Source organism: Heterocephalus glaber, unplaced genomic scaffold, assembly GCF_053883595.1.
Source record: "Heterocephalus glaber isolate CG9 unplaced genomic scaffold, H.glaber_assembly_v1.0 deba00001447, whole genome shotgun sequence".
In the NCBI taxonomy this organism is placed as follows: domain Eukaryota; kingdom Metazoa; phylum Chordata; class Mammalia; order Rodentia; family Bathyergidae; genus Heterocephalus; species Heterocephalus glaber.
Window position 1 is genome coordinate 11,860,932 of NW_028258299.1, and position 57,648 is coordinate 11,918,579.

The window sequence follows — 57,648 nt, forward strand, 5'->3', positions numbered from 1 at the left end:
GGCCACTTCCTCCTGGAAACTGGATCACCTCCTTGCCACAGCAGGCTCAAGTTCTGCCCCAAGTCAGTCCTCAGGCCCCCTCCATCCCCTGCCTGCCTTACGAACAAGGCAAGTCCCAGCTGTCTGTTCCCCAGAGCTGTGGCCATGAGGCCTGTCACCAGGCCCTGCTCTCTCCTCCTAGTCCAGGAGTCTCCAAGTTAGCGGATGAATTATCTCCACCACTCAGGTCCTCGCCTTCTCCCAGCCACCCCTTTTTTTCCACCTCCTCTATATGCAGATCATTTTTTTTAAAACAGAAGATAGCATTTGGAGCAGGGAGTTAGCACACCTACATTCTTCTCCTTTCTCATAAGAGAACTAGTATATGTGTATTCTCACCTTGCCTCTTATAAAGGTAGACATTGAAGCTCAAGGTCAGAAAACATCCTCTCTGGATAAGTGGTACAGCTGGAATCTGAACCCTGAGTCACAGATTGCAAATTCCGTGCTCTTTTTCTACTCCATGCTTCCTGAAAAAAAGTGCAGCTGAACTGCCCATCCCCCACCCCATCCCCCACCCCCTGTCCCTCTTGGGATCCACCTGACTTTCAAGAAGCTCAGCTCATTGGCTGGCTCATTCCAGATTTTCCTGGTGGGAGGATGGAGAGAGCTTCATTCCTGTAGTGTTAATGGAAGAGACTGACTACTAACAATAACACATTAGCTTGGTGGAAACATCTGGTTTATGGATCATGAGGTAGAGGCTCTAGCAGACTCCACACAAGACTATTCAAAAAGTAAGGGACTACAAAACTACCTGAGCTTTGTGCTGATGGCATTTTAGGCAGAGTGAGGATTGGCTCTTGCAAATGATGTTACAATTTTGCTGCACTGAAAACCAACATCTCAAGAACAATGTCCTTTAGCAGATTCATTCTCCACCAAAATAAAACCAACCAGCCAGAGACTCAAAGAAAGTTATCTCAGGGCAGTGTCCCTGTGATTGCTGGATCAAGTGACCTCCACAGGAACGGTGGGAGGACAGCAGTGGGGAGCAGGGAGTCTTTATCAGGACACAGAGTCAGCTTGAGAGAACCTCAAGGTCATGAAGACCCTGCGTACAGAGTGCCAAAAGGGAACAAGGTAAACCTCAAACGGGGGCCAAAGGTGGACAGGCACAGCTGTCACAGTTAGAATGCAAAGCAAAGGGTTCAGAGCCAGGGTCAGGAGGCAGCTCAGGGCAGGGGAGGGCACAGCAGAGCTGCTGGAAGAGTCTGACCAGGCTCTGTGCCACTCTCATGAGATGCTTGGTACGGCCATGCCTCAGCGGGCACACGTCCACCAGGGCAGGGTAGATGCAGGTCTCTGCTTCTCCACTAGACTGTACGCTTCCGGAGCAGGAGCCATGTCACATCAACTCCACTGCCCCACACGAAGCACCTTTCCTCACCTGAGACTTTATAGGTGAGCTGCACATGCAGTTAACCAAACAAGTAGAATCAAGAGAATGGGCTTGGGCTTGGGCTGAAATGAGAAATTCTGAAGTTGACTTGCAGCTCAGCTTCAGCATAGCTGGTCAACTTCTGGTAAATTATTACACCTCTCTGGGCATCAATTTCTGAGCAAAATGAAGAGGTTGGATGATAGAACATCATGCCCTTTTCAATGTTCTGGAATAGTCTGAGTCTAGGAATAAAGGAAACAGAATAATAAAAGCTGGGTTGGCAGGGTTCTCAAGTCCAGGGATATCAAGATGGTGAGGACTTGGCCCTCTCTTGCAGATGCACACAGCGGCAGGAAGAAGGAGGGACAGGCAGCCAGGGAGTTGCAACAGAGAGGCACACACTAACCAGCAAGCTGTGTCCTAGAAAGAGTGCTGTTGGGCCAAAAGAGGGCACACTTCCTCTTCTTGGAACAGCAAGGGAAGGCTTCTCAAAGGAGGGGGACATTTGAGATGGGCCTCGGAAAGGGCAACATGAGCTCAGCAAAGAATGAAGGTCTGAATAGGAAGTCCATCCAAACAGAATAACATGTACCAAGCTGCAAAAGTCTGGAAATTTAGGGTTTCTCAGAGAGGAAACACAGGGCTTAAACTAGAAAATGATGCATTTTCTCACGGGAAGGGAAAGAAAGGGAGGACAGTGCCATGGGATGCTAGGGATGCATTTGCTTCCATGACATGAGCTATCAGAGGAAGCTATGAAACTGAGAGTGTGGCAGTGGGGGTCAGTCTGGAGAGCTAAAGTCACACAGTACACATCCCAGAGGAAGTGCCAAAGCCATTCATAGGGGCACTAAAACTACTTCCTAGGGCCACTCCTTTTTCCTTTTGGCCAGGTAGCATTCACACCCAGGGTGGGCATCCTTAAACCCAACGTCACACATCCATGATCTGGTTCCTCTGAAAATCCCCACCTATGACCACATGAGGCTTTGGTGGGACATCTAGATATAAGCCTTAACACCCTCCTACTGATTTACATTCCCTCTCACCCATTCCTCCATATCTTCCCTTCCCTTGTCCTTCCAACATCACAGGCTGACTGCTAATAATAAAACAGTATAGGTCATAAAGAGTATTGATAAAGGGTGAAAGTCTAAATGCAAGGTTTAACACATATAGGTGATGTATTATTGGATCTGTTGATACTGTTATAACCATGAGTCATTCTCTCCTCACAACAGAGTGACAGAGTCCAAACCATTTAAATTAATATCTGAAGGAATGCACACTATCTCTGGACAAATAAAGCCACAAATGCATCACTGGAAGGTAAAATTTAACTAAAAAGATTTTCATACCAGCAATCTCTTCTCACTCTACTGAACCTCAGCTCTTTCTACCAAAAACAAATAAAGAATACACACAAACAGGGAGAGAGAGAGAGGGAGAAGGAGAGGGAGAGAGGGAAAGAGAGAGAAATGGGAAAACAAGCAACAAAAGGATGCTAAGTTTTCTCAACTCTCTCAAGATAGATCCGGGGAGCACCAGTGGAGAGAAAAGTAAACACCAAATAGCAGAAGTTTATGAATTGATTAAAGAAAAGGTAAAGAAACTTGACAAGTTTGAAGAGGACATGACCCAAAAGTTCATGTAATTATCATACAAAAAAATTGATGGGAGAAACAAAAAATTGGAAGAGCTGACCGAGGTGGTTCAAAACATGAATGACAAATTTACTAAAGATGTAGACTCCATGAAAAGTGTCAGACAGAAATACTTGAGATAAGAATTTCACAGAATTCATAAATTGCAGAAATGACCAATGTGAAGATGAGATTTCTGAATCCAAAATCTGTTGCATTCAATAAACTCATCTAATCCAAAAAGATATTCGTAGGCTAAAAATCAAAGGATGGAAAAAATATTCCATGCACCAGGACCTCAAAAGCAAACAAGAGTAGCAATTTGACTCTCAAACAAAATAAAGTTTAAGATATAATTGATCAGAAGGGGTAAAGAAGGTCACTACATATACTACTTAAGAGATCAATGCAACAGGCACACTTGTAAATATATATGCACCAAATACCAGAACACGTATCTTCATAAAACAAATAATGTTGGACTTAAAAGGTCAAATAAACACCAACACGGTCATAGTAGGTGACCTCAGTGCCACAGTTTCATAAATAGATCAACTCACTGAAAAAAATCAGCAAGGAAATATCAGAGCTGAACTACACCTTTGAACAAATGTTCTTAATAGCTATAGAGTGTTTTACCCTATTACTACAACATATTCTTCTCAGCAGTGCATGGAACTTTCTCTAAAATAGACTACATACTAGTTCACAAGTCTGCTTAAATAAGTAAAAAAATAAAATTAAAATGTCCCCATGTTTACTATCAGACCATTGTGCATCAAAACTAAAAATCAATCACAGAAGAAATCACTGAAAATTTATAAACACTTGGAAAATTAATAACACATTCCTATACACCCAGTGTGTCACAGAAGAAATCAAGAAAGAAATTAAACAATTTCTCAAATCAAAAGACAATGCCAGTACAACACACCAGAACCTTTGGCACACAGTGAGAGCAGTACTAAGAGGATAGGTTATTACAACAGGTGCTCACACTAGAAAAACAAAGTGAGCTCAAGTAAAAAAGCTAATGATGAGCCTCAAGATATTCAGAAAACAACCACAAATCCAAGCTAAAACCAAATTTAAGAAGGGAAATTTTAAAAATCAGAGTGGAAATTAATGAAATTGAGACTAAAAAATACAAAGAATTAATAAATCAAAGCACTAGTTCTTTGAAAGAATAAACAAAATAAGTAAACTCTCAACCAAACTTACTAAAATAGAGAAAAAACTCACATCAATGTGGTTAGGAATTAAAAAGGTGAAATCATAGTGAACATCACTGAAATTCAGAAAATAGTAATTACTATGAAAAGTTGTATTCCAACAAATTGGAAAATTTAAAGAAATGGACAGATTCCTAGACTCATACAAATTACCAAAACTAAAGCAAGTAGACATGAAAAATCCAATAACAAGCAATGGAATCGAGGCAATGATAAAAAACTTACCAACAAAGAATGGCCCAGGTCCTGAAGGATTCTTTACTGAATTCTATATTACAGTGGACTCCTGAAATTCGCTGGGGTTATGATCCTAGAGCACCTGCAAACTGTGAAAAACAATGAATTCATATATGGTCAGAAAAATGCCTATTTCTGTAGTTTAAAGTCTAACTATGCTATGTCTCCTGCAGTTATGTAATTTAATTTAATACTGCATTAATAACGCCTCTGCATCTTAGGGATCTTAGGGCTTTAAGAACAAAACTGAGGGCCAGGGATTTAGCTCAGTGGTATTGCTGCCTGCTGCTCAAGTGCAAAGACCCGAGTTCGATCCCCGGTACCAAAAAAAAGAACAAAACTGAGAACACTTGAGATAGCTACACACAGTACAGAAACCCCGTTATGAGACAGGAATGCTGCTGCATCTACCGGAGATAGGCTACAGGGCAGCAGCCAATGAGCAGCAAGGAGAACTGAATGTCACTCTCAGATTGGCTACTCCAACCAAAAAAAAAAAAATTGTAGAGGATATTTCCAGTTTCCATAAAATTTCAGGGGTTTATGTGAACAATTATTAATTAGGTTCTAAGGAAAAAATCCATGAATAACTGAGGCCATGAAACCTAAACCACGACTTCACAAGTGTACTCTTTCAAACTCTGCACTGAAACTGGAAGAGAATAAGTGCTTCCAAAATCATTTCAGGAAGCCAGTATCACTCTGCTCCCAAAACCAAAGACCTAAGCAAAAAAAACCTACAGGCTAATCTTCTTAATGACTATAGATAAAAAATCCTCAATAAGATATTGGCAAATAGAATGCAGCAAATCATCAAAAGGATCATACATCATGACCAGGTAGATTTCATCCCAGGGTTGCAAGGATGGTTTAACATATGCAAATCAATAAATGTAGTACACCATATAGAAGCTGGGACAAAAACCACTTGATCATATCAATAGATGCAGAAAAAGCTTTTAACAAAATTCAACAGCCATTTATGACTTTTTAAAACCCTGAAGAAAGTAGGTATAGAAGGACCTTATCTCAATATGATAACAGCCATTTATAGCCAACCAATGGCCAACGTCATATTAAATGGGGAAAACTTGAAAGCTTTCTTTCTAAAATCAAAAGCAATACATGCCCACTATCACCACTCCTGTCCAACATAGTTCCTCAGAACATTAGCCAGAGCAATCAGGCAGGGGAAAGAAATAAAAGGGATATGTATAGGAAAAGAAAAAGCCAAATTCTCGTTATTTGCAAATGATATGATCCTTAAAGACCCGAAAAATTCCACCAAAAGAATCTTAAAATAACCAAATTCAACAATGTGGCAGGATAGAAAACTAACACACAAAAATCAATAGCATTCTTGTACACCAATTATGAATTCACTGAGAAAGAAATTGGGAAAACAATATCATTTTCTTTAGCATAAGGAAACATTAAATACCTAGGAATGAACCTAACCAAGGAGGTAAAAGACCTCTACAATGAAAACTACAGTACTTTGAAAAAAGAGTTTGGGAAAGACATCAGAAAATGGAAAGATATCTCCTGTTCCTGAATAGGACCAATATTTTCAAAATGCTCATACTTCCAAAACAAATACTATATAGATTTAATGCAATCCCAATCAAAATATCTATAGCAATCATCACAAAAATATAGAAAAACATTCCTAAAATTCATATGGAACCAGAAAATAGAGTAGCAAAAGAAATTCTGGACAACAAAAACAAAGGAGAAGGCATCACAATAACCTGACTTGAAGTTATATAACAAAGCTACAGTGATTAAAAAATGGCATGCTATTGGCACAAAAACAGACATGAAGGTCAATGGAATAGAATAGAGGATGCAGAAGCAAGTCTAGACACATTCAGTTACTTGATCATTAACAAAGGAGTCAAAAACATAGATTGGAGGGGCCGGGGATTTAGCTCAGTGGTTTCGTCTCCTGCTGCGCAAGCGCAAAGGACCCGAGTTCAATCCGGGGCTCCAAAAAAAAAACATAGATTGGAGGAAAGACAGCCTCTTTAGCAAATGATGTTAAAACTGGCTATCCATATCCAGAGGATTGAAGATTGGACCCATATCTCTCACCTTGTAGTAAAACTAAAATCAAAATGAATCATAGGTCTAAATGTTGAAACAAACAATCTACTGGAAGATAAAATAGGTACAACTCTTGAAGTCATAGTTGTAGACAAGGACTTTTTGAACAGAACTCCAATAATAGCAAGAATCAACAAGAAAAAACAGCAGGAATCAACAAATGGGATGATATCAATTTAAAAGCTTCCACACAAAAAACAACAGAGTAAAGAGACAACTTTAGAATGGGAAAGAAACTTCCCTGCTATTCTTCAGACAGAGGACTAATATCTAGACCATATAAAGGACTTTAAAAAATTAGATGCTGCAAAATAAAAGACCTAGTCAGAAAAAGGGCAAGTGAAATAGTGAAATGAATAGATGCTTCTCAGAAGTATAATTAGCCAATAAACATGTGAAAAAATGTTCAGCATCTCTGGCCATTAGAGAAATGCAAATGAAAACAACATTAGGATTTCATCTTATACCAGAAAGGATGGCTGTCATCAAGAAATCAAATAATAACAAATGTTGCCATGGCTGCAGTGAAAAAGGACCCATTCCTCATTGTTGGTGGGAATGTAAATACTATAACTGCTATGGAAAACAGTATGGATCTTTCTTACCAAACTAAAAGTGGAAATTCCATTTGACCCAGTTATTCCCCTTCTAGTTATCTTCCAGAAAGAGTTAGACATTAGCGCTTCTCGGTCTTTTAGCTAGGATCAAGTGCAGAGTTAGACATCATATTACAGTGGTACTTGCATTACCTTTGATTATAGCAGCACAACTCATAATAGTTAAGTCTTGGAAGTACCCTATGTGTCCACCAACAGATGCATGGATAAAGCAGTGTTATCTCTGTACATAATGTAATACTACTCAGTCATAAAGAAGTATAAATTTGAGACATTTTGTAGGAAAATGAGTACACCTTGAAAGCATAATGTTAAGGGAAATAAATCAGATACAAGCTTAAGTACCACATGGCTTCTCTCATTTGAGTAATCCAAAGTACAAATAAAGAGCAAAATAAAAGATTAATAAAAGGAAGCTGGAAAATAGATCTTTTACAAATGGGAAGAGGACCAAGATATTGAGGATAGAGAGAAGGGGACATAAAAAAATTTAAAAGTGTCATGTATATGTACCAACTACCCACAATGAATATAATCATTATATGCCATGAACATGAACCCAAAACAAATATTAAGGAAAATGGGATCAGAGACAGAGGGAGGGCGGGAGATAAAGAGAGGAAGAGGAATACAAAGAATCAAATGTGTTAAGTACATGTACCCACTCCCTAAGATGAATGTAAGATGAATGTACTGCAAAACATGTACTAATGAAATTTAAAAGAAAAATGTAAGCCCTTCTAACACTTCCAAACAAAGTAAAAATAAAAACAAAATGAGAAAGCTGAAGCTTGGGCGAAGGAAGGGGCTTTCTCAAAGTCTCAGAGCCTGTGAGTGGCAAGACTGGGAATAAAGGCCCAGACCCTCTGTTTTTCTGGCTCCAGCCCATAATCCCTGTCACTGCTCCATGTGTGGCTCTTTTACGCTATGGAGAGGATATCTGCCTTTCCTAACGCAGCACCCAGGGGTCCACAGTCCACCTTCAGAGTTAGGTGCTGTGTCTTTGCACAAGATCCCCAGGCCACTGGCTGGACCCTGTTCCAGACAGGAAAACCCCGGGTATGGCTGTCCATGCTCAAGTGGCTCTTGTACTCCACCCCCAGGATCAACAGAGACTTCAGGACGTTCACCTGAAGAGCCTCTGACTTCCTGTCATTCACTAAGACTTTACAAAGTGAGGGAAGACATAGGGACAGGGAGGATTCTAATTTCTCTTCAGCACAGAGAATGGAGAAGTTTGGCATAAAGTCCTCCAGTCAAATCATACCTTTGTTTAAAAATGTAACATAATTATTTTAATTATAAAAGCTTTTATTGATGCTCTTTCTGGGTACTAGGTACCATGGAGATAGTTTATCCAAATCATCATTAATCCTTACAAAATCCCAGAAAGGGAGCTTCAACCTGTTTTGTAGATAGAGAGATGAGCAGTGGAGAGTTCACGCCTTGCATCCAAGGTTATATGGTGACACCTGGCAGCATCTGGACTTGAGAGCTTGAACCCCTGACTCCAGCCCCAAGCCCAAAGAGTGTGTGACCTTGGGCAGTGCAGGTTCCTCATCTGGGACACAGCAGACAATAATCATAATTCAAGTCGTGGGAAAACTCAGAGAATAAATCACAGTAAATAAAATAACTCCCACCTATCAGGACTGCCATCAGGATTAAATGAGTGGATATAGGACGGTGCTTGGTAAATTCACCATACAAATGTTATCATTATTATTATTTCAAAAAATATGCCTGCCTCCAATATATAAAACAGTCTGTGGCATATATTTGTGACAAGATGCCTCTGAAACAATTTCCATTCTGACGGGTTGCCTCCCGATCTTGTTATTAAAAGGTTAAGGAAAATGAACAATGGAAGATTAAGATCAGCTCTTTCACACATGAAACCACAAAATCAATAGAGGCTCTGTAATCTACCTGGTATATGAAGAAATATACCAACGTGCTTGGAACAATCACTCAGGGAAATGTCACTGACTATTGACAAGAAGGCTGGTGAGGCAAGGTCTGGCCACTGCCCTGTCGCCCAGTACCCTCAGCAAAGGCAGACTCCCCTTCTGAGAGGCTGGGTGCTTTTCATCCTCCCAAAGTTCTGCAGAATTTCTGTTTCTGCATTTGGGTCAGAGCTGCTTGGCAAAAAGTGAGAGCCCAGGTGGCACCATAGGGAGCACATGATTACACCTATTTGTGGTCAATATGAGGGCCTTTTGCAGCCTGCTATTACCATCCTTATGCTAGGATGGTCATTATCACGGTCGTTAGAAATTATTGAGTATTTAGAGGATGCCAGCTCGCTTCGTGGACACCTGTGCAATTTGAAGGCCAAGGCTGAGGATTCAAAGCAGTGAATTCTATGCAGGATTCAAAGCAGGATTTATTCTTCCCACCGTGCTGGAAAAGGCTGCTTGGAGGTCAGAGGAAGGCCCAGTTCTGACGAGTGTTCCAGTCAGGATATTAGGCCCAAATTCTTCAATCTGGCTGAATATCAGACTCAAGTCTGCCCCCCGGGGTACCCTAAGATAGAATGGCCTTTTGATCCTGGTTGAATCATGGCTGCATGATTCTGCATCCCACAATCCTGAAAGTGGACTGGGCATTATAAATGATAATAACAACAACAGTCACAAAGCACAAAGCAGCCTCCATATACTGAAAACCTACTACATGTCTAGCACTGCACAGGAAACGTACATATACTGCCCTTAATCCTTATAACCTCTGTACTGCGACAGTCCCCCTTATATTATGTTGAGGGAACTGAGGATCAGAGAGGCAAAGCAACGCACTCAGTCACATGCTAATAAGCTACACAATGAAGATTCAAACTCAGTCCGTTGGCCCTCGAATGTCCACACTGCGCCACTCTAGCATTGCCTCTTGAAACCAGAAGCAAGTGCTGCAATGCGGCCATGAGTGCAGGGAAAACCACTGCCCCTCCAAGGGACAAAGGCCTGAAATCATGAGTGGTGGGAGTACGAGGAGAAGGGTACAAAAGCAGTGGACAGTCTGAGCAGACACTGCAACAGACTGGAGAGACAGACGTGGGGCATGTCCAGGAGCCTGGGAAAGGAGCCCACACAGCATAGGCCTGTGTGAATGAAAAGGACAGACTTACAGGTGACTCGGTGCCCCCACAATGCACTCGCAGCTTGTTCACCCAGCCCCAGAGGACACCAGCCAAAAGACTTGGGGCTTTAAGAGGCCCAAACATGCACTCTTCGAGCATCGGAACAGAAGCCAGGTTGGCAGCCAGGCCCTTTGGGTCTTTGAAGCTGATGTCTAGCAGATGGTCTCTGGTCATCATCTATTTTCCAGTCTCTAAAGGGATGCAGGTGACACTGGCTTGTCCACTCAAGCACCTCAGCTTGTGCTGCCTCAGAAAGCCCACTTGGCTCTGCAGTGCCAGATGTCCCATCCACAGGCATTGCCATCTTACTGTGCAGGTGAGAACCAGATTGAGGAAGGAGACACACTTTGCTGGGACGCGCACATATGACATGCTGGCAGGAATAGGCCTGGACCCCCTTTTCTCATGGGAATCACAGTATCTTTTCTCCCACTTCATTCTGCCTCATCCAGAACCATGTTCTAGAGATCAGAAGGAAGTCTTCATCTGGAAAAGGCCACCTCTCTGCCCTTTCGACATTTGCTATAGAAGCTGAATAATAATAGCTAATGCTCATACAGAGTACTCATTGTATGCCAAGAATGGTTCTAAACATTTCATGTGTGTGAATTTATTTAATTCCCACAGGAGCTCTATGAGGTGGGTATGATTAGCCCCATTTTCTAGACAACAAAACTGCAGTGAAGCAGCAAAGTCAGTAGGTGCAGCAGCCCTACAGAGCCTGTGCATTTAACCAATGATGTAGTCACTCAAGGAGACAGGGAATGCCCATAGCTGCCCTACATGGAGATGGTGTCAATGGCCAAGGCAAGGGAGGGCCCAACATAACTGTACACCTTGACAGTGCAGGTAATCAGTGTAAACCCACAGCATACTGACTAATGCTTCCAAATAAACAGAAACTTGCGAAGTAGCATTTCAAATAAAAACTAAAAATGTATTTATACATTTATACAACTCTTAATATTGTATTTATAATCAAACCATAAAATTACTTGGGTCGGTTGATCAGTAAGGGGTCTATGCATCAAATTTGGCCTTGGCTTTAATTCTGCTGTTCATCAACCGTGTGCAGGGAAGGCCACCAGTTTGGATACTGGCCACACCTCTTCTGAAGAGGGCTGCTGTTCTGGTGTTGCTCACTCTGCTCTAGAAAATCTCACATCAATGAATAGAGGCAGGAGTCTGTCTGAGTTGTACAGCGAGCTGAAGAGCTGTGTAAGTGAGAAGTTATTCAATTAACCAGATCATCATCAATAATGATATCAATAGTTGACGCTTATTGAAATCCTGCCATGACACACTGTGTTAAGCACTTTCACAGTTCTGAGCAGAAAAGTAACTGGCTGGGAGGCCACATATCCAGTATGTGGCAGAGGCAAGTTTATAACCAGACATAGGACTGCAGAGTCCACTCTCAGCATGAGCACAGTGCTAGCCTCATGTTTGATTGACTACAAATGTAAGCAGAAATACATACAGCCAACTATGGGAACCCCAGACTAAGGTCCTGATGTCAGATTTGAGGTCTTCTTTAGGAAGGGAATTGCCGGTGTGCAGGTAGGACCAGCTTCTTCTTGCTTTGATTTGCTTGTAAGATCTGCTGATCAATCACCTTATGAACATCTTCCTCTTCTCTCTCAGGCTCCATCTCAGAACTATATCACTTCCATGTAGCAGGGGTCTTAGGACCCTTTAATAAAATATCTTGACCTTTGCACCTGCCAATTCTCAAAGTCCAGTGTACGCCTCAAGTCCTAATCAGAGTTGCAGCTTCACTTGTGAGCCTAGAGGTCATTTTCCCTGTGGGCTGGTGTACAGAGGCACACCTGCTTCTCCAGCTAAGAAGTTCTGCCAACCCCTGAAATCCATATTCTGTATCAGCAATGGCTAAATGGATGTCCTTCAGGTTCCATGGCAGGAAAGCAGCACTTTAGATTGACTTGTAGTTTTAAAAAAAATCCCTCACTAAGCAGTGCCACTTCCTGAATGTAGTAACTGGTCTTCAAAGATGGTTCCTAATGGGCCATGACACCTTCCATCCACATCTATGTGTAGTCGCCTCCTGCACTCAGTCTGGACTTGCCCTGTGACCTACTTGAACCGATGGAATGTGATAGAAGCACCTCTACACCAGCTCTAGGCTAGAGCCTTAAGAAGATTTAGTACCTTCTGCTTTTACACACCTGTGAGCACTGAGCTGTCATGTATAATGTTTACTTCCTGTTTCACACAGACCATACAGAAAGGCCTTGTGTAGTGGCCCTTAAAGAGGAAAAGGACCTTAGGAGATCTGAGGCCCTAGTCAAGCTGTCCCAACCAGCCCTCGGTTGCCCAGCCTCAGAGGTGGGTGGGTCAAAAGCCACCTGGGATAATCCAGCTCCCACAGAGTAGAGACCAGCGTTCCCGCTGTGCCTGGCCTGGATCCTTGACCTGCAGGATTGTGAGTAACACAGCTGATGTTTTAAGCCTCTAAGCTTTAGGGTAATTTCTTATGGCAACACAGATAAAAGAAACCCTGTGTAACAGAATAAACTGCCGGTAATTTCATCACAATGTAAAATCTTGCATCTTTAACCTTTTCACTCCTTGGTTTGGGGCTTCACAAGCACAGGAGAGGTGTCCCATGTTTGCCCATCCCATCCACCATACCAGCAAAGCCAGGAAAACACATGAGTTTTTGCTTACCACTACCCAAGTCATAATTATAGATATATACAGTCACTTGAATTTATCTCTTCTATGAAACTGGAAGTTGCCTGAGGGTGGGGAGCCAAGGGAAATATGTACTACTGCATCCTCCCCTATAGCAGAGGGTCCAGTCTAGGGCACAGTGGGCTTTGAACAATGTCTTTTTGAACATACAAGGGATTTGATAAAAAGTTCAGAGTGGTACAAAGTTCAGAGTAGAGGACTTGTGCAGATTGAGAAATTGTTCATTTGCTGGGTTACGGAGTTTGAACTTGATATTGTAGTGAGTGAATGAACAGATGAGCAAAGTGGCTTAAATTTCACCATTTGCCACAGTTAATCCACAAAATCGATGCGACTGCCTAATCCAGCTAGTTGTGCAAGGTCCCCAAGGTAATTAGTTTCGTGGCACACTGCCAGGTAGAGTCTCATTTTCCTTCTTTATGCATTTCTAGCATTCTTGGAAATATTTGAAAGAGAAAATTAGTACTCTCAATGTTTTATTTTTTTTAAATCCAATCAGTATTACTTACATTAAAAAATTCACAGAAATATGTTGCTCTTGGTTGAACTTCACATGTTTCATTGCCAATGCCAGTGATGTGAATGGGTGTCATGAGGTCAGTAAAATGTTCAAAGGGTTATGGAAACCATGAAAGTGTTCAGTAGGAAATATGGGGACTGTGCCACTAGTATAGACATGAATTGGTGTGTAGACGCTAAGAACTGCTGGGTGCCAGGTGCACTGTCCAGCTTCAGGAGCCATTGACTTGTGATCCTGGAGATGCTGCTGCTCCGTGGTTAATATCTAATATTCCCCTTGTTGGGAAGTGTGATTTTCATTACTAAAGTGTGATTTTCATTACTGTCACGTAGACTAGTGAGGGCTCTCTGACTAGCTAGTGCTCAAGAGCCAAGCAGCCTGCCTACTCCAAACCCCACATCACAAGACCCAAGTCAAATCCAGTCACAAGGGCTCTCACCCATCTTCCCAGCTGTAACTGACAGGCACATCCTGAATGGTGGCGACCAAGCTTCGAAGGCAGCTGTGCCCTCTGTGCCCTGGTCTGCCCTGGGACACACTGCGGGCCCCTTGTGTCTGCCTGACTCATGGTGCTCAGCAGAACATAGGTGCTGATTACCTGATCTCGGTGTGCTTCCTCTTTTTTCTTAAATTCTATGGGTCATACATCGTGTCCTGTATCTCTTTATTAGACTGCTTTGTATTGCTAGAACAAAATGCCAGAGGCTGGGTACTTTATAAAATAGAGGGGTTTATTTGATTTACAGTTTTGGTGGCTGGGCGTGTCCAAATAACATGGCACTGGCATGCTGGGAAGGACCCCCACCCCAGCTGTGACACAATATGGGGGAGACATGGAGAGGAAAGTGGCTATCTACAAACAAGATCAAATCTGCTCTGGTCTCACTTTTAACCGCTGCTCTCACAATAACTACTCCATTCCTTGAGAGTAGCATTACTCCCTCCAGAGCATGGCTAGTCCATGACCCCTGCCTTGTAAAGGCTCCACACCAGCTCACCACCAGCGAGCTGGGGCCAGGCTTGCAGTACATGAACCTTGGAAGACATACTCAAGCCACATCTCAACCATAGCACTATCCCTCCTGCTATAGCCAGAGACAAATACTTGTCCACACTTTGCAAACCATGAACAACAGAAGAAAACTGTGCACATTACACAGAAATATATATCCACTATTTACATGCAGAGATATCCATACTAGAAGAGTCATAATTCCTATATCTGCCAACACAGGGCAACCGAGCCCAGGAATTAACAGTGAGCCACGCTGCTAAACAGACTGCCTTTCTGCCACATCCAGAGCTGCATCATGAGTCACTGCTTTCCACCCGCAACCTTTTCTCATGAAGGCTTACCATGCTATGAGGTGGGAATGAGAATTATAGGAAAGAGGGCATTTTAGTTTAGGTCATGCTCACCAGTGTAGCAGGAAAATGCTAAAATCTCAAGAACTTAGCATAATAGATATTTCTTTCTTACTCAAGCATGGTCTTAGAGGATCTTCCCCACACTCTGCTGAAAATAAGATCCAAAAGAAGACAGGAAATAGCTCTAATCTAACTAGAAAAATAAGAAGGAAAAAATAATGACAGCCCAGTACTAAGGAAGAGTCTCTATCATTTTTGGCAGAGGGCACGGAGGACAGGTGCCTATGGACCCACATCCATACCAGGGTCTGTTACCAGCAGAGGGTGGGGCAGTTCTACTCCATGTGATCATGTGGAATGCAGAAACCCAACTGCCAGAGGGTCTGCTCTCTTCAGCACCAGCTTCTATGGTCACCCTAGGTGTCTGTAGAAAGAGGATAGAAGGGTAAAGGAGTAGGAGTAGGATTGCACTTGGTAATATAGTCTATGGACCAGGTATAAAATAACATGATCACTTCCCCCTATCTTCTGTCTACAAGACTTTAATCACAGGGCTATATATAATTGCAAGGGGATCCAGGAACTATGGGGTCTAAGAGGAAGGAATGTGGGGTCCACAAGCAACTATTCTCCTTGCTGAGAGAGAGGTAGGGGGAGGGGGTCACACCCTAAAATCCTAGCATGGTTTTTCACTTCCAGAGCTTGATTCTGCTGCCCTCTCTCTAGGAAGTGCTACACGGCCTCCTTTCGATTTGCCGAGTCCTCCTGAACCCTGTTGTGCCAGCTCTTTTCTGAGAAGGTTTTCCCAATGGCCACACACAGACATGAGGGTACCCAGACATCACTGTGTCACTTTGCAGCCCTCTGTCCCTGAACTCAGCACCTCATCCCTCAGCGGGCCACCAGCCACGTCTTCATCTTAAGACCTGGTCACCTAGCACCATACCTGACATCTAGTAGACATTCAGTAAATGATTACTGAAGTTTTATCTCCACAAGCCAGCATTTGAAACCAAGGAAAACACTGCTCAGAGGACTTAAGGGATTTGTTCAGGGTGTAAAGGAATAAATGGGAGAAATGAGATGATAATCTAAGCCTTTCTGATTCCCTAGACATTTCAGACTGCTCCACACTCCCATCAAAGGGGCAGCAGAGCTGGGAAAGTTACATTTCATGAAGGAATGTTTTGTTTCATTTTGAGGAAAGCTATGGACTATTGACTTTTCCACAGTAAAATGCAAGTGTACACACACACACACACCCCAGATTTTGAATGTGGCATTAGAGTATATAGGGTGGCTGTGGTTGCAGACACATAAAACCATAAAACCTTTAATCCTTACTCACCCAATGTCCTTCGTGGGCCAGAAGGGCTGTCCTCTTTCAGGTGACTCCAAGTGTAGGTTCCTCCACTGTAAGATGTTATCTCCACTTCCGAGTCACCAGCATGGAAAGAGACAGAGAAGCCACAAGTCAATAGCCAGCATCAACTAGATGACAGAATGAACCATCAAGCAGGTGAGTAAAGCCATCCAGGCAAGACCAGCTGGGCCACTCAGCTTAGCATAGACCTCCAGTGGCTCAAAGAACTGTGAGATGTTAAGTGATGATTGCTGCAAGCTACTATATTTGGGGCTTATTTGTTATGCAGAAAAGCTAACAAATACAAAAATAGGATCCAGAAATGGAATACTACTATGGCAAAATAATGTGGGAGATTGACTAAGCAGAAGTTGGAAAATCAATTATCAAACTTGGAAAGACAGCAAACTGTTACTGGGTTCATAGACTCAGGCTTATGAATTCTTATGTGCAGTTTAAAGGCTTAGAGGCATACGATCCATTTAGAAAGCCCTCTCGCAGTCTGTGATAAGACCTATGCCCCTTAGTAAGAGCAGCTGGGCCACAGGAGTGGTAAAGGTGCAATGCTTTTCCTAGATCTCAACCGGTGCCGACAAGCTCTAGAAGCAGAAGAAAGCCTCAGAATTTGAAAAAGTAGAGTTAGAGGGTCAGAACAAACTTGTATCTAGCCACATACTTGCTACTGACCAGCTGTGAAGCCATAGCCCAGAGGTATGGAAAAATGATCCTTAGTTGTTGGTTTATTGTCAAGGTAAACAAGATGATGGCTAGGAAGAGAGCTAAATTGCTAAAACCTGTCCATGAAAAATCTATTTGTATCCCTGCAGACCAGACAGAGGTGAGCAGCACCTGAAAGCACCAGAGGCACTGTAAAATTAAAATTCCAGGAAACCTATTGGAGCCTGAAACCAAAGAACCCCAGCCAAGTCAATTGGGAAGGCTTTCTTGCCCAAATGACATAAGCATACAACCTAAACAGTGAGTCGCATTTAGCCAGGTGGCAAATTTTTAGGGCAGAGGGAGCACCAACCAAACACCCTGAAGGAGAGCACAGGATTCACTTGTGTAACTGCCCTTGCTGAGACATGCAGATCCTGCTAGAGTCCTGCAGGTGGAGGATGTCCAAGGGGAACCCTATCAGCAAGGACCTGGCTTCTCTTAAATCCATGCAGACGTGGAGAGGACCAGGATATTTCTTGGAACTCAAAGTTCTGCTTGTTTACAAACGATTAACTACCTCAATCGATTGTGTCAAAGTACAGGGCCCCTGCACCCTTTGGGACAGTGCCTGTGCTTGAGCCGATGACTGGAACACATGCAGATTGGTCTGGCAGCAGAGGTTGGGGTCTGTGTTTGGAGCACAGTGAATGGGAGGGCACCACTGTTCTCCATCCCCTTGCCGCTCTTTCTTTTTAAGGTCCAATCCAACCTGGCTACTCTGGAAGACACAGCAGGGTGGGGAGAGAGTGAGTCTAGCATTTAGGAGAACTCCGGTGTAGGCCAGGAGCAAGGTTAAGGGATTCGTGTTCTATACATTCAAACCTCAAAACCCCTTATGAAGCTGGTATTAATGAGTTATTATCCCCACCTTACAGATGTGCAAACAGACAGAAAAATTATGCAGCTTGTTGAAAGACAGCACATCCTTTCCCTGGGCCACCTCACATGTCCCATGTCACCTCTGCCCTCCAGGGTTCCTCCCCTACCCCATGATAGCAACAGCAACTACACCAGCGTCCACCATGAATCAGCCCACCATGGGCTGCTGATCCATTTTGTAATGCCAGGTTAGGGTTGACTTTGTTGATTTTGCAGCATCAGGAAGGTCTTTTTAGAGCCTCTGTGTTTTGCATATCACCACTGAGTTTGCGCGGGGTGCTGTCACACCACAGTCCCCCATGGTCTTCCCCGCAGGTAGGTGGCGCTGTCTCCAGGTTGGAACCAAGACTGATGTGCATGAAGTTGAGTGTGAAGTGTGAAAACAGGGCCACACCCGATCACAGCCAATCACAGGCATTCCTAGAGGTTTTGAGGTGCACAGCTTATGCCAGCTCAAAGGCACTGTGAGGTGCTATTTTCCTTGAAGTCAGTGAGGGACAGCAGGTTAATCTGTGAACTATGGAGAACAATAGACAGATGAGGTGGGTATGCCCCCTCCCCGGGCTCAAATCAAACAACCTTGACTCACAAGACTTCAGTGCTGCCCGCCTTAGCTGTGGCCTTGAGTGTGGGAGAGGTGACAAGCGGGCGTCACCAGTGTATACTGAGCTCCTCTTAGGGTGATGGTCACCGTGGTTCTTCAGCGACCCCAGCTAATATTAGAGAGGAATGTTATTTCTACCGGTACCAATCATCTTTTCCACTTCATCTCCTGTCCAGATCAGGGAAGCCACCTCTATTTCCCTAAATATAATGAAATTCTACAATTATTTTTGTATTTTTATGATACGGTATTTAGTCAACATTTTCACATTCAGTACCTTGTCTGGTTCTCCCAACTCTTAAATGATAGGTGGGCACAGCCTCCCAATTGTAATATGAGGAGACAGAATCAGAGACACTGGGTAGAATAGTACTTGCTTATAGAGAGAACACATCGTATGTCTAGAGTGTTTGGAATACTTATATTTATGTAACCTTTACAACAACCCTGTGAAGCGGATGCTATTTATTATCCCTGCTTTACAGATGAGGAGTCTAAGTCTCAGAGAGGATCAGTAATTTGCCAGCGGCCACATGGCTAATGAATTAAAATAGAATTTGAATTCGGGTAGATGGGCTCAAGAGCCCTTCTCAAAATCACACAGCTAAAAAGAGGCAAAACTGGGATTCAAACCTGGGCCCTACTGACTCCAAATCCTGCATTCTACTTAGACCAGCTCACCTGTCTGAGTGCTCAACACGAACCTGTGCTATGCACTTTCCTTACACTAACTTGTTTAATCATCATTTTACAGGTGAGGAAATCAAAGCACAGAAATAACTTGCCTGTGGTCCCAAATCTAAGGAGTGGGAGAGCCACAGTGTAACTGCCTCCCTAATAGCCCGGCCTCTCTGCTGCTAACCTGAGCCTTGTCCACAAGAACACAAACCAACCTGCTACAGAGTTTGCCACCACCCTCGCTGGCTGGCAGAGGCACAGGCTCAGGTCCGTTTCCTGTCTGTGCGAAGTCCATGGGGATTCCAGGCACTGGCAGCCTTCTGTTTGCTTTGCTGAGCTCTTTGCTCTGTGGGGACCAGAAGCCAACAACTGAACTTACTGTGCAGGCTTCTCAGGGCCCTGGAGCTGCCTTGGGCCTCCTGTCACCCAGAGAGAATGAAGACAGGGGCATGGGCTGGGAGGGCGCTGGCAGAGGTGTTTCTCCTCGGCACTGCCCTGGGCTGTCTCAGTTTACCTGGCTCCAGGTAAGTGCTAGTTACAAATGAACCTCTGATCAATCATGTGGCAGGGAACAAGAAGCCACATAATGCTGACTGGCTCTGAGAAGACTCGCATATTTGTTCTGTATTCAAAACAAAGCCTAAGTCTGACTATGCAAAAACAGTTTTATTGTGTGTGGGAAAAAAGAGCCAATTTATATGAATGGTTTTAATATGTGAGTCACCCAGTCACTCCCCCTGCTCAGCAGCCCTAATCTTTGATTTCTCCAGGTCGCTCCTCCTCTTCCTCTTATTCCTCCTTCTCTTCCTCCTCTTTCCTTTGTCTTTTTCCTCCTCTTCTCTTCCTCCTCCCTTTGTTCCTCATCTTCCTCCTCCTCCTTCCTCTTCCTTCTCTTCCTTCCCTTTACTTTCCCCCTCTTCTACCTTCTTTCTTCCTTCTTCTCCTTCTTCCTTCTCCCCTTTCCTCCCCACCACCAAATGTGCACAGCAATGCTAGCTGATTTATTTCGTCATTTTAAGTCCCCATTAATAAGGTGCAAAACAAGCTAAAGAAAATATCTTAGTGGGGGCTCAAGCTTGGACTCCAGTGAAGCACATGCTGGAGGCTTGGCCATTTGGGGCTCTCCTGGTGCAAGAGATGCAGACACCCTCAGGTTGGTGCCCCTCGTCTCCTTGTGAGTGCTCCTACAGGAAGAGAGACTGTTAATGCGATCCCTAAAATTAGTGCAAATCACCTCATGAGCACAACCCTTCATTTAGTGAGGGCAGTGCCCATTCGACACACCCTTTGCTCTGAGTCCTGCTGAATGTTCAGCACCTGGTAGGCACCGTGGCTCCAAGACCAGGACTGTGAGTCTCACTATTAGGATCATCATCGAGACTAAAGCTGGCTGTCAAGGCTTTCACTGTGTGCACACGTGCACAGAGTAGCAAGTGAGACGCAAGGAATGGAGGGCTTAAGAGAACAACAGCAGTCCTACCTGCAGCACTGTGCCCCTGCCAGGTGGGCTCTGCGATACAAGGATGAGAAAGACACAGCTCCCATCTCCTGGAGAAGGCCAGTGTGTGAGCACATTCTACATGGACCACTGCAGGAGACGTCTGGGGGCAAACAGGACACAAGGAGGGAGGCCCCAACTCCACTGAGCGTGAGGTCTAGAAAGGGGTGAAGGGTGTGGTGGGCAGAGGCATGGAAGCATGAGAGCCTGCTGGTTGTTCCTGAGGTGGTGCATGCATTTCAGTAGCCATGAGACAGGCCAGTAGGAGCTATGAGGGATATGGAGCAGCTATAGATGGGGGGCTGCTTATGGGCAGGGCTGGAAGGAGGACACCAAGCCAGCCACACAGCAGGAACCTCATCCTCTAGGCAATGGGGAACCATCAAGGCTTTGGAGAGAAAGAGCTACACAACCGCAAGTTCACTGGGACTTGGGAGTGGATGTTCCAGAGAGTAGGAGAGTGTGGGTTGGGAGACCTAACTCAGTTCTCAGGGCTGTGGCATGGGGTGTGCGCTCTTCTCACTATGTGGAAGGCAGACTGATTTTGAGAGAGAAGAGAGTCGCTCAGGGTAGTGCACGTCCAGCTCTTTTCTGAATCTAGGTTTAACGTTCTGACTTCACCGTGATTCCTCCGCAGAGATCTGAATACAGTGAGGATTTGCATTTCAGACAGCAACAGTTCAGTAGTTCTGGAGCAGTAACTGCTGAAACCTCCTTCACATTAGCTAAAAGACAGTTTTCATTTTCATTTACCTTGCCATCAAGTAACAGTGTCATAGACCTATTGATTGTTATTGATCACAAGATGCCTCCTCTCCCACATTAGCTCATCCTTATCGCTATTCAAGGGTGCTGCTACTGTTTACAGTCAAACAAAGAAGGAAACTGAGGCTCAGAGAGAGAGTCATTCAATGTACAGCAGGAAACAGCTTCAAATCCAGCTTCCTTTTGGACAAGTGGAGTGGCGATCCAGAACCCCTGTGTTCTGTCTGCACCTTCCAGTACTTCACTAACACATTGTCCCCTTTCCACCTCACAGTGCCCCTGGTTTCCTGGACCTCTATGCACTTTCTCTGTCTCTGTTGTCTTGGGGAGTTGCTTGAAATTGAAAGCAAACGACAGAGAAGAGAAATTGAAAACCTGCCACCCAGAAGCTGCCTGCTTCTAACACAGAGCAAAGCTGCAGTTTGCAAAAGGGGTGCAGCTGCCTAACAAATTGTGTGTGACAAGAAACTTGTTGTGTCAGGGCATTTCTACAGAAAGCCAAAATATATTGATGCATTCCGTCTATATAAGCTGATGGCTTGAAATTTACTGCTGACCTCATCCTGCTGTACTTGATGGATCCATCTTTATTTTGGTCAGAGATGCCTGTTAGAAAGTGCTGGGAAGACTTGGACCCAGTGAAATAAGTCATATGTTTGTGGCAGGATTCTATGCATCCCCGGGAATGGTACATCCCTGCCAGCTTTCTGTGGAAGCAGCACACATTCAAGGCCGTGCACAAGGTGTTTTATAGCATTATTTGTAATTACAAAACACTGGGGAAATATAAATGTCCCTCAAAAAGAAGAAGAATCAATTAAATGCAATATATGTCTTAGAATAAAGCATCCAGATTTAAAAAATAATGTAGATCTCTTTATGTATCAGCATGGAGAGGCCTCAGAAATGCAATGTTGACTGGCAGAAGCAAGTTACAGAATAAAATGCACAATGTGGGGAAAACACACAAGAGCAACACTATATATAGATAGGGATTTTTTAATTAAAAAAGCAAATACTTAGAGCAAGTGTGCCCAAAGATTAACAATGGGCAATGGGGCTTGAGTACAAGATGGGCATTATTTTATTTTACTTTTTACTTCTCTAAGCATGCATACTTTTGCATAATTAAAAACATACAAGGGATTTTGAATGACAGCAGTCCAGCCAGTTTGTCAAACTGTCCTAATGTCCTGGTTTGTCTCTACATAAATTTAAAAGGGTGAAAGGCTCAGTAATCATTTGGCGAAGCCCCAATCCGACCCGTTCTTTATGTAGCCCCACGCTATTCCCAGGAATTAAGATACAGTTTGATGCTAGCCTTTCTTCTAGATTTGCATTTTGCAGTACTAATAAACTGCATGGCCTTACCCAGTGTAATTTACAAACACACCATTTATTCAGCTGATTACTTCATTATATTGCCACCTCGGTAATGAAAATTGGGTGCGAAAATGAGAGATCTGGTTGTTATAACTTTTTTACTAAGTTCTTTCTGTGAGTGATCATCTTGCCCATTAACAGGCTTTCAAATCTCAGAGAGGAAAATAATTGTGACTCTTAATAGCTGGTGTGTGTATCACTTCTCCACTCAGTCTCCACTGTGGCCCCGAGTTGCGCTGATCATTGCAAAAAACACAATGCAACTGTTTTGAAGTTGAAATAAGAGGAGGGTACCCTGCAGAGCTGTCAAATACATACTTGGGAGAAGCCAAATCACAGACAATATTGTTTTGTCAAACCTGGGCAAATTAGTAGATAGGAGCTCTTTCCAAGGCCCCCCGAGGGAGTGCAACATTCTGTCTCCAGCAACCACTTTACAGCATCCACCTGTGGTTTCCAGTGGAGTCTTTGACCTTTTGTTAAAGATCCAACTTTACTAGACCATCGATTTTTGCTGGTCTCTGGGGCAGTCATGGAGATGGATTTCACCGTGATTAATATCATCCTCCTTTTAGGACTTTTACCAAGTGAGAATGTATTGTTAATGACCTTGTCTGCAGTGACATCCTGAGTATTTGAGATGGTGAAAATTCTGTGATGCTCTCCCTAATGGCTCAGTCTGGTATACAGGGACGAAGGAGGCCTCAGGAGATGGCAGGGACCGGTGAAGTGAATGCTGGTCTGGTGCCCTTCCACCCAGTGTGGGCAACGGACAGAGCACAAGCTTTGGGGTCAGAGCTCAGCTCAGATCCCAGCACCACTGTGTACCACATGGCGACAGTGGACAGATGTCCGTAGTATCTGTCCCAATTATGCCCATTGTCCATAGTTGCCTTCTGGCATTGCGGTGAGGTTCAGATGTGGTGGCGTGGGTGGAACCCAGTGCCCAGTGCACAAGTGTACATCACAGCACACTCAGCATGTTACAGATGGGGAAACTGAGGCATGGGCAGAGTCAATGACATGCTCACTCATTCGCTCGTGACCCGCTGCAGTCCAAGGCAAGCAGCAATGCCTTAACTTCTAGATGTGTGTCAGGCTCCCTGTCTCTTGCCTGCTCAGCAGATGTGACGTCATCTGCCATCTCTGTCCCCGCCCCCGCCCACTCCCCTCCATGGACTCCCTATGCCCTGGAGAGTCTGTTATGGCCCCATCGCTCCTGGACAGTGGGGTGCTGATGGTCCTCAGGGCTTGTGCATGCTCTGCTTCTCCTCTCCAGAATGGTCTCATCCTCCACTGTAGGTTTTCACCATCAGATCCGTATTTCTAGTACAGACCTCTCTTCTCAAGTTCTAGGCCCATGTAGGAACTCGGTCCTGACTGTATCCACAGGAATGTGCTATGATGAGCAGCTGAAGCTCAGCCTGCCTCAGCCATCTTCCTCAACACACCTTCTCCTATTCCTTGTGTTCCCGACCACTCATGCTCTTATGCTGGAAATCAGCATTGCCCTAAACCCTTTCTGCTCTCTAACACCCCTCCACCCCAGCCACTCATCCAACACCTGAGCACTTCCCCTCTCTCCCGCAGGTCCCTGTCCCTGGTCACTGCTCGGGGGCACTCCTGGCCCAGCCTCCTACCTGCCACCCTGCAGCCTGGAGCTCCTGACCCCTACCCAGCCTGCCCTTGTCCCCAAGCATGGCTCTTCCTCAGGGCCTACATGCTTCAAACCCTGCCTACCACAGACAGTCCCGCAGCACTAAGCTGTGAGTTGTGTTTCTCTTTTTACGTTCAAAGGCAAACTGTGTGTTCCAAAGGCAGAACTGCATCTTATATTTCTGCATATTCTCTGTAGCACAACACCCTGAATGCCATTTGTTCTTAGCAAATGTTTCACAGACTCTTCACACGAAAAGGCACCTTAAAGACCATCGAGTCCAAAGCTCTCCTTTTCCAGAGGATAAAACAGAGGCCAGAGATGGGGAGTGAATTACCCAGAAGGATACATGTAGCTGCATTCCCTGCACATCTGTAGCACTTTAGGCTGTGTAAAATATTTAACTGTACACTATCATTTTTAATCCTAGAAATAACCTTCTGAAGAAAATATGATTAACCCCATCATACCAAGGTCATCCAGTTACTATGGATGATTTTCAATACTCCTTTGACCACAGCTAGCCATAATGTCGGGCACTTATTGGGTGTTCAATAAATATTTGTTGGATGAATTAACCTGTACTGAAAGCATAAACTAATAGCCTTGCAAGAGTGAGCAAGTATATATTTATTGGATGGATGGACGGACAGTTGGAAGAGTGTGGAATTCCTTTCTACTTCTTAACTCTCTTCTTTCATGAAAACTGTTTAGAGGTGAAAAGCCAATTTTCCTTGAGTCAAGTACAGCCAACAGGAGTTTGGCTAAGAGCAGACAGGTGCGGAGTGTGGACGTTGCCCCGACACCCATCGACTGTGAATTGTCCAGATGGTCTTCCTGGACTGCATGTGACCCCTGCCAGAAGAAAAGGGTAAGAACCCAGGCTTGGGAGGCTCTGGGCACCCAGGAGCCCTGGTCCTTGGTGAGATGGGCTGGAGCATTGCCCACAGTGCCCGGTGCATGGTAGGCCCCCGATGAATACTAGCTGATTAGCTGAGGAATCCTTTTCCTCCGTTTCCAAGCGTCACTCCCATCCTTTCCTTGGCCTTTCATCTGCCCTTGTAGCTTCCTAGTTAGACTTCCTGCCTCCCCTCCTCTTTCCAGCCATCCCTTACAGTGCAGCCAAGGCGACCCACTCCAAGGCTGCCTGGCCCGTCTGTCCCCAGCTTGAAGCCATTCAAGTCTAGCCAATCCTGAGGACCAGGCCAGACTCTACATCTGCAGAATGTCCCCCCTGCAGCACCCCGAACCCCGCTGTCTTTGCAGTCCTTTCACTCTCCCTTTGCCCCTGCTGCTTCCTCACCCACCAGTGCCCTCTTGCTTCACTGGCTAACTGCTATTCAAAATTTAAAATTCTTCTCAGGGACCCCTCTTTGGAAAAGCCTTTCCTGATGTCCTTCACTTATATAAAGCAAGTAGCTCCCTACACCCCTATATCCTGGCATTTACAGCACCACAGTGTTTATTAAACGTGTAAAGATGTATTCTGGGTCTTAAGCATGCAGGCCTATTTCCAGCACATAAAATGTGCCTCATGAATATTGCTGTTTGAGCTCATTCCATTTTCGGACTTCTCGGTAAGGAAGGGAGGAGAATTACTGTTACATATTCTGTTGGACAGACTGGTAACCAGAAACTCGGAGTAGGTGAGTGGCTTCTTGGGGTCTCCCAGGAGCAGGTGCAAACCTTGAACTCAAGCCACTTGCTCCTTGTCTAGTGTTCCGCTGATAAAACCTCGAAGTTCCTCGATGTCTGTTCTTTGGCCCCCTTTGTCAGGGGAGGGCTGAGCCCAGATTCCAGCTCTGAGAGCCATGGCTATGTGCAGGGAAGGAGAATGGTTGCTGTTTCCCTGCTTCTTGGGAAGCCAGACCTGTCAGGGCTCAGACTCTGAAGAGGATGTGGAAGTAGGCCCAGGACAATTACACAGTTAATTGGATCAATGGGCAGAGCCGAGCAGAATCATTCAGCTCCCAGAGTAGGTTTTCTTGCTGAAGTTATCAACATTGATCCGATTATCTGGATAATTGCTTCATCTGCACCATAAACCAGGGAGTCTCAGCACGAGCCAGCCTGCCTGAGCTCCTCGCTCCAGGATTGCTGCTGTGATGCCTCAGCCAGGCAGCATCCCTGTCTGCAAGGTCACTGGCTGGACTCCAAGGACACCTCTCCAACCAGACTGAAGATGATGCCCCTCCGTCATTCCACACTCTCCAAACCCTCTTTGCCTTGCTAGTCTGCATCAGTCTTCTGGCAGTGTGTGTTGTGTGTGTGTGTGTGTGTGTGTGTGTGTAGGTATTATTTTATTTTTATTCTAATTGTCATTTCATGTTTGTACTTATTTCCAGAGTAGGGCACTCTACTTGATACATGTATATAATGAAAATCAGAGTAATTAGCATGTCTACCTCCTCAGACATGATGCATTAGGAACCTGCAAACTCTTCTCCCCGGTTATTTTGAACTGTGTAAGCCCTTGATGCCTGTACTTACCCCCTTGTGCTATAGAGCATTGGAATCACTTCCCTATCTCCAACTGTGTTTGGTTCTCCTTCTCCACTCCTCCCTAGCCCCCCACCCTCCTGACCCCTGGTGACCTCTATTCTACTCTCTGAGTCTCTATATTAGCGTCCACTTATAAGTGAGAATGTGCAGTGTTTGTCTTTCTGTGTCTGCCTTATTTCATTACCATGATGTCATCCATTCCATCCATGTTGCTATGAATGAAAGCATTTCATTATTTGTATTGTTGAATAATATTCTATTGTTATTTGCACTACTTTTTTTGTTGTTTGTTTGTTTGTTTTCTTTGAGACTCAGGTCTTGCTCTGTATTCCAGGCTGGCCTCGAAATCACTATGTAGCCCAGGCTGGCCTGGAACTTGCAATGATCCTCCTGCCTCAGCCTCCCAGGTGCTGGGATTACAAGGCTGTGCCACCATGCCTAGCAACACCACTTTTTAAATCCATTCATCTGTTGATGGACACTTTGGTTCATTCAATATCTTTGCTATGGTGAATAGTGCCGTAATAGGCATGGTAAGCAGGAATCTCCTTGATATGATTTAATTTCCTTTGGCTGTATGTATACTCAGTATTGGGACTGCTGAATCACATGGTAGTTATGCTTTCTGGTTTTCTGAGGAGCCTCTGCCCTCTTTTCCACAGTGCACACTTCCCTGCATCCTTGCCATTTGTCTATCATCGATGGAGAAATGTCTACACAGATCATTTGCCCGTTTTAAAATCAGATTACTTGGGATTTTCTTTTTTGCTGTTCAGTTGGTTGAATTCCTTATATATTCAGGTTATTAATTTCTTGTAAAATGAGTAATTTGCAAATATTGTTTCCCTTTGTACTTTGTCTCTAACACTATCATTTCCTTTATGGTGCAGAAGCTTCTAAGTTTGATATAACCCCCTTTGTCTAGTTTTCTTTTTGTTTCCTAAACCTGTGAGGTCTTCCCCCAACCCAGTCTTTCTACACCAAAGTCTCAAAGTGTCTTCGCCTAGTAGTTTCACAGTTTTGGGTCTTATATTTGGTTCATTAGGGGGGCTGATTCAGTTTCATCCTTCTGCTTGAGCATATCCAGATTTCCCAGTACCATTTATTGAAGAGTTTGTCCTTTCTCAAATGCATGTTCTTCATATTTGGTTGAAAATTGGTTACTATAAGTATGAGGACTAATTTCTGGATGTTCTACTCTGTTCCTTTGGTCTGTGTGGATATTTATGCCAACCCTATGCTGTTTTGATTACTACAGTTTTGTAGTATGTTTTAGAGTTAGAAAGCCAAGTATGATAATGCCTCTGGTTTTGTTCTTTGTTGTTCTTGCTGTTGTTTTCCCAGTATAAATTGAACCTGGGCCCTGGTGCACGCTAAGCGAGTGTTCTACCTTGGAGCTATGTCTCTGGCCCATTTTAATTTTATTTTCTCACTAAGTTGTCCAGGCTGGACTTGAGCTTGCAATTCTCCTGGCCCATCCTACTGAGTAGTTAGGATTATAGGCATATGGCACTTCCCCCAGGTTAGCTTTGTTCCTTTTGCTTGGAATTGCTTTGCTTACTTTGAGTCTCCTATGGTTCCATATGAATTCTATGCTTGTGTTTTTCTAGTGTTATGGATGAGTGAGCTTGAATAATAGAGATGCACCACACTCTGTGCCAGTTTCGAGCCCGTTTATTAAAGCCAGTGGCCGAGGGGTGCTAGTGCCCAGAGAGATTCCTCGTCAATGGGAAACAGTTTAATTTCTCCTTTTAAATCATCCTTTCAGTTGGGGAGGGCTCAGGGGAGAGCAAGCAGAATCTTACAGAGGCAGAACCATGGCAGGTTAGTGGGGGGCACAAGGAAACTTTACACATACTAGATGAGCTACAAAACATCCTGCAACTCTAGCAAGTTTACTGCCAAGCAGGATGTGGGGGTTTTGGGGGGTTTTTTTCAAGCACAGGTACAAAATGACATTAAGGCACAAGATGGAGTCAGGTTGGCTATCACACGAGTTTTGTAAAGAATGCTCTTGGTATTTTGATGGGGATTACAATGAATCTGTAGATGGCTTTGGATAGTATGGACATTTTAACAATATTAATTCTTATTATTCATATTATTATGAATGAACATGGAGTGTTTTGTGTCCTCTTATAATTTTAATTTTTCTGTGTCCTTTAATGATTTTTGTTATGGAGAGTGGCGGCTTTGTATCCTACAACTTCGCTGGATTTTTAAAATCAGTTTCACCAGATTTTTGGTAGTCTTTAGAGTTTTTTATATATAAGACCATGTTATCTGGTATCAGAAGTAGTTTGGCTTCCTCCCTTCCAGTCTGGATGCCTCTCAGCTCTCTGCTGCCTCACTGCTCTGGCTAAGACTTCCAGTGGCACATTGAATAGGGTTAGTGAATGTGGACATTCTGTTTTGCTCTGGATATTAGAAGAAATATTTTCAGCTTTTCCCAGTGTAGCATGATGATGTTGGCTGTAGATTTGCCATATATGGCCTTTATTGTGTTGAGGGCTTTACAACCTAATTTGCTGAGGGTTTTGCAGACCTCAGCCCTGTCCTGACTCTGCCTTCTAAGAAGAATAACCCTTTGGAAGTACAAAGGAGCATGGGTGAACGGTGACCTAGGATTTTCAGAGCCACAAGTACAGGTGCCATCTAAGTGATCACTATGCTTTGTTAGTGCATCCTTGTGCAGAGGTTCTGCTATTCTTTGCACACCAAAATCTTGGCTGCGACTAAGATTTGGAAACTACCCAAACCTTCTCACTTCCTTCCCAGTACCTCTGCTTCCATCTATCCAGATCTCCGTCTTTCACTTTTCTCTCTAGACCTGATGAACTTCTTTTTGTTCTTCTGTCTCTCAGCTGTGGCCCAGCAATCTCCTCCACCAGGCTGCTCTTCTCTGCTATCTTCACATCGCTTTCGACATCTGCCTCATATTCCCGCTCAGCTACTGGGCTTCACGTTCCAGCCTAGACCTCACTCCTTCTGAAAGCCTCTCCCAGCCACCTGCGTTTGCATGGGAATCCCATCCGAGCTCACGGTGTCCTTGCCATGTGCCCATCACACTATGTGGCCACTGCCAAGTGCCCCCACCAGCAGCACCACCACCTGAGTCAGGGTAGAGGACAGGTTTATGCTTTAAAACCAAGCAACAAGCAGGCCAGCACAAATAATACCTACCTTCTTCAACATATGGTAGTACAATCAATATTTTTTGGAGTAAATAAGAAAGTAGAAATACAGTAATGGTAACTACTAAAATCATTAATATAAAAGAAAAATAACTGCAAGAAATTGAGTGTCTACTATGTACCAGACAAACGTAAAGAGACTGAGATTGCACATATATAATTTAATTTCCATAACTGTACATTTTGGAGATTCATTGTTCCCAGTATGCACAGGGTAAATTGAGATTCACAAAGGTTGCATCACTTACTCAGTGTCAAGTAACTAGAAAGTACCAGTCAGTTGTGACTTCAAAGCATAGGCTTTTTCATATCTAATACACTGATGCCTCAAACAAATGAGAATACACAAATCAACCCATCGGAGTCATTAAGCAGAGAGGTGGTTTGATTTTTGCTATTGAACCAGCTACATAAGTCCGCTTGCTAACTTTTGATTCCAAAGCCCATACCTTTTCCACACTCATCAATCCTTGACAGGTCACTGCAGATGCAGGGATGAAAGACAAGGTCCCTGCCCTCAAGCAAGGGGGAAATGTCAGTTAAACAGTCAATCACAGACCCTTAGGTATAAATAGTGGGGAAGCAGTGGGCTGGGAGAGCAGCCATCAGACCATTCTGTGCTCCCTGAGCCCTCACCTGCCTAGCACCTGTGTGCACACACTCCTCAGGGCTGGGATGGCTGCAGCCCCAAGCCTGGCTCACCCTGGTCCTCTCCACTGCAGTATAGACACGCGTACTTGCTCAAGCCCTCTCAGTTCCATGGGGAACCGTGCACCTTCCCCGACAAGGAAGTGGAAGACTGCGTTACCAGCAGGCCATGCAGAAATCAAGTGCGATGTGAAGGCTTCGTGTGTGCACAGACAGGTAGGTAGGCACAGGAATGGGGGTGGAGGCTTTCTCAGGAGAAGAAGGTGAAGGTGAGGGAGGGATGAGCCATGAGTAGTGCTCATCAGGGTCACAGGACAGGTCAGAGGCTCCTCTAGTTTCTGACCTCCTCTTACGTGTACTAGTTCACAAAAAGTTCCTACAATATAGGAGCATTCTTATCCTGCTTTTACAACCTGAGGAATGGAGACTCAGAGAGGTTACTTATCCAAGATCACATGGCAGGTACATGGAGAACTGCCCTTAGAAATTTTGGCACGCCGCTTAGATGCTTTGACATCAAAAGTATATGTTCTAGAACACAACTCCTGGGTCAGGGCTTATTTTGACTTTGGGACCTAGGTGAAAGCACCTAACTTTCTGCATTTCCATTCCCTTGATTTTCCATCAAGGGTGATGTTAACACATAAGTTTGGTGTGAGCTTCTGGTGCTTTCATAGTTCTTTGGGCATTGTGAGTTCTGCTGGCTCTCTCAGAGCCCTGGGCTCCGCCATTCTGTTTAGCTGGGTGATGAGATCACTTATCTCTGAAAAGTTCCCAGAAAAAGAGTCCTTATCATGTGCATTTCTGCGTCACTGAGTCTAGAATAATCCCTAATGCACGATATAGTTAGTAAACTTACTGATTATTGGAATGAAGGAAAAAAATAAGGACAGATTGACAAAAGGAAGGAACGAGCATACAAAAGAAGAATTATCCACTGCAAAACTAAATAAACAGCTGTCTTTCCAACTCACCCACTTAGCTAATCCAAGTAAGTATCTGCTTCTCTGTTTCTCCAAGTCTCTGGTCAGAAATAAGGGTACTTTGACTAAATTATCTCTGTGGGGGTTGCAACTCTCTACATTCACTGTACCCATGTGGATTTGCTTCAAGATCTTTCAGAAAGAGGTAGGGATTCATAGAGCAGTTTCTAGGGCTACTGCAAACGCAAAATTCCATCCAATAAATCTGGGAGACTGTTTTACAAGGTATCCATGGACTCATAATGGCCAGTGTTCCATGATTCTGGCTGGAGCCATAATGGTTATTTGTGCAGGCTCTAGTTTAAATGCCTTGCAAGAAACATTTGAAGACCAGATCATTATTTTTCTGCTGTTAACATCCCAAGAACATTGGTTTACAATGACCAATACATCTAGGGAGATGGGGCCACTCATTCTATGGGCTATATCCCCCAACTATTTACAAATAAGAAAGGGAGTCAAGTCAGTGGGGAAAAAAAAGTTTAGGGGAGGCAAAAATGATGTAAATAATTTTTCACACTCCAAATAGCCGTGGTGCTGAAGGCAATGTGATTAGAATGTTATGGCTTCTGATCTGATCTGGCTGCAAATATTTACTAGCAATACACACTTGGCCCACAAAAGCAATAATAGCACAGCCCTTACTATGAGTTGGTACTATTTGATTTACTCATTCACATTCATCAGCATGCTATGAGATAGGTGTGATGGCTTCTCCATTCTCTAGAGGAAGAAATGGAGGCAGGCAGGTTTGGGAACTCATGCAAGGGGGCTCGGTCAGTGCTGTTAACTGGATCCACCAAATCCAGCTCTTTCCAGCCTCAGGAAGAGAAGTTCCTATGGCCCCCCTCTGGACACTTGGTCCTTGCTTACAGGCTCTTTCCTTTGCTCCTCCTTCCTCTTCCTCAATGGTTCCAAATAATCTCCCTCCTGTGCTTTTAGGAAAACAACCCTGGCTCCTTTTGGAGAGATACAGCAAGAAGGGAATAAACTGTTAGTGCCACTGTCGATTGGCCCCGATACTCAAGGACTAATCAAAGCAACACAAGAGGCCAGCAATCCATCTGGCACCTGGTGGTGCTTCTGCTATGATAGTTTCTCTCTCAAGAGCCTCGTGACCCAGTGGTCCTCTTTCTCCACCCTAGGGAGATGCATAAACCGCAGACTTCTCTGCAATGGGGACAATGACTGTGGAGACCAGTCGGATGAGGTGAACTGTAAAAGAATTTATAAGAAATGCCAGCATGAAATGGAGCAATATTGGGCGGTTGACCGTCTGGCCAGTGGGTAAGCCACTGTGTTTCTGCCGTGTGGATGGAAAGGCACCAGATAAAGTGGCATTCTGGAGAACAGAGCAGGAGAGAGCTGGTCTGTTCTCTTTCTGATATAAAGGGCTGCAGTGCAAGTGGGTGCCCCTTGCTCCCCTCTGAGGACAGTTTCACATGGCTCCAGAAGCATGTCCCATACGGACCTGGGCCCCCACAGAGGGCTGGCTGTGAACGCTGGGACAGAGCTGTGCAAGGAAACCACAGAGGCTGCTCCGAGGTCCGGAAATGAATCTTTATTCCAGCACTGGTGATGTGGCGCCAGGTGCTCTGGAAGCACTTCCCCTGCAGGCCTATTGCTGACTTGTACTTAGATTGTATCTATTTCTGCCTGCCTACCGAGAGGAGAGGTTGCTAAGTGGTTAGGAGAGGGTGGGCTTCCAAGACGCATCTGTCGACAGTCTGTTTCCACCTGCTGGGGATCTCTGAGTTGATGAGATCAGAGCAGCAAGGTTAGAAGGGGCCAAATTGGCTTGATGTCCACTCTGCTTTCAGGCTATTTTCAGCAGCTTCTCAGCCTGCAGGTGGAGAAGGGAGACCCTCCCCTCACAGGCATTAAAAATCATCATTGTTGCAAACTGGACATGGTATGGCAAACCTGTAATCCCAGCACCTTGGGAGACTGACCCAAAACAATCACATGCTTGAGCCCAGCCTGAGCAACTTCGAAACTTAGAGAGACCCTGTCTCAAAATAAGAAATAAAAAAAGGGCTGGGGATGTAGCTCAGTGGGAAGGCCTTGGATTCAATCTCTGGACTGTGAAAAAAAAAATCATCATCATCATTAAGTTACATGCCTGGGAAGGAGAACAGTGACTGAATGGAATTCACCTCCTCTCTAACCAAACAGCAGATCTGAGAGAGACTCCTTCCCCAGGGGTAGAAGGGCTTTCTCAGAACTGCCTTGTAAGGAAGTTATTATGATCCCTACCTCCCAGATAGGGAAACTGAGGCCCTGGATATGTAACTGAGCTCAGGGGTCGCACAGCCAGAGAACAGTAGCAGCCACACTCATAGCCAGCAGCGGGTCCAAGTAGACCTCGGGGAGGCACTCACCCTAGAAGGAGCAGAGCAGGCTGGAGAAAAACAAAGGACTGGGGCCTACAGTGTGTGGGGAAAGCTGGGAGGCTGGCTGGGGTCAGATACCAAGGGCCCTGTGTGTGGAGCCACGGGGCTTCCACTTTCATTCAGAGAGGGCTACAGCCCGGAATCTTAACCGTTTCACCATCACTGTGTCCTCCTTACAGGATAAATTTGTTCGCCAACAGTTTGGAGGGCCCGGTTCTGGATCACAGGTACTATGCTGGTGGATGCTCCGCCCACTACATCCTGAACACGAGGTTCAGGAAGCCGTACAATGTGGAAAGCTATTCCACACAGGTAAGGCACAGCCAGGTGGGGCAGGGAGGTAACACTAGATAGGCACCTGCAGCCTCCTGCAGAGTGACTCTGGGATCATCACTCTTCTCCTCCGATATACCGTGGGTGGTCCATTCCCACAGACCTTATGCTGAGGAAGGCGTGCTCTCAGCAGTGACAGCAGTAGGCACTGTAGTAGCAGGAATGCCACCAACAATAAAATCACTGGCCGCCCTGAAGTCAGAAGTACAGCATGAGATTTGGAGTCATACAAGTCTGGGAGCTCATCCACTTGCTATCTATGCAGTCTCAAATTGCTCTCAGCTTCTGCTTCTCTATCCTTAATTTGGGAGTCATAAAGGTTCTACTTGCAGGGAGATTAGATCATTAGACTGTTCAGCGTAGCTCCCGGTTTAAAGGTGAGTCCTCCTCCATACGAGCCAACTTTTCTTGTTGCCATTATTGCCAAGTACCTGCCTATCAAACCAGGCATTGTTGAAAGCGTTTCAAGCTGTAAAATGTGTCGCTGATGTCAGCCTGGGCTGTGAGTCATGCACAAATTTAGAAGTGCATCTCACAGAGTTGGGTTGAGGAGAGATTGTGTTACTGTGACACACGCACATTTGCCACCAGGTAAGAGTCCCTCCTCTACTCTAGGCTGAGTTCCTGTCCCAGTCCAGACCTCTGTTTCCTCATCTGCAAATGAGGCGGCTGGACTGGACAAGCCTGATGACAATTTCAGTTTGCAAAGTGCACTGTTCTCCAGGTTGGGATGCTACCCTCCTCTTCCTTCCCTTCTTCTTGCCCCCCTAACCCCCTACACTTATTGGCCAAGAAAAGCAAGAAAGTAGCCTTGGACCATGCACATCTTCCATCAGGCACCTACTTCACCTCCACGGCCTCCGACCTCAGAGCAACTGTACCTAGTCTAGGCTAGAACAGATCCTAACCTGGGCCCAGACTCCACCCTTCATAGCCAGCTCTTCTTGAGTGCTGCACCAGTCACTGTGTGGGGTTTTACTGTATAAGCCCAGTCCTCATAGGACAATTGCCATGTCCATCTTACTCATGGAGAAACTGAGGCTAAGTAACAGCACAAAGTCAGCCACCTCGAGAGGGGCAGCGAGACAGATGGCACCTGTCAGTCCTCACCTGCGTGGCTGCTGCTCCTGCCCTCAGCTTCGGAGGCCTTGTGCCTTCCTGAGGGACTTCCAGGCATCTGAAAGCTGATGGGAGTGGGTGGAGATGCCTCCAGTCTGGTCACTCCAGACGTCCCCCTGTGCACAAGATGATACATATGGGGTTTCAACGAGCTCTCCTCAGTTCTCTCAGATGCAACCTCCTGCTCTGCCACCGCATTCTTCCTGCCACTGCCTTTGACCAGATCCTCATCACATGTCACCTGCAGTACTCTTTACTGCCTCTCATTGGCTCGTCTGTCTCTGAACTCACCCCTGCCAATCCAGCCCTCATGCTGTTCCAGAATGATCCACCCGGGCCCAGCTGCTCCCCGGCTGGGACACTGTTGCGTAAGCCCACCCGTCAGCGGGTATTCGCCAGCCTCAGTGATCTCTCATAACCCCTCTCGACCCTCCTCACTCTTGAAACCTTCTGATTCTATCACAAAAGCACGGTTGTGCCTCCCAGAACATATCCTGCTCTTTCCGACCTCTGTAGCTGGGTGGAAGCCAAGCCCAGAATATCCCCAGCACTTCCACCGGCTGAAATCTGAGTCAAGCGCGAACCTGAGTCCCTCGGCTGTACTGAATAGGTCCATCCCCTACTGGGTCCGGAGCCATGATTCTTCTGTGACCAGAGCACCTAGTCCAGCTCCAGCACACAGTAAGAATACAGTGGATGTCTGCTGAATTGATTTGAGTCAAAGGAAGTAAAAACCATTTTCTCTTCTTTTCCTTCAGACTCAAGGCAAATATGAATTCACACTAACAGAGTATGAGTCATATGCAGATTTCGAACGCAATGTCACAGAGAAAACAACTAGCAAATCTAGCTTCAGCTTTGGTTTTAAAATACCTGAAGTATTTGAACTTGGCATCAACGAGGAAACTGATCAAGGCAGGCATTATATTAACAGAACCAAACGATTCTCTCATACTGTAAGTAAGCTTTTGTTGCTCTTACTTTGTGTATATCCTTTTGAAACTTCACGCCCACAGATGTCTGTACTCCACATTGCTCTCAGCACTAACACTGATAACATTTCTGTTATCTTGAAAATCTTTTCATTAAAAAATAGCCTGGCTTTATATTACCTTACTTTTCATAGGGACCAAGGAAAGATGGCCTTCCACAATCATTTCTGCTGTTTTTTAATAAGCACTTTCCGTTGGTTTTCCATAAGCTGAAGGTGTCAGAACAAAGCTTTTCTGGAGATTTTTCGACTCACTACCATTTATTTGACTTCTGTCCCAGATACCTGACTGGGATGTCACCCATGACCTCTTTGACTTCTCAGAGCATTTGGTGAGCTGCACAATTGTTCTTCCCTTTCTCCTGCTTTGTTTCTGCTCCTTAACCAACTTCCTTCTTGAGTCAATATCTGTGCCATTCTTTAATTCTTTTCTTAATTTGTGGCTATCATCTTTCCTTCTTACCCTACCATCTCCCTGGTGACTCTCTGACTTGCCTGTCCCCTTGAGGGGCCAGCCATGAGCCATCAGTGCTGCTTCTACCCTTCTGGTTGAGCTCCAGACTCATCCCACTGGTCCTTAGGAGCACCTCACCTGGAGGCCTTGCCCACACACTGATGAGGCTTCTGCTTCTGAATTTGCAATCTATGTTAATGGTATTTTGCCCTTCTGTTTTTCTAGACGGTAGAATCATACTTGGCTCTCATTTCTGCTCCATTTCATTTTGGTCACTCAATTCTTCATTATTAGTCCTCAATTGATTTCCCTAACTCCTATTTCGCCTTAGGTAGCCTAGGCCCTTTCATTTCTTGTTCTGCCCAACCAGCTTCCCCATCTCCCCACTTGCCTTTCATGTATGTGAGCTCCTAGAGAGGTGTTTCTGTGACCCCAGTCTAATCACCCCACTGCTCCTGTTACCCAGAAGGTGAAGGACAAATGAGATCTGGTGGAAGAGGAGAAGCTGGAGAGGGAAGCTATGATGTTGGGGAGATCTGAGGAATGCTGGATTCCAGCGGGAGGCAGTGCATTTTATTCTCTGGCCATTGAGAGTTTCCAACACAGGAATGATGTCATAGAAAACTAGTGAGAGGGGCATATGAGGAGGTGAAGACTGGAAGCCTACAATGGTCCATCTGGGAAAAATGAAATGGAGAGGGGTTCAGAAAGGTCTCTGCTGCCAAAGATGGAGCCACAGGAAATGAGCAGTGGGCAGTATCTGGACAGTAACTCTTCCTCCGTCTTCTAGTCTGTGAGGTCCTTGGGGCCGAGGCTATTTTTGTTATCTTTAGACAAGAAAGGCCCTTCCTTCGTAGATGCTCAGGACTGAGTTCATGGAAGGGTAGGATGGAACGAAAGGAGCATCCGTTGTTAGGAAGGAGAACAGCGAGTGTCACGTGCTTACTCTCCCGCCTTCTCCTTCTCCCTCTCCTCACCTGTCTGGCTCTCATCCATGCTAACATAGCACTGGGTGCTGCACCAGAGACTCAAGACCTGAAGATAAGTATCCTGTGTTTCTTGATTTCCATCAAAACTTCTATTGTTTTTAAAAGTGTTCATATTTATGGAGTATAATGTAATGATTGGACACGTGAACAAGGTATAATGATCAAGTTGAAGTGATTAGCATTTCCATCTCCTTAAATGTTTATCACTCCTTTGTGTTGGGTAACTTTGAACTCCTCTCCCTAGCTTGCTATAAAATCCATTCTAAGTTGTTCTTTGCTTCATGTTCACGGTCTCGCAGGAGAGGTAAGCATGTGAGTGGATTTGCCATTCTTACTTATTAATGTCAGTTGTAACACAGCATGCTGTATGCTACAACAAAATCCTGAGTACAGAGAAGTTCAATCTTAGAAAAGGAGAGTGTGTCCGGGGACAGTATCCAGGAGGAGGCAGTGGCTAAGTAGGGATTTGAAAGGTAAGTAGAGTGTGATCCTGGCAAAAAAGGAAAGGAAGAACATTTCAGGCAGAAGGAGGGCCGTGTACACAGTGATACCGTGAAAGGAAAAGCAGGTGTGGGAAGCAGTGGAAAGCTGCATGAACGACGATATGCAGTGTGGCTGGAGAGAACATCAAGGCCTGGGGAGGGGCACGTCAACACTATAGAAGCTGGAGCCGGGGAGGCTGGATGGAGACTGTGAAGGGCACATATTCAAAGTACAGGAGTTGGTTTATTCTGAAAGCAATAGTGAACCAGGGCAGGGCTTCAGGTCTGGGGAGGCATGATCATAATATTATCATTGTGTTGATATGTTGACTCTGGAGCTCAAGCAGGCTTGAGAAAGAAGGGAGATCAGTAGGGCAGCTCGTCTAATGATATGTCAACCTAAATAACAGTCAGCAAGAGATTTTCCAAAGATAACAATGCTTACTTGAGCATCACAGAGCACGGTGATAGGAGTGTGCCCTCCATACTAAAATATATGGGTATCCCGAGAGGTTAGGCAAGGGGAAGTGTTTAAAGGCAGCAGTGAGGATTGCATAAGGTTTTTTTAAACAAAAATCCTTGGCCACGAGGACTAATAACATGGCTGGCATCAGCTCGAGGTTGAACAGACAGTTGCTAGATGAATGTCCTTGAAGGAGTACTTTTTGTGTAAAGCAGTGGTGGCCTTTGTACAAGATTATTATTCTGGCAGAGCCTTCTGATTGTTACCAGTATCAGGCAATCATACAGTAGGCTCCTTCCTTTGCAGCCTCCTAGCTTTGTTTATTTTTATTTGCTTATTTTTTGGTTAATGTTGAAGCAATTAACTCCATTTTGTTTCTGACAACTTTTACAAGCCCAAGACCCTAAGCAGTGTTCTCTGACCTTTTTTGCCACAGGACTTTGTTTCATGGAAGATAACTTTCCATGGACCTGAGGATGTGGGGAGTGATTTAGGGGTAATTCAAAGCAGCAAACAGCTTAGAACCCTAGAATGTGCAGTTCACAGTAGGGTTTTGTGCTCCTCTGAGAATCTAATTCCACTGCTGATCTGAGAGGAGGTGAAGGAACTCAGGCAGGAAATTCCAGCTATTGGAAGTGGCTATAAAAATGAAGCTTCTTTATGTAGGCTTTCCCTTGCTGTGCAGCTTGGTTCCTAATAGGCCATGGGCTGATACCAATCTGTAGCCTAGGAGTTGAGAATTTCTGACCTAAGATTTGGAAAAGTCATGAACAAAGTCCCTACTGACTGCTTAGATGGACAAGGTAGGACAGAAGGAAGAGTCGTGAGGCACTGGCGGGGCTGGAATGGTTCAAGAGAAAGCCAGGAAGCAAAGTAGGGGCCTGGGAGAAGCCCACAGATGATTGTATAGAGCCGAAGGGTTTAGAATGGGAGCAGAATGTACCTCACAGACATTTCTGCCTTCTCTTTCTCCTCTCCCTATACCCAGTGTAGGCCCTCTCTCGAGTTGTGACACCTTCTAAATTCTTGTATTTCATTAGCCATTGCTTTCAGTCTACCCCATACCTCAGGGAGACATTAAATCTTTGTTTTTAAAGACCAGATAGTAAATGTTTAAGTCTTTGCAGGGCCATAGGGTCTCTGCTGCAGCTCCTCAACTCTGCCATTGCAGTGTGACCTTAGCAATTTACATTTGCAGACAATATAGAAATAAAGGAGCATGGCTGTGTTCTAATAAAACTTTATTTACAAAACCATGCATTGGATTTGCTGTTGCTGTGCAGGCTGCAGTTTCCTGACCCTGCCACACAGGACCATGTCGAGCCATCCTGAAGGACTACTGTTAGTCTTTCTTGAGTGGCTTTTCTTCCCAGAGTTTAAAAAACATAGGCAAACAGGTTGGGACTGCAGGCTAGCGAAGCTGGGTTCCATCACAGCAGCCCCTGCATCTCTGGCCCTCCCTGCCTGTTCTGTCTGCCCTGCACAGCACTTGCTATAGTAAAGAGGGGAATTCAAGCAAGCTTTCCTAGGCTGAAAAGGACATTGTAATATTTCCAGGAACTGGAAGCTTGTCAAAGAGACCGTCTTCTTGTAAATATCCTAAAGGAATCATAAGAGCGATGATGCTGGGCCATGAACATCGGATGATATTTGTAAAGTTCTTCTCATTCCGGATTCCTGACTTTAAAGGTCTGGTTTTCCCATGTTGGTATTTCATTTAGAAAAGCAAGTTTCTGCATGCACGCTCGGACCTTGACGTGGCACATTACAAGCTGAAGCCCAGAAGCCTCATGCTCCACTATGAGTTCCTCCAGAGAGTCAGGCAGCTGCCCCTGGAATATAGCTACGGGGAATACAGAGATCTCTTCCGGGACTTCGGCACCCACTACATCACAGAGGCTGTTCTCGGGGGTATTTATGAGTACACACTTGTGATGAACCAAGAGGCCATGGAGCGAGCAGGTAACTTCCCAAGGGACACACTTTCCTGACCAGGTGAGTCTCATCTTGCTGCTAGAGGGAAATTTAAGTCGTCCTCCTGGTTTTCCTTCTGCCTACCTGGCTGCACTTTCTCGGGTGTGTTTGCAGAGGCCTCCTTCTCCTCCTTTAACTGTCAATCTTAGCCCTCCCAGACTTACTCTCTGACTGGGCTGTTTTCTCTAACTATCTCTGTCCAGTCCCATCCCGTGCCATGCCTTTAACTGCTTTCAACACGCAGATAGCTCCTAAATTATATATCCTTCCTGGATCGCTTCCCATAGTTGATGTTAAAATGTCTCCTTGATAACTCCATGCCAAGGTCGAACAACTACCACAAACTTAACATGCCACACAAAGAGAACTTTTGGTTTTCTTTTCCAAGTAGGATTCTTCCATATCATCCACATCTCAGAAATAGTTCCACCATCCAAATAGTGGCTCAAGCCAAAAACCTAAAAATTTACCTCAATTATTTTTCTTTCCTTCCAGTCTATTAGCAAGTTCCATTAGCTTTCCTTCCAAATTATATGTTCTATTTTTAGTGTTGCCACCATACACACATCCTATGACCACTGACTCTCACTCAAAATTCAATGTGAATGTGAGTTACAGAAGAGGTAGGTTCTGATTGGGGAGGTTTGTGAAGAGCCTCGAAATGCTGCATTTCTAATAAGCTTGGATTTGATGCTGGTGCTGCTTGTCCACAGACTATAGTTTCAGAAACACCCAGATTATTACCATAGCCTTCAGGCTAATATTCAACTGCTAAGCCTTAGAATGTATCCTCTATGCAGATATCCCAGGACTGTCCTACTATCATCAATGCCAGCCTTGGGTGTGAGTTCTGCTTTCCAGGCCAGTATTCTGCCCTACTGCCCAGCACTTTTTAGGCTATATGAATCACTGAAGGTCACATGGTTTACAGGGGCACAGGTGGGGCTTTTATAGGCCCCATGCTCTTGTAAGAGGACATGGTATATAATGTAAATTTGTGCCAATGTGACCTCGGTCTTGTCATGATCAGGGGTATCTTTCTCCATAACAAGGATTTGAAAAGTGTTCCCTGTGGGTGAATCAATGAAGGGGAGGGTTGCATCTGCACTGCCCTTGCTGGGCAGACCTACAAAGAGACCGATAAAGGAATCAGGCTTTTAGAGGATGACTGAGCACTTCCCCTTCATGAAAGCAGCAAACATCCTGGGGGCAGGCTGACACTGGAAGCTGAGTTTGATCTCTATGAGGTCCTTACTCTGGTGCCCGTAGCTGTCCGCACTTCTTGACATCAGGCTGGTGACCCATTTATTTCAATCCATGTCCCTGGGACATCGGAAGAGTTAGGCCCCTAGAGTGAACCACAGGAAAGGGGACAGAGTGAATTCCCATGGAGGTCACCAACCTCTTTTCTTGCTTCCTTCAGATTATTCCCTTAATGACATCCACAACTGTGCCAAATATGATTTCCGAGTTGGTGGTGACATCCGGGGAGTCTATGTCAAACTGGGTGTGTCAGAAGACAAATGTAGGAACATTCTGAATGAAATAAAAGGTGAGAGACGGGGCCATGTGTCTTCTGTGCTAGTAGTTTCTCCTTCCATGATGCTTCTGGTCCCTGTCTTCCTTTAAGCTAAGCACTGGTCATGCCAAGCATTTCAATTAAAATAATAACCCAGCTGGTAAAAATCCACCAAACACCTACTGTGAGCTGAGTAAACAAAAATGAACCTGTTCACTTCTGGTCCTCACTGTCCCCACATGAGGTAAGTAAGCAATGGAAGAGGGAACAGCAAGGCCCTGTCCAGCTGCAACCTCAGGGAGGACTTCCTGGAGGAGAAATTATGGGAATTACAACTCGAGGACTAAAATGTCAGGATCATTTATTGGCAGGAAAAACAACCTAACAATATCATGGTGCATAGGGACTGAGTTGGCCTGGCTAGAAGTGCAGTGCTGGGGCATAAGGCAGGAGGAAGAAGGTAGGCTCCCCTGAGGAAAGGAGTGATGAAGAGACAAGCGGCAGGCAAAGCCACAGGTCAGGTAGCAAAGTCCAAAAGGCAGGAAAGGCCAGACCTGAGGTGGGGACTGAACCAGCGGAGCTACTGAGCTATGTGTCTGGGACCAGGGAACTTGGAAGCAATACAGGGAATTGGGAGTCAACCGAGCAGGCAGTGTGGGAAGGAGACTGATTGGCAGCTCTCGGCACCCCGTGGAGCTCTGTCTTTAGCCGCTCTACCTGCTGGGTTGGTGCCTGGGTTTACCTGTAAAGAGTTCCACAGCTGAAACAAAACAGTAACAAAACCACCACAGAAATTAACTGCTTCTTATGGCTTATACCTTGATGTCACTCCAGACCTCATGCCGTCATTGGTGGGGCTTTTAGGAGGTGGCTGGATCTAGGGTGTGTGATGCTGGGATCAAGGATGCGATGCTGTAATTGATTTCTGGTTCAATGCTAGGATGATGGGTGCCCCTCTCACACTGAGTGTGAATGCTACCCACCCTAAGGGGGGAAGCCCTGGATAGACCATGAGGGATAGAAAGAGGGCTACTGGGGTCACTCATCACTTGCTGCTTGCTGGTTTTGCTGCCTTGTGCCTGCCATGAATTCTTTCTCCTTTTCCATGCCCCTCTGCCATGACACCCTGCTTTGGAGCCATCCAACTATGAACTGAAACTCTACAAACTGTGAGCTAAATAAAGCTTTCCTCTTTTAACTCGGAGTGTCCTGGTATTTTGTCTCAGTAATGAGAAAAGTAACTAAGACACTGCTATTTTGTAGCAGCCTCTTGCACTTCAGGCTGGCTTGTCCATATTGTTTGTTTGCTCACTATGGTGAGCTGAGTACATAGGAATAGGCCCTCTTTAAAGAAGACTTGTAAAGTAATTCCCCATCCAGCTCATTAAATGGAACACTGCTCAGTAACCTTCATCCATTGGTGATCACACCCTCTCCTTTTCTGAGACAACCTATAACTATCTCTGCTTCTATGTGAAATATGTCTCTTTCTGTCTTTAGAGTTTTATAACCTAGATGTATCACTCACCAATATGCCTCTCTGTTGCTCTTTTTATTAACTTTATGTGGATAGAGTGCAATCTTTTTTCTAGTCTCACATTTTTCATTCCACATCATATTTTTGCATATAACCATAGCTAGTTCACTTTCATTGCTCCATTATCTTTTATTGTACAAGTGCACCATCTTTTCTTTGTTCACTTATTGATGGTCATTGGGATTATTTCCTCTCTCAAGTAATTATAATCAATGCTCTGAAATTCTTATATCATCAAATTAGAATAGGAATGGCTTGCTTGATAAGACTGGGAGCTTTTGGGGTAACTCCATGGGAAGGTAAGCTAATAATCGCTCTGTAGGAGCCAGCACCTAGTGAGCATGTATTATACATGCACCTCATTCTCCACAAGGTGTACTCCTTTGGCCATCTCACACACAGCAGGGATCCAGCTTAGGGCCTGGGTAGGACTGCCTTCACCACTCTTGGTTTTCTTATCTGTAAAGTGAAGATTATGCTGTTCCTACTGGATACTAGGATTCAATACATCCCTGCTTATATAACATTTAGACCAATGACTGATACAAGTGATCAATAATTGCTAACTGTTATGGTTCCACTTATTCTTTACCTGGATGCAGAGATCCATTGTATAGATGAGGGGAAAAGAAATTTCACACTGTATAAGTAATTTGTCCAAGACATAAAGGTGCACACAGCCAGAACTGAGATTCAGTCTTGGGTGAGTGGGCAGGGCCATGGAGGTGAGAGGGGGAACTCAATTTCCCTCAGATGAGCTTCACCATCTCCACCTCCAGGGACCAGTGTGGTGACAGGAATGTCATTTGACCAAGGAGCAGATGCTGTCAAACTGGGCAGGCTTTGTTTACAATTTGGCTGTTTCAGTTGCTGGCTGTATGGGCCTAGACAAGTGACTTAATAATTCCAGGTGTGAGTTTCATCATTTGTCAAGTCGAGTTAATAATGCTCAGCTCATATGACTGCTGTCAGGTAAAACAAAATATTACAGCCAGACTATCAACCTACCTAGCTACCTACCTGCCTACCTTTTTACCAGTGTATTACCTGTCTTCTGTCAAATCAATCAATCTCATCTATCATCCATCCGTTTAACAATCTATTATTTATTTGCACCCCATCCCATACACTAACTCCATGACTGGCATTTGTACAAGCTCAAAATAAATGCCCTTTCCTCCTCCTGCCCCTGACGTGTAGCATTTGTGACCAGATGAGCTTTCCTTTTGCTCCATACTGCTTGACTCCCTTGCGGGCAGGAGCACATCTTGTTCTCCCATGATGGCCAAGCAACCTCAGTGAACCTCATGGCACCCAAATTGTTGGCTGAGCTGCAGAAAAGTCCAAGGTGTAAAAGTGGATCCTCTTGTACATGCCAGCTCTTTATGTCCCTTCCAGACAGGAACAAGAGGAGCACCATGGTGGAGGACTTGGCCGTCCTTGTGCGGGGAGGGGCGAGTGAGCACATCACCACCTTGGCCTATAAGGAGCTGCCGACGGCTGAACTGATGCAGGAGTGGGGAGACGCCGTGCAGTACAACCCAGCCATCGTCAAAGTAAAGGTACCAGCGCTGCACCAACTGCCCTCCATTCTGAGGGTCTGCAGTGAGCCAGGGTGTGGAGTGCAGATCAGTAAGACAGAGCCTTAATCTTGAGGCATATTCATTACAGGAGAAAATATGTCCAGAATGAACAGATTAGAACCTGGTGCTCAGTCCCACCTAGAGAGCCATCTCCTTCCCACTTGGGTCCCCAAGTTGTTAGAGGAAATTAATCAGTTTCTGATTCTAGCGTCTTCAGCTTAGTATTCTTGCCATTTTATCAGAAAATCTCTCATTCAGTCATTCATTTATTTAAATGCTCATGCATTCAACCAACAAATAGTCACTAAGTTCCTGTACAGTACATGAAGTAAGGCACTGGAATAAAGCAGAATGGTGAGATACATACAACGTAACTATCTGAAAGGAGTAGATGCCACATCACGATGATGACTAATATGTTTGGAGCACGTCCTGTATGCAGGGCTGTGGGACTATTATCACATCTAAACCTTTCAATTGTCTGCAAGTTCAGTTTCATGCCTTCCTTTTGTTACTGATACAAATCAAGGGTCAGAGAGGTTGCCTCCCTCTGCGGCTACTCAAGTCTCTGTTAGGTCTAGACAAGAGAAGTGGACTTCTGCCCTCCCCTCCAGATATTCCTGTGGGCTCAGTGGATAAAAATAAGGATCCCAACCACCTGTCACCAAAACAAGAGGAGACTTGCAATCTTAAACTAAAAAGACATTTGTTGGAACAGCACTGTCATACATATCAGCGAGATAGGTCTTTCCTGTGGGGGCTTTGGCAAGGCACCCAGAGCCTGTCTTACACCATGCTCTTCTAGCAGGTGTCTGAACAGTCACTGATGGGCCATTTTCCATCCCCTGAGAGCCCTCTTTTCAGTCATAGAGGGGGCCTGAGAGGCTGGAGCTCTGATGAGACACTGTAGTCTCCACACCTGGCAGTTTCCCACAGTCTCTTTATTTGTGTGTCAAATGTAAAGTTTCTGCAGAACAAGAGCGCTGCCATTCAACCCCTCTCCTCTGCACTTTCTCAGCAGTGACACCCAGGGCACAATTGCTGTGATGACGAGAGGGACAGAGTCAGCCACGGGATGTGGGCAGCTCCAGAGAAATCTGGGCTTGACTGATGTCCTGGTGACATTGGCTGGCATCACCGTGGAGTGTGAGAATGACCAGAGAGTTCAGGGAAAAGAGCTTCCTGGCTTTTACTTTTTACTAAACTATCTCCTCTGTATATTTTTTAAAGCTGACAATGAAGGGAAAGCCCTGGTTATTGCATGAGGTTGGGATGCCTGCCTGGGCACTGGGAATGTCAGATGCCAAGCATGGGGTGTCATCCAAGGTGACTTGGACAATCAGCAATGTTTTCCAGAGTGCTGTGGGGTGGGAAAAGCAAGAGCATTGAAGCCGAGAGTGCCTCTTTGTACCTCCCCGACCCGTGTTGGAAACATACGTTCAGGTGTCCGCTCTTCTCCGCACTTTCTGGAAAGAGAAACTGCACGAGGCTTCCCATTATCTCAGAATAATTCTCAGCAGAGCCAGCTTACCAGGGAGCTGGAGTGACAATTAATTTTCTAGCCCACTAGATAAGCAATTCCTAGATACAAGAGTGTTGGCTAATGCTTGAGTACAGTAATGAGCCTCTGAAATCAAGATCTGAGACACGATTTCTATGACCACCAAATAGTTAGTGAAGGAGACCACAGAAGAACCCAGGCTTAAAGAGGTAGCTCTTAGTTCCAAGAAGAGTTAAGAATCGGCAATGGACATATACAGAGGGTTTTTTTTTAACACAAAAGATTGAAATTATGTTCAAGATGCAGAAAATGAGCATATGTCTGTAAGGTAGAAAAATAGAAATAAAGTTTAGAATGCATTTTATTTGTGATCATAACATATTCAAGAAAATGAGGAATTTGTAAAATAAAAATAGCTGAGATGTTTAGACACTAATCAGATGAAAAGAAAGTGGCTAAATATGGGATACCAAAAGCACAGTACCAGAATTAAAACCCACATTGGAAACTATAAAGAACAGAATTGACACCGCAGAAAATTGAGTCAGTGATGTGGAAGGTGCTATAAAAAATGTTCTTATGATACAGAAACAAAAGACAAAGAGATTAAAACAATGACAGAAAAGAAATATGATGGATAGAGTACAGAAGTGGAAATCTAAAACACAAAGACTTCCTTCTGAGAAAGAGACAAGATTAAATGTGAAGACACATTAATCAAGGGCATAATAGGAGAGGCTTCTGTGAGCTGATAATGTAAAATGAGCAGCTCATTGAAAACTCAGCAAAAGTGCTGAAAACAAAACAAAACAATACTGAAACACATCGCGGTGAAATGTTTTGCTTTCAGGAACAAATATATCCTACAGGAATAAAAGTCAAACCAGTCTTAGAAGTCTACACCGTGAAATGCCTGAAGATAAAAGAGCAGCAACTGTTAGTTCTAAAGGAAAAAGCTGGCAGCCTGGCTAGATGGTCATTAATGGATGAAGAATTTCAAAGATATTTAGAAATCATGAAGGAGTCACAAAAAGTGTCACCAGTTTTAGCAAATATCCAGTTAAATTTGAATTTCAGATAAACAAGGATTAATTTTTTAGTGTAAGCATCTTGCAAATATTGCCTGGGACATACTTATTCTAAAACATTATTTGATGTTTATCTGATATTCCAGTGTAACCACATGTCTTGTATTTAACTGGTGATCTGAGGTGCGATTTCTCTCTTCCATGTGCATTTCTGTGTGTCCTTGAGGTAGCTTGACTGATGCAGAAGCAGTGTGCAGGGGAACGGGCATTGCCCAGGATAGAAGGAAAAACATGTTGATGAACGGTCCCACACAGAGGTCAGGATGCTGAGCTCATGTGCAGAGACATAACCCTCAAACCTCAGTTCAACAGCATTTACTTCTTATTTACACAAGGTGTGCAGTAAGTGTCCATGTGCTCACTCTGGGATTCTAATGGGGGGACTTTATCTTGGCATTTGCTCCCAGGATCGCCTCACCCAGAACTGAAAGCTTCCAGTGGAACTGACCCTCCCCTACTCACTTTTCACTGGTCAGAATAAGCCACATAGCACACTTGCCTTTAAGGAGAGAGCCCTTTCGTGAATAACCTTGCCTCTGAGGAGCTGCAGCCCTACTATGTGCGGGCCTGTCCTTGAGGAATTTCTGACCTACTATGTACAAGCCCGTCCCCAGGGAACTGCAGCCCTACTGTCGTGCAACCTTTCTTGAGGTGTTTCTGTCCTACTAAGTGCAAACCTATCTCTGAGGAGCGCCAGTGCTATCATGCGCAGACCTGCCCTTGAAGAGTTGTAGCCCTACTGTGTGTAAACTTGCCTCTGCAGAATTATAGCCCTTTTTGAAAGCAAGTAACTCAAAAATTTTCTAAAAGCAAATACTCCCTATCCAAGAAAAGATTAAAAATATAATGTGGTAGCACTTGCCAGGTAAAGAGTGTCAGAATTAGGCTGATAGATTTCACTTCCAAAAATAAATTCTGAATTTCAAGTAAGGACACCACCAGTATAAGTAAATGGTAGATAACATACCAAAGGAATAATTTTGCCACAAAGGTACTCCCTAGCATAGGACCGTTTATCAGAAAGAAACATTTCAAAGGAAATAGACAAGCTTCAGTTGGCTAATATACATGCAAAAATTTAAACCTCTCTAGCAATAAAAAATTAAAGGAAGAACACGTTGTGATTCTTCACTTGTCCATTTGACAGTGATTGAAATCTATAATGCCCATGGAGAGTGAGGAACTATAATGGCATGGAGCGTGAGGAAATGGGCACCTTTGTAAAGTGGGATGAGAATATGATGCAGTGCGACTCTTTAGGGAAAAGATGGATAGAAGCACATATCTCCAGAATATTTTAAATACCTCATTTTTGATTCAATAACACCAAATTCAAGGGTCTGCTAAAGAACTAATTTGAAAACTTGGGAAAGATGTATATATAAAGATGTTTTGGAAAAGAACAAAAGGAAATATCTTAAAGGCTCAAGGGCAGAAAAGCTGAGTCCACCATGGGGCCCCCAAATGGCAGGCTACCCAGAGGTCACAGAAAGCCGTTTCCCCCAAATGTACTGAACGGTAGGGCAAAACACTCATGATGAGTGCAAAGAGTGTGTTATAAAATCCCATGATGCACCAATCTGGTGTAAATATCTGTCCGTACACCTATCTAAAAATACCTCCTGAAAGGAAAGAAATCCAACAGGAGCAGTCCAGACCTTTTCCTGCCACTTACTGATAGGTGAACTTCGTCAGATTTCAGCTTCCTGTGCCTCAGACTTTTCCTCAGAACAGTGTGGAAACAGATGACTGCCCACCTCCCAAGACTGCAGTGAAGGTGAAATGCTGAGTGTCAGCTGGAAAGTGCAGCACCCCATAAATGCTAGCTACGGTGACAATTATTTCTCATCACTAAGAGCACCATGTCCCACTGTGGAAAACTGCCTGGCGTTTAACAGAGACTGTCCAGCAGTGCCTTGAGCAATGTGATAAGCATAACCTTGAAAGGAGAAGGGCTGCTAGGGACCCAGAGACCAGCGAATTTGGCATTGAGTATTTGGGGAAAAGACGCAGTAGAAAGAGGAAGAGGCCTGGAGAGAAAAGGAAAAAGAAGGGAAGAAAAGAGGGGGAAAGGCTAGAAAAAAAAGAATAGCAAACCAAAAAGACACCTGTGCCATATTAGCTCAGGTTAAAAGGGAAGCTGTGAAGTCCAGGAGTGTGGGTGCTAAATTCCAAGAGAAAACACCACCATCAGCAAAACTGGGAGATGTCTGGGATCCAGTCTGGCAGTGGGAATGATCATGCTGTTTTTATCAATACAGCAGTCATTAGGGGCCAGGGATTTAGCTCAGTGGTTCTGCTGCCTGCCTCCCATGCACAAGGTCCTGCATTCGATCCCCAGTACCTGAAAAAATTAAAAAAAAAAAAAAAGAAAAGAAATATAACACAGTAGTCATTGTGAACTAGTAGGAAAACACTGGCCTTGGATTAGAATCTTGGCCACACCATTGTATGAGTTTGTGACCTTGGTCAAGTTACTTCTACTCTCCAGAAAATGGGGCCAATAATTGCTACCTTATGAGTGTAAAGTAGATCCTATTAGGAAGCCCATGAAGCTCCTGGAGTGTGCTTTATGTAGAGAGCTTGTTCCAGTTTGGCTAATGTCACCCTGTCTCCTGGGTCAGTCTCCATGCTGGTAGGTGAAGGGCAAGGTGGTTAAGGGCAGCATGTCAAGGTGCCACCAAAGTAGTTATTGGAAGAGCTCTGCGTTGGAGTAAAGGGAGCTGCCCCTCCCCCCATGGCAGCCCCCTCCCTGTGTGCGGCCAGCAGGCTGGGCAGTTCTGCAAACAGCCCTTGGATCAATTCATTGACCACAAGCCCGTGAGACAATGGGACCACCAAGGGGCTTGCTTTGCCCACAGGTGCGAAGGTCAGCATCAGATGCATTAAGAAATGGAAGCAATTTTCTTCCCACTGGAGGCATCTATTAGACATGATTGCCTGCATTTAGAGGGACCCTAAACTCTCCAGGGCTGGATTAGGGCAGAATCATAACCAAAATCTGGAGAGGAACCTAGCCCTGGAGCTGACACTGGAGCCAAGAGAGGCAGCTCATGTTTAACGACCTCTCTGGACCTGGTCTCTGGCTTTGCTCACCACAGCACCACATCCCTGTCACACGCTGCCACCTCCACAGAGGGATGGCACCGCACTTTCTACTTCTCTGCCTCTGCTCCTGCAGCTGGTATTGGTCTATGAAGGCCTCTGCCCCCTGGCATTTGTCCCCAGTGTTTAATGGAGGGAAGGTGCTGGGGAGCTTTGGTGCTCAGGAAAGGGTTCCTGATAGTGGCTTTTTCATGCCGGAACGATTCTGAAAGGTTTGCAGGGAGAGTGGTATTGGGACAGTAATCCTAAAGTACATTTAAAGAGCTGCTGGACACCCCCCCCCACATCCTCCCCTTCCCTCTCTCCTGCTCCGTTCTCCAAGCTCACAAGTTTGGTCATCACCAGTGTGTTGCTCCTCGGCATACTATGGGATTACATCTAGATAAACCCATTGTAAGTTGAATATATCACAAATTGAGGATGCATCTGGTACAGCGGAACATCCTACCTGGAATTCTGGAGTGTCAGAGGCTCCTGGTGACAGTGGCCACGTAGGAGCTGGGCTCAGGCCCTATCACTGCTGCCCAGCACTGCACGAGAGAATCATGCCCCTGAACACTAGTCCAGGAAACTGTCAAAATGCTACTGAATGCTGTTCACTCTGTGCACCCTCACAGAGTGGAAAAAAACCTAAGTCAAATATGATCTGTGATCATCTGTCAAGTGTTGATCTCTATCTCTAGATTCTGAGTTTCTCAAAGTAGGGGTTTTAGTTGGCATCCACGTTTAATGCCTAGCACTTAGTAGGTGTTTGGTGTTTGTGGACCTGAACTGGAATGAGCTGATTTGTGCTTATTGGCTGGGGGAGCATAGCATCCTTCCTGTTCCCAAGGAATCACCTCTGGTTTCCACGCCCCGAACCCCTCACCACGGGGTGGCCTGGCTTCAGCTCTCATTTCATGAGTGTTTTCTCTCAAACTCAATGCTCTTCCTCCCTCTCCAGGTGGAGCCTCTTTATGAACTGGTGACAGCCACAGATTTCGCCTACTCCAGCACAGTGAGACAGCACATGAAGCAGGCCCTGGAGGAGTTCCAGAGCGAAGTCAGCTCCTGCCACTGCACCCCCTGCCATGGCAACGGAGTCCCTGTCCTGAAAGGTACCATTTCCAGGCTGCTAGGTCCCTGTGGAAGCTGTTATCTGGAGGAGGCTGACTCTGTTTCCCAAGAAGGCAGGATGGAGGCAGCTAGGGGACGCTCTCTGGCTGTCACGATGCCTGGGTTCCAGGCTCAGGGGCTCATTGGATGACAGCAGCAGTTAGTTGATGTCTGAATCCACCTGAGAGTGTGTGGTGGTCACAGACTCTGAGCCTGACCAATAGGAAGTGAAGGCAGCAGCAAGCATCAGCCAATAGAAATTGTGCGCTAACTTCAAGGGTCACGGGTGGAGTCACTGCAGAAGGTGGGCCAAATTGAAAGGGGTGGCGGATGGGGACCCCTTGAGCCTGCTGTGATGGACCAGCAAGGCGCTGAGGAGGGTCCAGCCCAGCACCCCAGGACATCAGGAGCCTCTGATCATAGCCAGTTGCAGCCCATGTGGACATAGAGAGCCAGCAAAGTCAACCAAAGATCTGTTCTCAGGGAGAAAGTTTCCAGGGAGAAAGAGTCTCAGCAAGGCGCTGAGGAATTTACTTCTGGTTTCTCATGCTGGATGGATATGAGCAAAACAGACATGGTGGAGATAAGGTCTAAAGTTCCCCATCAGCCCAAGGCCCCTATTCGAGGGTCAGTGGTGCAGAAGTGGGGTCACCTTCTCAGCTCCCGGTTTGGGTCCAGGATGGCTGAAGTCCCCTCTGCCTTGTGTGGGAATCTGGAGCTGGAAGCTGGAGCCCACCTGCAGCTGTAAATGGAGGTGCAGGAGAACATGAAGCCAAGGTCTGACCAATGAAGGACAGCTCTGTAAAGAGATTCTGTGTGATCAGATGACAGGGCTCCAGGGTGACAAATTACCTATTAACACAGGAGTCACTTTCAAATTCTTAGAACCAGCCAAAGTTAGGGCTGAAGAGCGGTGCATTCCTCATCCCTAAGGTCTCCATGCAGTGGCAAGACAATGGCTTAGAGTAGAACATCGTGATGATTGGCTTCAATGAGGCTACCATAGCTTCTGACCCTGAAAGCTTATCAATATGGGTTGAATGTCAGCTAATAAGTAATCTTCCTCAGCAAGTCCTTGTATTTCCCCATGATGGAAATAGACACCCTTTAATGAGCAAAGGCCCCTCAAGAAAAGGGTAGGTATTTTGGGCACTAAACCTACTCTTTGCAAACCTTTCCACTCAGTGTTTTGCCCTGAGGTCGCCTAATAGAATCACCCTCATGCAGGGAGCTGAGCCCCAGGACCTTCGATTCCCAGGGTGTGGTTCACAGTCTCTCTTGGTCTTTTAGGATCCCGCTGTGACTGCATCTGCCCCCTTGGTTTCCAAGGCCCAGCCTGTGAGATCACCAACCGGAAAAGTAAGGATCCTTTTGAGGGTTGTTCAGAAATGGGAACTCGGGGGAAGTCCAGAGAATAAGTCAAAGGAACAAGACCAAGGTGGGGGCTGGAGTAGGGCGCTGGACACCAGGAAGCTGGAGATCCAGCCTGGCTTCCAGTGCGGTGCTGCTTTATTTCACACACCTCTGGTCACAGAACTGCCAGTGCATGGTAGTCCCAAGTCCTTTTCAGGTCATTCTGAGATACTTAAATTGTTTCTACTTAGTGAGCACATCCTCAGCCCTCAAAATCCAGCACTGATGACCATCCTCTGTCAAAATCCCTTTAAGCTCCCAAGTGCAATTAATTCATTCCTCCTGCAGGTGCCCATAGACCTTGAACATACATTTATCACCCTTCTCAGTGCAGCGCATTTGTGGGGGGTGGAGAGAAGCCCGTCTCCTCTGTCTCTGTGCGTAGGGATCAAGTCCCATTGGACTCTGTCCCCCGTTGGTTGATACACATGGAATTAACAAAATGAAAACCTACACTAAAGTTCCCTTCCAGCTCCAAAATTCTTTGGCCAGTTTATTATCTAAGAGCTCTCAACATCTTCTTCCTTTCTCCCTTTTATTTCACTCTGTGACATTTTGATGATCCTCTTAAAAATAGATGTGGAACATTCAATAAAAATGAAAAAACATTTATTGGACACTTCTTTTTTTGGTATCGGAAATCAAGCTCAGGGCCTCAAACCTGCCAGGTAGGTGCCTCACTGCTGAGCTACATCCCTGGACAATTACACACTTTTTTATACAGAGGCAGTTGCTGAGTACCCAGACTCAATTTGGGTTTGAATTTCATCTCCATTATTTAGTAACTGTGATCTTTAGCAAGAGATTTATCCCTTTGTGCCTTTATTTGTGCATCTATAAAATGGACATGATCAATTAACTACCTTATGGAATTGGCTCCAGTTTGTAAAGAGGCATAGAAAGCAGAAATCCCCAACCTTTCGGGCAACAGGGAACCATCTTGGTGGAAGACAATTCTTCTGCAGGTAGGGGTGGGATGGTGGTTTGGGGACTAGGTTCTCATAAGAGGTGCACAACCTAGACCCCTCACTTGTGCAGTGCACAGTAGGGCTCATACTCCTGTGAGAATCCAAGGCCTCCACTGATCCAACAGGAGGCAGGGCTCAGGCAATAAAGCCAGTGATAGGGAGTGACCAAGCTAGACACATGACCTATCGTGATTGAAGTAATCAATTACTCATAGTCTCATCAGCATTCAAAACACCCTCAAGTAGGGGCAAGGGGAGTAGCTCAGTGGTAGAGCCCTTGCATTGTATATCTGAATCCCAGCACTGCACAGAAGTCCTCAAGTGGAAGGTAAATGTCAAGGAGTAGAGAGAGCACCAGTGCCCACCATCACCACATTTAAAACTCATCACTTTTTGTATTACTACTGTGAATATATCACTCATAGATTAAGTTAATTAATTAATTCTCACAAAAACCCATTACATTCACAGCAGATAGTATAGTTCCCATTTTTATATATAGTGAAAAAAACTACTCAGCATCCCCTTGCTGGCAGCCATTCATCCATTCATTTAACCAATGCTTGCTGAGAGCCTTCTCTGTGCTCATCTGGGTACCTGGGTACCGAGGCTCAGTGTGACAAATCCGATCCAGTCTCTATTGTCACAGAGACTGCACTATGGAAGGGAAGAGCAATGTCAACAGAGTCATCCTATCAAGGCACTTAAAGTTTCTAATGTAACAATTGCTACAAAGTGCTCTGAGTTTAAAATATGGGAATCTGATGGAGAATTAGGGGTCATGAATGGTTTCCCTAAAGAAATGTGCTTTTGCTGATACGGGAAGGGAGAATAGGATGGACTGGGTCAGCAGAGGGGGAAAGAATGTCCCCGGCAAGGAGAGCAGCATGTGCACAGGCCCTGTGGGAAGAGAGGACATGGTCATAAAGAAAAACATTTGATTGGAGAGGTGAGATCAGTGATTCAGGCTCCCAAAGCCCTTTGCCTTACCCATTCTGCCACCACACCTAGAGCACCAGATTATAATAATGGCTAAGTAATGCATGTTGTCCTCTTTTCTTATAGATATCCCCACTGATGGGAATTGGAATTGCTGGTCCACCTGGTCTTCATGCTCCAGAGGACTGAAAATAAGACAAAGACAGTGCAACAATCCAGTTCCGCACAATGGGGGCAGCACCTGCTCTGGCCCTGCATCAGAAATGGTCAGCTGTTAGAGGAGAGAGTGCTTCTGGCAGATGACACCACTATGCGCTGCAGACAGCATGGGCCTGGGGATCCCTGGGCCTCGGCCCACCCCACCCCACTCCAGCTCCCACTGCAGCCAGCCCAAGGTAGAGGGCAGGGCCATTCAGGCCTTTAGTTTATAAAGTGCATGATGATTTGAATAAATAGTCCGTTTAAAATGTTGATGTTCCCTAAGAGGACCTTATAAAACTCACGTTGCCCACTCTATACTTTTATTTCACTCTCATTTACTACTGGCCAAGAACTGTGCTGGGGTTGTTCAACAGGTAGTCCCACCATCTAGGAGCAATGACTCCAGTACAGTAGGTGCCTAATAATGAAGCAACAAATGGATATGAAGTTGTTCTTTCTTTGATGAGTGCAGGGTCAGGTCCAGCGATTATGGCAGCTCGCGTTTCGTGGAGATCGTTATGTGCCAGCCGCTGATTCACTGTCTTGGTTCATTCATGGCCACCTCCCAAGACAAATGCTCTTTCTTATTATCCCTACTAAAGAGCTGGGGAAACTGAGGCTTAGAACAGTTCAGAGACTTGTCCAAGGCTACACAGAAGGTGGGCAAGCTGGGCTGCACATTTGGGCTCTAGAGGTTTAAACTCGTAGCTTTGATGGTCCCCTGCCTTTCGGTGAATCAGCATCTGGATAATAAAGGATTTTTCACAAAATAAAAAGCAAAAGAAAGCACCGTGTGTGTGTACATGCGTGCATGTCTGTGTGTGTGGATAGTCTCCACTGCTGCTGCCAGAGGAAGGTTGGTCTCTGTCCCTCAGCTCCCCAGGTGCTGCCAGAGGCCTGGTGGAACAGCACACACACACACACACACACACACACACACACACACACACACTGGAGGCAGAATTACGACTCTCCCTGTGGAGGCTGCTGATCAGGTGTTAATATTAAACAATAGGAAAGAAGAGTTTGTATCACTCGCCTCAGCCATGACCTCCAAAGAGTTAAAGGAACAGCAGGGGTGGAGCCAGGGCAAGAACTGAGCTGGATCCCAGCGTCAGGGAAAGTTAAGGGGATAAAGGGATAAAGGGAAGGCTGAGGTGGCTGCTACAGAAGCACATCAAGGGGCATTTGATGGCTGTGGGGTGGATTCATGGTGCCTTCCCTTCCCCTGTCCAGGAGCTGATCTGTGCTTTCTACTCTGCTCACTTTGTGCAAACACTATTTGGGGAGGAGAGTGCTTGAATAAGACAATTGCTCTCCATGTTACCAAACACCAAAATATGTTTGTTTTTTAGATTGACAAGCGAGTATCTATGCTCTATTTCTCTCATTCATTTTATCCCATTAAGTCCTCCCTTAAGATTTTCTTTGCTCTTAGTTACTTCCTGTCTGATTGAAAAACCGTAGGTGAATTTGCTAGAAAGGGATGGGGGGTGGGTACAGCTAGTTAAGGGTGAATTTGGCTCATCCTATTTCCCTTCCTCCAATTTGTTGTCACCCAAGGCGTCTGCTTTGGGTCGGCTGCCAGATTTGTTTGCTGGGTCTGAGACCTCAGGATATCCACAGC

The 57,648-nt window shown here is 45.1% G+C and overlaps 1 protein-coding gene and 1 long non-coding RNA gene across 3 annotated transcripts; one reads left to right on the plus strand and one right to left on the minus strand.

Moving 5' to 3' along the window:
- Positions 1–4,522: 4,522 nt before the first annotated feature.
- LOC147827403 (uncharacterized) lies at positions 4,523–17,622 on the minus strand. The gene is made up of 3 exons (XR_015452551.1): positions 16,349–17,622; positions 15,303–15,424; positions 4,523–4,624 (listed from the first exon to the last, which is right to left on the minus strand). It is a non-coding gene; the product is annotated as an uncharacterized LOC147827403 (long non-coding RNA).
- Positions 17,623–19,498: 1,876 nt separating this feature from the next.
- C8b (complement C8 beta chain) lies at positions 19,499–56,810 on the plus strand. 2 transcript variants are annotated; one of them, XM_004869622.4, is made up of 12 exons: positions 19,501–19,768; positions 25,262–25,418; positions 30,966–31,107; positions 33,020–33,161; positions 34,447–34,579; positions 36,478–36,675; positions 40,820–41,060; positions 42,496–42,624; positions 45,527–45,690; positions 52,349–52,502; positions 53,791–53,859; positions 55,947–56,810. In XM_004869622.4, exons 1-12 carry the CDS (start codon positions 19,680–19,682, stop codon positions 56,096–56,098), a joined length of 1,770 nt encoding a protein of 589 aa, XP_004869679.2. In that variant the 5' UTR covers positions 19,501–19,679; the 3' UTR covers positions 56,099–56,810. The 2 variants fall into 2 exon arrangements, with proteins under 2 accessions (XP_021103869.2, XP_004869679.2); XM_021248210.2 differs by lacking the exon at positions 25,262–25,418 and having other exon boundaries at positions 19,499–19,768.
- The last annotated feature ends 838 nt before the right edge of the window (positions 56,811–57,648 follow it).

What these genes read in the sequence shown, in the direction of transcription:
- C8b (XM_004869622.4), top strand. Translation starts at nt 19,680, where the DNA reads ATGAAGACAGGGGCATGGGCTGGGAGGGCGCTGGCAGAGGTGTTTCTC. An exon ending in ACCCCTGCCAGAAGAAAAGG is followed by an intron (nt 25,419 to 30,965) that starts GTAAGAACCCAG and finishes TCTCCACTGCAG; the next exon opens with TATAGACACGCGTACTTGCT. An exon ending in TGGAAAGCTATTCCACACAG is followed by an intron (nt 34,580 to 36,477) that starts GTAAGGCACAGC and finishes CTTTTCCTTCAG; the next exon opens with ACTCAAGGCAAATATGAATT.